Here is a 72089-nt window from a genome sequence, read left to right on the forward strand (position 1 = left end):
GAAGTACAAATAATTAAATCATCAAGCGGAGCTTCGTGTAATTAGATCATTAAAGAAGCATATGAAAATGACTTTTCTAATACAAATGATAAAAATAACAGTGTTTTCAATATAATTTTCTATAGAGTTCATGATTTTAAGCTTATACTACTTAAAGCAGATGTACACGTAAAACCAGCTTTAATCCGGCTAAAACGTCGATATATGCAATAAAAATTGGATTTCTCTCCTTATCAATATCTTACTCTCTGTCTTATACATATAGGTAAATCATCAAGCACAGCTTCATGGTTTCTAGATCATTAAGGAAGCATATGAAAATGACGTTTCCAATACAAATGATGAAAATATCTATGTGAAATCTATAGAGTTTACTATGGAGTTCATGATTTTAAGTTTTCATTATAAAGTCAAAATATTACTAAATAATATGGGTTTTTAGTACAAAACAGAAACAAAGAAAACGGGAAATATTGCCTAAAGCATAGAAACAAAGAAAACGGGAAATATTGCCTAAAGCATCAATATTTGGTTTAAATCACATAAGGGAAAGTTAAATGACAAACGTCCAAATATTGCCAAATTCGATGATTTTATGTTTAAAACAAAATACTAGATAACTTGCTAAAATTTATCGAACGTAGCTTCGAGACGAGTTTCGTGTTATTTAGATAATTAAAAAGCATATGAAAATGACGTTTCCAATACAAATGATAAAAATAACAATTTCTTCAACAGTTTTTACTATAGAGTTTCTGATATTAAACTATATGCAATAAAAATTGGATTTCTCCCCTCATCAATCACTGTATTAACGAAGTACAAATAATTAAATCATCAAGCGGAGCTTCGTGTAATTAGATCATTAAAGAAGCATATGAAAATGACTTTTCTAATACAAATGATAAAAATAACAGTGTTTTCAATATAATTTTCTATAGAGTTCATGATTTTAAGCTTATACTACTTAAAGCAGATGTACACGTAAAACCAGCTTTAATCCGGCTAAAACGTCGATATATGCAATAAAAATTGGATTTCTCTCCTTATCAATATCTTACTCTCTGTCTTATACATATAGGTAAATCATCAAGCACAGCTTCATGGTTTCTAGATCATTAAGGAAGCATATGAAAATGACGTTTCCAATACAAATGATGAAAATATCTATGTGAAATCTATAGAGTTTACTATGGAGTTCATGATTTTAAGTTTTCATTATAAAGTCAAAATATTACTAAATAATATGGGTTTTTAGTACAAAACAGAAACAAAGAAAACGGGAAATATTGCCTAAAGCATAGAAACAAAGAAAACGGGAAATATTGCCTAAAGCATCAATATTTGGTTTAAATCACATAAGGGAAAGTTAAATGACAAACGTCCAAATATTGCCAAATTCGATGATTTTATGTTTAAAAACAAAATACTAGATAACTTGCTAAAATTTATCGAACGTAGCTTCGAGACGAGTTTCGTGTTATTTAGATAATTAAAAAGCATATGAAAATGACGTTTCCAATACAAATGATAAAAATAACAATTTCTTCAACAGTTTTTACTATAGAGTTTCTGATATTAAACTATATGCAATAAAAATTGGATTTCTCCCCTCATCAATCACTGTATTAACGAAGTACAAATAATTAAATCATCAAGCGGAGCTTCGTGTAATTAGATCATTAAAGAAGCATATGAAAATGACTTTTCTAATACAAATGATAAAAATAACAGTGTTTTCAATATAATTTTCTATAGAGTTCATAATTTTAAGCTTATACTACTTAAAGCAGATGTACACGTAAAACCAGCTTTAATCCGGCTAAAACGTCGATATATACAATAAAAATTGGATTTCTCTCCTTATCAATATCTTACTCTCTGTCTTAACGAAATACATATAGGTAAATCATCAAGCACAGCTTCATGGTTTCTAGATCATTAAGCAAGCATATGAAAATGACGTTTCCAATACAAATTATGAAAATATCTATGTGAAATCTATAGAGTTTTCTATGGAGTTCATGATTTTAAGTTTTTATTATAAAGTCAAAATATTACTAAATTATATGGGTTTTTAGTACAAAACAGAAACAAAGAAAACAGGAAATATTGCCTAAAGCATAGAAACAAAGAAAACGGGAAATATTGCCTAAAGCATCAATATTTGGTTTAAATCACATAAGAGAAAGTTAAATGACAAACGTCCAAATATTGCCAAATTCGATGATTTTAAGTTTAAAACAAAATACTAGATAACTTGCTAAAAGTTATCGACCGTAGCTTCGAGACGAGTTTCGTGTTATTTAGATAATTAAAAAGCATATGAAAATGACGTTTCCAATACAAATGATAAAAATAACAATTTCTTCAACAGTTTTTACTATAGAGTTTCTGATATTAAACTATATGCAATAAAAATTGGATTTCTCCCCTCGTCAATCACTGTATTAACGAAGTACAAATAATTAAATCATCAAGCGGAGCTTCGTGTAATTAGATCATTAAAGAAGCATATGAAAATGACTTTTCTAATACAAATGATAAAAATAACAGTGTTTTCAATATAATTTTCTATAGAGTTCATGATTTTAAGCTTATACTACTTAAAGCAGATGTACACGTAAAACCAGCTTTAATCCGGCTAAAACGTCGATATATGCAATAAAAATTGGATTTCTCTCCTTATCAATATCTTACTCTCTGTCTTATACATATAGGTAAATCATCAAGCACAGCTTCATGGTTTCTAGATCATTAAGGAAGCATATGAAAATGACGTTTCCAATACAAATGATGAAAATATCTATGTGAAATCTATAGAGTTTACTATGGAGTTCATGATTTTAAGTTTTCATTATAAAGTCAAAATATTACTAAATAATATGGGTTTTTAGTACAAAACAGAAACAAAGAAAACGGGAAATATTGCCTAAAGCATAGAAACAGAGAAAACGGGAAATATTGCCTAAAGCATCAATATTTGGTTTAAATCACATAAGGGAAAGTTAAATGACAAACGTCCAAATATTGCCAAATTCGATGATTTTATGTTTAAAACAAAATACTAGATAACTTGCTAAAATTTATCGAACGTAGCTTCGAGACGAGTTTCGTGTTATTTAGATAATTAAAAAGCATATGAAAATGACGTTTCCAATACAAATGATAAAAATAACAATTTCTTCAACAGTTTTTACTATAGAGTTTCTGATATTAAACTATATGCAATAAAAATTGGATTTCTCCCCTCATCAATCACTGTATTAACGAAGTACAAATAATTAAATCATCAAGCGGAGCTTCGTGTAATTAGATCATTAAAGAAGCATATGAAAATGACTTTTCTAATACAAATGATAAAAATAACAGTGTTTTCAATATAATTTTCTATAGAGTTCATGATTTTAAGCTTATACTACTTAAAGGAGATGTACACGTAAAACCAGCTTTAATCCGGCTAAAACGTCGATATATGCAATAAAAATTGGATTTCTCTCCTTATCAATATCTTACTCTCTGTCTTATACATATAGGTAAATCATCAAGCACAGCTTCATGGTTTCTAGATCACTAAGGAAGCATATGAAAATGACGTTTCCAATACAAATGATGAAAATATCTATGTGAAATCTATAGAGTTTACTATGGAGTTCATGATTTTAAGTTTTTATTATAAAGTCAAAATATTACTAAACTATATGGGTTTTTAGTACAAAACAGAAACAAAGAAAACGGGAAATATTGCCTAAAGCATAGAAACAAAGAAAACGGGAAATATTGCCTAAAGTATCAATATGACAGAAACAAAGAAAAACGAGAAACAAAGAAAACGGGAAATATTGCCTAAAGCATAGAAACAAAGAAAACGGGAAATATTGCCTAAAGCATCAATATTTGGTTTAAATCACATAAGGGAAAGTTAAATGACAAACGTCCATATATTGCCAAATTCGATGATTTTAAGTTTAAAACAAAATACTAGATAACTTGCTGAAAGTTATCGACCGTAGCTTCGAGACGAGTTTCGTGTTATTTAGATAATTAAAAAGCATATGAAAATGACGTTTCCAATACAAATGATAAAAATAACAATTTCTTCAACAGTTTTTACTATAGAGTTTCTGATATTAAACTATCAGAGCCGCGATCCGCTCCGAGGAAATTATCAGGTGGGGAGTTTGACTGGGGCGGTACATCTGTCAAATGATAACACAGGTGTCCTAAGGCCAGTTCAGCGTGGACAGAAACCTCGCGAAGAGCAAAGGGGCAAATGCTGGCTTGATCCTGATTTTCAGTACGAATACGGACTGCGAAAGCAAGGCCTATCGATCCTTTTGACTTTAGGAGTTTTAAGCAAGAGGTGTCAGAAAAGTTACTACAGGGATAACTGGCTTGTGGCGGCCAAGCGTTCATAGCGACGTCGCTTTTTGATCCTTCGATGTCGGCTCTTCCTATCATTGTGAAGCAGAATTCACCAAGCGTTGGATTGTTCACCCATCAATAGGGAACGTGAGCTGGGTTTAGACCGTCGTGAGATAGGTTAGTTTTACCCTACTGTTAAACTGTGTCGTTGCGACAGCAGTCCTGCTCAGTACGAGAGGAACGGTAGGTCAGGACAAATGGTTCCGTTCTTGGTCGATCGGCCAGTGGAGCGAGGCTACGTCCGTGGGATTATGCCTGAAAGCCTCTAAGGCAGAATCTCGGCTGGAGATTCGATCCTTCGTTATCGAGCGGAGCATCGTGTTATTTTGATCATTAAAATGCATATGAAAATGACGTTTCCAATATAAATGATCAAAATTACTTTGATTTCAATAGAATTTCGTGTAGAGTTCATGATTATAAGGTAATATTACTTACAGGAGCTGTACATGTAAAACAGCTCTAGTACGGCTGAAACGTCGATATATGCAATAAAAATTGGATTTCTCCCCTCATCAATCACTGTATTAACGAAGTACAAATAATGAAATCATCAAGCGGAGCTTCGTGTAATTAGATCATTAAAGAAGCATATGAAAATGACTTTTCTAATACAAATGATAAAAATAACAGTGTTTTCAATATAATTTTCTATAGAGTTCATGATTTTAAGCTTATACTACTTAAAGGAGATGTACACGTAAAACCAGCTTTAATCCGGCTAAAACGTCGATATATGCAATAAAAATTGGATTTCTCTCCTTATCAATATCTTACTCTCTGTCTTAACGAAATACATATAGGTAAATCATCAAGCACAGCTTCATGGTTTCTAGATCATTAAGGCAGCATATGAAAATGACGTTTCCAATACAAATGATGAAAATATCTATGTGAATATTGTATTGGAAACGTCATTTTCATATGCTTCCATAATGATCTAGAAACCATGAAGCTGTGCTTGATGATTTACCTATATGTATAAGACAGAGAGTAAGATATTGATAAGGAGAGAAATCCAATTTTTATTGCATATATCGACGTTTTAGCCGGATTAAAGCTGGTTTTACGTGTACATCTCCTTTAAGTAGTATAAGCTTAAAATCATGAACTCTATAGAAAATTATATTGAAAACACTGTTATTTTTATCATTTGTATTAGAAAAGTCATTTTCATATGCTTCTTTAATGATCTAATTACACGAAGCTCCGCTTGATGATTTAATTATTTGTACTTCGTTAATACAGTGATTGATGAGGGGAGAAATCCAATTTTTATTGCATATAGTTTAATATCAGAAACTCTATAGTAAAACTGTTGAAGAAATTGTTATTTTTATCATTTGTATTGGAAACGTCATTTTCATATGCTTTTTAATTATCTAAATAACACGAAACTCGTCTCGAAGCTACGTTCGATAACTTTTAGCAAGTTATCTAGTATTTTGTTTTAAACTTAAAATCATCGAATTTGGCAATATTTGGACGTTTGTCATTTAACTTTCCCTTATGTGATTTAAACCAAATATTGATGCTTTAGGCAATATTTCCCGTTTTCTTTGTTTCTATGCTTTAGGCAATATTTCCCGTTTTCTTTGTTTCTCGTTTTTCTTTGTTTCTGTCATATTGATGCTTTATGCAATATTTCCCGTTTTCTTTGTTACCATGCTTTAGGCAATATTTCCCGTTTTCTTTGTTTCTATGCTTTAGGCAATATTTCCCGTTTTCTTTGTTTCTCGTTTTTCTTTGTTTCTGACATATTGATGCTTTATGCAATATTTCCCGTTTTCTTTGTTTCTATGCTTTAGGCAATATTTCCCGTTTTCTTTGTTTCTGTTTTGTACTAAAAACCCATATAGTTTAGTAATATTTTGACTTTATAATGAAAACTTAAAATCATGAACTCCATAGTAAACTCTATAGATTTCACATAGATATTTTCATCATTTGTATTGGAAACGTCATTTTCATATGCTTCCTTAATGATCTAGAAACCATGAAGCTGTGCTTGATGATTTACCTATATGTATAAGACAGAGAGTAAGATATTGATAAGGAGAGAAATCCAATTTTTATTGCATATATCGACGTTTTAGCCGGATTAAAGCTGGTTTTACGTGTACATCTCCTTTAAGTAGTATAAGCTTAAAATCATGAACTCTATAGAAAATTATATTGAAAACACTGTTGTTTTTATTATTTGTATTAGAAAAGTCATTTTCATATGCTTCTTTAATGATCTAATTACACGAAGCTCCGCTTGATGATTTAATTATTTGTACTTCGTTAATACAGTGATTGATGAGGGGAGAAATCCAATTTTTATTGCATATAGTTTAATATCAGAAACTCTGTAGTAAAAACTGTTGAAGAAATTGTTATTTTTATCATTTGTATTGGAAACGTCATTTTCATATGCTTTTTAATTATCTAAATAACACGAAACTCGTCTCGAAGCTACGGTCGATAACTTTCAGCAAGTTATCTAGTATTTTGTTTTAAACTTAAAATCATCGAATTTGGCAATATTTGGACGTTTGTCATTTAACTTTCCCTTATGTGATTTAAACCAAATCTTGATGCTTTAGGCAATATTTCCCGTTTTCTTTGTTTCTATGCTTTAGGCAATATTTCCCGTTTTCTTTGTTTCTCGTTTTTCTTTGTTTATGTCATATTGATGCTTTAGGCAATATTTCCCGTTTTCTTTGGTTTTATGCTTTAGGCAATATTTCCCGTTTTCTTTGTTTCTGTTTTGTACTAAAAACCCATATAGTTTAGTAATATTTTGACTTTATAATAAAAACTTAAAATCATGAACTCCATAGTAAACTCTATAGATTTCACATAGATATTTTCATCATTTGTATTGGAAACGTCATTTTCATATGCTTCCTTAATGATCTAGAAACGCTTGATGATTTACCTATATGTATAAGACAGAGAGTAAGATAGTGATAAGGAGAGAAATCCAATTTTTATTGCATATATCGACGTTTTAGCCGGATTAAAGCTGGTTTTACGTGTACATCTCCTTTAAGTAGTATAAGCTTAAAATCATGAACTCTATAGAAAATTATATTGAAAACACTGTTATTTTTATCATTTGTATTAGAAAAGTCATTTTCATATGCTTCTTTAATGATCTAATTACACGAAGCTCCGCTTGATGATTTAATTATTTGTACTTCGTTAATACAGTGATTGATGAGGGGAGAAATCCAATTTTTATTGCATATAGTTTAATATCAGAAACTCTATAGTAAAACTGTTGAAGAAATTGTTATTTTTATCATTTGTATTGGAAACGTCATTTTCATATGCTTTTTAATTATCTAAATAACACGAAACTCGTCGCGAAGCTACGGTCGATAACTTTTAGCAAGTTATCTAGTATTTTGTTTTAAACTTAAAATCATCGAATTTGGCAATATTTGGACGTTTGTCATTTAACTTTCCCTTATGTGATTTAAACCAAATATTGATGCTTTAGGCAATATTTCCCGTTTTCTTTGTTTCTATACTTTAGGCAATATTTCCCGTTTTCTTTGTTTCTCGTTTTTCTTTGTTTCTGTCATATTGATGCTTTATGCAATATTTCCCGTTTTCTTTGTTACCATGCTTTAGGCAATATTTCCCGTTTTCTTTGTTTCTATGCTTTAGGCAATATTTCCCGTTTTCTTTGTTTCTCGTTTTTCTTTGTTTCTGACATATTGATGCTTTATGCAATATTTCCCGTTTTCTTTGTTTCTATGCTTTAGGCAATATTTCCCGTTTTCTTTGTTTCTGTTTTGTACTAAAAACCCATATAGTTTAGTAATATTTTGACTTTATAATGAAAACTTAAAATCATGAACTCCATAGTAAACTCTATAGATTTCACATAGATATTTTCATCATTTGTATTGGAAACGTCATTTTCATATGCTTCCTTAATGATCTAGAAACCATGAAGCTGTGCTTGATGATTTACCTATATGTATTTCGTTAAGACAGAGAACAAGATATTGATAAGGAGAGAAATCCAATTTTTATTGCATATATCGACGTTTTAGCCGGATTAAAGCTGGTTTTACGTGTACATCTGCTTTAAGTAGTATAAGCTTAAAATCATGAACTCTATAGAAAATTATATTGAAAACACTGTTATTTTTATCATTTGTATTAGAAAAGTCATTTTCATATGCTTCTTTAATGATCTAATTACACGAAGCTCCGCTTGATGATTTAATTATTTGTAATTCGTTAATACAGTGATTGATGAGGGGAGAAATCCAATTTTTATTGCATATATCGACGTTTCAGCCGTACTAGAGCTGTTTTACATGTACAGCTCCTGTAAGTAATATAACCTTATAATCATGAACTCTACACGAAATTCTATTGAAATCAAAGTAATTTTTATCATTTATATTGGAAACGTCATTTTCATATGCATTTTAATGTTCAAAATAACACGATGCTCCGCTCGATAACGAAGGATCGAATCTCCAGCCGGGATTCTGCCTTAGAGGCTTTCAGGCATAATCCCACGGACGTAGCCTCGCTCCACTGGCCGATCGACCAAGAACGGAACCATTTGTCAGGACCTACCGTTCCTCTCGTACTGAGCAGGACTGCTGTCGCAACGACACAGTTTAACAGTAGGGTAAAACTAACCTATCTCACGACGGTCTAAACCCAGCTCACGTTCCCTATTGGTGGGTGAACAATCCAACGCTTGGTGAATTCTGCTTCACAATGATAGGAAGAGCCGACATCGAAGGATCAAAAAGCGACGTCGCTATGAACGCTTGGCCGCCACAAGCCAGTTATCCCTGTAGTAACTTTTCTGACACCTCTTGCTTAAAACTCCTAAAGTCAAAAGGATCGATAGGCCTTGCTTTCGCAGTCCGTATTCGTACTGAAAATCAGGATCAAGCCAGCATTTGCCCTTTTGCTCTACGCGAGGTTTCTGTCCACGCTGAACTGGCCTTAGGACACCTGTGTTATCATTTGACAGATGTACCGCCCCAGTCAAACTCCCCACCTGATAATGTCCTCGGAGCGGATCGCGGCTCTGATAGTTTAATATCAGAAACTATATAGTAAAAACTGTTGAAGAAATTGTTATTTTTATCATTTGTATTGGAAACGTCATTTTCATATGCTTTTTAATTATCTAAATAACACGAAACTCGTCTCGAAGCTACGGTCGATAACTTTCAGCAAGTTATCTAGTATTTTGTTTTAAACTTAAAATCATCGAATTTGGCAATATTTGGACGTTTGTCATTTAACTTTCCCTTATGTGATTTAAACCAAATATTGATGCTTTAGGCAATATTTCCCGTTTTCTTTGTTTCTATGCTTTAGGCAATATTTCCCGTTTTCTTTGTTTCTCGTTTTTCTTTGTTTATGTCATATTGATGCTTTAGGCAATATTTCCCGTTTTCTTTGTTTCTATGCTTTAGGCAATATTTCCCGTTTTCTTTGTTTCTGTTTTGTACTAAAAACCCATATAGTTTAGTAATATTTTGACTTTATAATGAAAACTTAAAATCATGAACTCCATAGTAAACTCTATAGATTTCACATAGATATTTTCATCATTTGTATTGGAAACGTCATTTTCATATGCTTCCTTAATGATCTAGAAACGCTTGATGATTTACCTATATGTATAAGACAGAGAGTAAGATAGTGATAAGGAGAGAAATCCAATTTTTATTGCATATATCGACGTTTTAGCCGGATTAAAGCTGGTTTTACGTGTACATCTCCTTTAAGTAGTATAAGCTTAAAATCATGAACTCTATAGAAAATTATATTGAAAACACTGTTATTTTTATCATTTGTATTAGAAAAGTCATTTTCATATGCTTCTTTAATGATCTAATTACACGAAGCTCCGCTTGATGATTTAATTATTTGTACTTCGTTAATACAGTGATTGATGAGGGGAGAAATCCAATTTTTATTGCATATAGTTTAATATATGCTCTATAGTAAAAACTGTTGAAGAAATTGTTATTTTTATCATTTGTATTGGAAACGTCATTTTCATATGCTTTTTAATTATCTAAATAACACGAAACTCGTCTCGAAGCTACGGTCGATAACTTTTAGCAAGTTATCTAGTATTTTGTTTTAAACTTAAAATCATCGAATTTGGCAATATTTGGACGTTTGTCATTTAACTTTCCCTTATGTGATTTAAACCAAATATTGATGCTTTAGGCAATATTTCCCGTTTTCTTTGTTTCTATACTTTAGGCAATATTTCCCGTTTTCTTTGTTTCTCGTTTTTCTTTGTTTCTGTCATATTGATGCGTTATGCAATATTTCCCGTTTTCTTTGTTACCATGCTTTAGGCAATATTTCCCGTTTTCTTTGTTTCTATGCTTTAGGCAATATTTCCCGTTTTCTTTGTTTCTCGTTTTTCTTTGTTTCTGACATATTGATGCTTTATGCAATATTTCCCGTTTTCTTTGTTTCTATGCTTTAGGCAATATTTCCCGTTTTCTTTGTTTCTGTTTTGTACTAAAAACCCATATAGTTTAGTAATATTTTGACTTCATAATGAAAACTTAAAATCATGAACTCCATAGTAAACTCTATAGATTTCACATAGATATTTTCATCATTTGTATTGGAAACGTCATTTTCATATGCTTCCTTAATGATCTAGAAACTATGAAGCTGTGCTTGATGATTTACCTATATGTATAAGACAGAGAGTAAGATATTGATAAGGAGAGAAATCCAATTTTTATTGCATATATCGACGTTTTAGCCGGATTAAAGCTGGTTTTACGTGTACATCTCCTTTAAGTAGTATAAGCTTAAAATCATGAACTCTATAGAAAATTATATTGAAAACACTGTTATTTTTATCATTTGTATTAGAAGTCATTTTCATATGCTTCTTTAATGATCTAATTACACGAAGCTCCGCTTGATGATTTAATTATTTGTACTTCGTTAATACAGTGATTGATGAGGGGAGAAATCCAATTTTTATTGCATATAGTTTAATATCAGAAACTCTGTAGTAAAAACTGTTGAAGAAATTGTTATTTTTATCATTTGTATTGGAAACGTCATTTTCATATGCTTTTTAATTATCTAAATAACACGAAACTCGTCTCGAAGCTACGGTCGATAACTTTTAGCAAGTTATCTAGTATTTTGTTTTAAACTTAAAATCATCGAATTTGGCAATATTTGGACGTTTGTCATTTAACTTTCCCTTATGTGATTTAAACCAAATATTGATGCTTTAGGCAATATTTCCCGTTTTCTTTGTTTCTATGCTTTAGGCAATATTTCCCGTTTTCTTTGTTTCTCGTTTTTCTTTGTTTATGTCATATTGATGCTTTAGGCAATATTTCTCGTTTTCTTTGTTTCTATGCTTTAGGCAATATTTCCCGTTTTCTTTGTTTCTCGTTTTTCTTTGTTTCTGTCATATTGATGCTTTAGGCAATATTTCCCGTTTTCTTTGTTTCTATGCTTTAGGCAATATTTCCCGTTTTCTTTGTTTCTGTTTTGTACTAAAAACCCATATAGTTTAGTAATATTTTGACTTTATAATAAAAATTTAAAATCATGAACTCCATAGTAAACTCTATAGATTTCACATAGATATTTTCATCATTTGTATTGGAAACGTCATTTTCATATGCTTCCTTAATGATCTAGAAACCATGAAGCTGTGCTTGATGATTTACCTATATGTATTTCGTTAAGACAGAGAGTAAGATATTGATAAGGAGAGAAATCCAATTTTTATTGCATATATCGACGTTTTAGCTGGATTAAAGTTGGTTTTACGTGTACATTTGCTTTAAGTAGTATAAGCTTAAAATCATGAACTCTATAGAAAATTATATTGAAAACACTGTTATTTTTATTATTTGTATTAGAAAAGTCATTTTCATATGCTTCTTTAATGATCTAATTACACGAAGCTCCGCTTGATGATTTAATTATTTGTACTTCGTTAAGACAGTGATTGATGAGGGGAGAAATCCAATTTTTATTGCATATATCGACGTTTCAGCCGTACTAGAGCTGTTTTACATGTACAGCTCCTGTAAGTAATATTACCTTATAATCATGAACTCTACACGAAATTCTATTGAAATCAAAGTAATTTTTATCATTTATATTGGAAACGTCATTTTCATATGCATTTTAATGATCAAAATAACACGATGCTCCGCTCGATAACGAAGTTTCGAATCTCCAGCCGGGATTCTGCCTTAGAGGCTTTCAGGCATAATCCCACGGACGTAGCCTCGCTCCACTGGCCGATCGACCAAGAACGGAACCATTTGTCCGGACCTACCGTTCCTCTCGTACTGAGCAGGACTGCTGTCGCAACGACACAGTTTAACAGTAGGGTAAAACTAACCTATCTCACGACGGTCTAAACCCAGCTCACGTTCCCGATTGGTGGGTGAACAATCCAACGCTTGGTGAATTCTGCTTTACAATGATAGGAAGAGCCGACATCGAAGGATCAAAAAGCGACGTCGCTATGAACGCTTGGCCGCCACAAGCCAGTTATCCCTGTAGTAACTTTTCTGACACCTCTTGCTTAAAACTCCTAAAGTCAAAAGGATCGATAGGCCTTGCTTTCGCAGTCCGTATTCGTACTGAAAATCAGGATCAAGCCAGCATTTGCCCTTTTGCTCTACGCGAGGTTTCTGTCCACGCTGAACTGGCCTTAGGACACCTGTGTTATCATTTGACAGATGTACCGCCCCAGTCAAACTCCCCACCTGATAATGTCCTCGGAGCGGATCGCGGCTCTGATAGTTTAATATCAGAAACTATATAGTAAAAACTGTTGAAGAAATTGTTATTTTTATCATTTGTATTGGAAACGTCATTTTCATATGCTTTTTAATTATCTAAATAACACGAAACTCGTCTCGAAGCTACGGTCGATAACTTTCAGCAAGTTATCTAGTATTTTGTTTTAAACTTAAAATCATCGAATTTGGCAATATTTGGACGTTTGTCATTTAACTTTCCCTTATGTGATTTAAACCAAATATTGATGCTTTAGGCAATATTTCCCGTTTTCTTTGTTTCTATGCTTTAGGCAATATTTCCCGTTTTCTTTGTTTCTCGTTTTTCTTTGTTTATGTCATATTGATGCTTTAGGCAATATTTCCCGTTTTCTTTGTTTCTATGCTTTAGGCAATATTTCCCGTTTTCTTTGTTTCTCGTTTTTCTTTGTTTCTGTCATATTGATGCTTTAGGCAATATTTCCCGTTTTCTTTGTTTCTATGCTTTAGGCAATATTTCCCGTTTTCTTTGTTTCTGTTTTGTACTAAAAACCCATATAGTTTAGTAATATTTTGACTTTATAATAAAAACTTAAAATCATGAACTCCATAGTAAACTCTATAGATTTCACATAGATATTTTCATCATTTGTATTGGAAACGTCATTTTCATATGCTTCCTTAATGATCTAGAAACGCTTGATGATTTACCTATATGTATAAGACAGAGAGTAAGATAGTGATAAGGAGAGAAATCCAATTTTTATTGCATATATCGACGTTTTAGCCGGATTAAAGCTGGTTTTACGTGTACATCTCCTTTAAGTAGTATAAGCTTAAAATCATGAACTCTATAGAAAATTATATTGAAAACACTGTTATTTTTATCATTTGTATTAGAAAAGTCATTTTCATATGCTTCTTTAATGATCTAATTACACGAAGCTCCGCTTGATGATTTAATTATTTGTACTTTGTTAATACAGTGATTGATGAGGGGAGAAATCCAATTTTTATTGCATATAGTTTAATATCAGAAACTCTGTAGTAAAAACTGTTGAAGAAATTGTTATTTTTATCATTTGTATTGGAAACGTCATTTTCATATGCTTTTTAATTATCTAAATAACACGAAACTCGTCTCGAAGCTACGGTCGATAACTTTTAGCAAGTTATCTAGTATTTTGTTTTAAACTTAAAATCATCGAATTTGGCAATATATGGACGTTTGTCATTTACCTTTCCCTTATGTGATTTAAATCAAATATTGATGCTTTAGGCAATATTTCCCGTTTTCTTTGTTTCTATGCTTCAGGCAATATTTCCCGTTTACTTTGTTTCTCGTTTTTCTTTGTTTCTGTCATATTGATGCTTTAGGCAATATTTCCCGTTTTCTTTGTTTCTATGCTTTAGGAAATATTTCCCATTTTCTTTGTTTCTGTTTTGTACTAAAAACCCATATAGTTTAATAATATTTTGACTTTATAATAAAAACTTAAAATCATGAACTCCATAGTAAACTCTATAGATTTCACATAGATATTTTCATCATTTGTATTGGAAACGTCATTTTCATATGCTTCCTTAATGATCTAGAAACCATGAAGCTGTGCTTGATGATTTACCTATATGTATAAGACAGAGAGTAAGATATTGATAAGGAGAGAAATCCAATTTTTATTGCATATATCGACGTTTTAGCCGGATTAAAGCTGGTTTTACGTGTACATCTCCTTTAAGTAGTATAAGCTTAAAATCATGAACTCTATAGAAAATTATATTGAAAACACTGTTATTTTTATCATTAGTATTAGAAAAGTCATTTTCATATGCTTCTTTAATGATCTAATTACACGAAGCTCCGCTTGATGATTTAATTATTTGTACTTCGTTAATACAGTGATTGATGAGGGGAGAAATCCAATTTTTTTTGCATATAGTTTAATATCAGAAACTCTATAGTAAAAACTGTTGAAGAATTTGTTATTTTTATCATTTGTATTGGAAACGTCATTTTCATATGCTTTTTAATTATCTAAATAACACGAAACTCGTCACGAAGCAACGGTCGATAACTTTTAGCAAGTTATCTAGTATTTTGTTTTAAACTTAAAATCATCGAATTTGGCAATATTTGGACGTTTGTCATTTAACTTTCCCTTTTGTGATTTAAACCAAATATTGATGCTTTAGGCAATATTTCAGAGAGAGACAGAGTGAGAGAGAGAGAGAGAGAGAGAGAGAGAGAGAGAGAGAGAGAGAGAGAGAGAGAGAGAGAGAGAGAGAGAGAGAGAGAGAGAGAGAGAGAGAGAGAGAGAGAGAGAGAGAGAGAGAGAGGAGAGAGAGAGAGAGAGAGAGAGAGAGAGAGAGAGAGAGAGAGAGAGAGAGAGAGAGAGAGAGAGAGAGAGAGAGAGAGAGAGAGAGAGAGAGAGAGAGAGAGAGAGAGAGAGAGAGAGAGAGAGAGAGAGAGAGAGAGAGAGAGAGAGAGAGAGAGAGAGAGAGAGAGAGAGAGAGAGAGAGAGAGAGAGAGAGAGAGAGAGAGAGAGAGAGAGAGAGAGAGAGAGAGAGAGAGAGAGAGAGAGAGAGAGAGAGAGAGAACAAAATACTAGATAACTTGCTAAAAGTTATCGACCGTAGCTTCGCGACGAGTTTCGTGTTATTTAGATAATTAAAAAGCATATGAAAATTACGTTTCCAATACAAATGATAAAAATAAAAATTTCTTCAACAGTTTTTACTATAGAGTTTCTGATATTAAACTATATGCAATAAAAATTGGATTTCTCCCCTCATCAATCACTGTATTAACGAAGTACAAATAATTAAATCATCAAGCGGAGCTTCGTGTAATTAGATCATTAAAGAAGCATATGAAAATGACTTTTCTAATACAAATGATAAAAATAACAGTGTTTTCAATATAATTTTCTATAGAGTTCATGATTTTAAGCTTATACTACTTAAAGGAGATGTACACGTAAAACCAGCTTTAATCCGGCTAAAACGTCGATATATGCAATAAAAATTGGATTTCTCTCCTTATCAATATCTTACTTTCAATCTTATACATATAGGTAAATCATCAAGCACAGCTTCATGGTTTCTAGATCATTAAGGGAAGCATATGAAAATGACGTTTCCAATACAAATGATGAATATATCTATGTGAAATCTTTAGAGTTTACTATGGAGTTCATGATTTTAAGTTTTTATTATAAAGTCAAAATATTACTAAACTATATGGGTTTTTAGTACAAAACAGAAACAAAGAAAACGGGAAATATTGCCTAAAGCATAGAAACAAAGAAAACGGGAAATATTGCCTAAAGCATCAATATGACAGAAACAAAGAAAAACGAGAAACAAAGAAAACGGGAAATATTGCCTAAAGCATAGTAACAAAGAAAACGGGAAATATTGCCTAAAGCATCAATATGACAGAAACAAAGAAAAACGAGAAACAAAGAAAACGGGAAATATTGCCTAAAGCATAGAAACAAAGAAAAAGGGAAATATTGCCTAAAGCATCAATATTTGGTTTAAATCACATAAGGGAAAGTTAAATGACAAACGTCCAAATATTGCCAAATTCGATGATTTTAAGTTTAAAACAAAATACTAGATAACTTGCTAAAAGTTATCGACCGTAGCTTTGAGACGAGTTTCGTGTTATTTAGATAATTAAAAAGCATATGAAAATGACGTTTCCAATACAAATGATAAATATAACAATTTCTTCAACAGTTTTTACTATAGAGTTTCTGATATTAAACTATCAGAGCCGCGATCCGCTCCGAGGACATTATCAGGTGGGGAGTTTGACTGGGGCGGTACATCTGTCAAATGATAACACAGGTGTCCTAAGGCCAGTTCAGCGTGGACAGAAACCTCGCGTAGAGCAAAAGGGCAAATGCTGGCTTGATCCTGATTTTCAGTACGAATACGGACTGCGAAAGCAAGGCCTATCGATCCTTTTGACTTTAGGAGTTTTAAGCAAGAGGTGTCAGAAAAGTTACTACAGGGATAACTGGCTTGTGGCGGCCAAGCGTTCATAGCGACGTCGCTTTTTGATCCTTCGATGTCGGCTATTCCTATCATTGTGAAGCAGAATTCACCAAGCGTTGGATTGTTCACCCACCAATAAGGAACGTGAGCTGGGTTTAGACCGTCGTGAGATTGGTTAGTTTTACCCTACTGTTAAACTGTGTCGTTGCGACAGCAGTCCTGCTCAGTACGAGAGGAACGGTAGGTCCGGACAAATGGTTCCGTTCTTGGTCGATCGGCCAGTGGAGCGAGGCTACGTCCGTGGGATTATGCCTGAAAGCCTCTAAGGCAGAATCCCGGCTGGAGATTCGATCCTTCGTTATCGAGCGGAGCATCGTGTTATTTTGATCATTAAAATGCATATGAAAATGACATTTCCAATATAAATGATAAAAATTACTTTGATTTCAATAGAATTTCGTGTAGAGTTCATGATTATAAGGTAATATTACTTACAGGAGCTGTACATGTAAAACAGCTCTAGTACGGCTGAAACGTCGATATATGCAATAAAAATTAGATTTCTCCCCTCATCAATCACTGTATTAACGAAGTACAAATAATTAAATCATCAAGCGGAGCTTCGTGTAATTAGATCATTAAAGAAGCATATGAAAATGACTTTTCTAATAGAAATGATAAAAATAACAGTGTTTTCAATATAATTTTCTATAGAGTTCATAATTTTAAGCTTATACTACTTAAAGCAGATGTACACGTAAAACCAGCTTTAATCCGGCTAAAACGTCGAAATATACAATAAAAATTGGATTTCTCTCCTTATCAATATCTTACTCTCTGTCTTAACGAAATACATATAGGTAAATCATCAAGCACAGCTTCATGGTTTCTAGATCATTAAGGAAGCATATGAAAATGACGTTTCCAATACAAATTATGAAAATATCTATGTGAAATCTATAGAGTTTTCTATGGAGTTCATGATTTTAAGTTTTTATTATCAAGTCAAAATATTACTAAATTATATGGGTTTTTAGTACAAAACAGAAACAAAGAAAACAGGAAATATTGCCTAAAGCATAGAAACAAAGAAAACGGGAAATATTGCCTAAAGCATCAATATTTGGTTTAAATCACATAAGGGAAAGTTTAATGACAAACGTCCAAATATTGCCAAATTCGATGATTTTAAGTTTAAAACAAAATACTAGATAACTTGCTAAAAGTTATCGACCGTAGCTTCGAGACGAGTTTCGTGTTATTTAGATAATTAAAAAGCATATGAAAATGACGTTTCCAATACAAATGATAAAAATAACAATTTCTTCAACAGTTTTTACTATAGAGTTTCTGATATTAAACTATATGCAATAAAAATTGGATTTCTCCCCTCATCAATCACTGTATTAACGAAGTACAAATAATTAAATCATCAAGCGGAGCTTCGTGTAATTAGATCATTAAAGAAGCATATGAAAATGACTTTTCTAATACAAATGATAAAAATAACAGTGTTTTCAATATAATTTTCTATAGAGTTCATGATTTTAAGCTTATACTACTTAAAGCAGATGTACACGTAAAACCAGCTTTAATCCGGCTAAAACGTCGATATATGCAATAAAAATTGGATTTCTCTCCTTATCAATATCTTACTCTCTGTCTTATACATATAGGTAAATCATCAAGCACAGCTTCATGGTTTCTAGATCATTAAGGAAGCATATGAAAATGACGTTTCCAATACAAATGATGAAAATATCTATGTGAAATCTATAGAGTTTACTATGGAGTTCATGATTTTAAGTTTTCATTATAAAGTCAAAATATTACTAAATAATATGGGTTTTTAGTACAAAACAGAAACAAAGAAAACGGGAAATATTGCCTAAAGCATAGAAACAAAGAAAACGGGAAATATTGCCTAAAGCATCAATATTTGGTTTAAATCACATAAGGGAAAGTTAAATGACAAACGTCCAAATATTGCCAAATTCGATGATTTTAAGTTTAAAACAAAATACTAGATAACTTGCTAAAATTTATCGAACGTAGCTTCGAGACGAGTTTCGTGTTATTTAGATAATTAAAAAGCATATGAAAATGACGTTTCCAATACAAATGATAAAAATAACAATTTCTTCAACAGTTTTTACTATAGAGTTTCTGATATTAAACTATATGCAATAAAAATTGGATTTCTCCCCTCATCAATCACTGTATTAACGAAGTACAAATAATTAAATCATCAAGCGGAGCTTCGTGTAATTAGATCATTAAAGAAGCATATGAAAATGACTTTTCTAATACAAATGATAAAAATAACAGTGTTTTCAATATAATTTTCTATAGAGTTCATGATTTTAAGCTTATACTACTTAAAGGAGATGTACACGTAAAACCAGCTTTAATCCGGCTAAAACGTCGATATATGCAATAAAAATTGGATTTCTCTCCTTATCAATATCTTACTCTCTGTCTTAACGAAATACATATAGGTAAATCATCAAGCACAGCTTCATGGTTTCTAGATCATTAAGGAAGCATATGAAAATGACGTTTCCAATACAAATGATGAAAATATCTATGTGAAATCTATAGACTTTAGTATGGAGTTCATAATTTTAAGTTTTTATTATAAAGTCAAAATATTACTAAAATATATGGGTTTTTAGTACAAAACAGAAACAAAGAAAACGGGAAATATTGCCTAAAGCATAGAAACAAAGAAAACGGGAAATATTGCCTAAAGCATCAATATTTGGTTTAAATCACATAAGGGAAAGTTAAATGACAAACGTCCAAATATTGCCAAATTCGATGATTTTAAGTTTAAAACAAAATACTAGATAACTTGCTAAAAGTTATCGACCGTAGCTTCGAGACGAGTTTCGTGTTATTTAGATAATTAAAAAGCATATGAAAATGACGTTTCCAATACAAATGATAAAAATAACAATTTCTTCAACAGTTTTTACTATAGAGTTTCTGATATTAAACTATATGCAATAAAAATTGGATTTCTCCCCTCATCAATCACTGTATTAACGAAGTACTAATAAATAAATCATCAAGCGGAGCTTTGTGTAATTAGATCATTAAAGAAGCATATGAAAATGACTTTTCTAATACAAATGATAAAAATAACAGTGTTTTCAATATAATTTTCTATAGAGTTCATGATTTTAAGCTTATACTACTTAAAGGAGATGTACACGTAAAACCAGCTTTAATCCGGCTAAAACGTCGATATATGCAATAAAAATTGGATTTCTCTCCTTATCAATATCTTACTCTCTGTCCTTACGAAATACATATAGGTAAATCATCAAGCACAGCTTCATGGTTTCTAGATCACTAAGGAAGCTTATGAAAATGACGTTTCCAATACAAATGATGAAAATATCTATGTGAAATCTATAGAGTTTACTATGGAGTTCATGATTTTAAGTTTTTATTATAAAGTCAAAATATTACTAAACTATATGGGTTTTTAGTACTAAACAGAAACAAAGAAAACGGGAAATATTGCCTAAAGCATAGAAACAAAGAAAACGGGAAATATTGCATAAAGCATCAATATGTCAGAAACAAAGAAAAACGAGAAACAAAGAAAACGGGAAATATTGCCTAAAGCATAGAAACAAAGAAAACGGGAAATATTGCCTAAAGCATGGTAACAAAGAAAACGGGAAATATTGCATAACGCATCAATATGACAGAAACAAAGAAAAACGAGAAACAAAGAAAACGGGAAATATTGCCTAAAGTATAGAAACAAAGAAAACGGGAAATATTGCCTAAAGCATCAATATTTGGTTTAAATCACATAAGGGAAAGTTAAATGACAAACGTCCAAATATTGCCAAATTCGATGATTTTAAGTTTAAAACAAAATACTAGATAACTTGCTAAAAGTTATCGACCGTAGCTTCGAGACGAGTTTCGTGTTATTTAGATAATTAAAAAGCATATGAAAATGACGTTTCCAATACAAATGATAAAAATAACAATTTCTTCAACAGTTTTTACTATAGAGCATATATTAAACTATATGCAATAAAAATTGGATTTCTCCCCTCATCAATCACTGTATTAACGAAGTACAAATAATTAAATCATCAAGCGGAGCTTCGTGTAATTAGATCATTAAAGAAGCATATGAAAATGACTTTTCTAATACAAATGATAAAAATAACAGTGTTTTCAATATAATTTTCTATAGAGTTCATGATTTTAAGCTTATACTACTTAAAGGAGATGTACACGTAAAACCAGCTTTAATCCGGCTAAAACGTCGATATATGCAATAAAAATTGGATTTCTCTCCTTATCACTATCTTACTCTCTGTCTTATACATATAGGTAAATCATCAAGCGTTTCTAGATCATTAAGGAAGCATATGAAAATGACGTTTCCAATACAAATGATGAAAATATCTATGTGAAATCTATAGAGTTTACTATGGAGTTCATGATTTTAAGTTTTTATTATAAAGTCAAAATATTACTAAACTATATGGGTTTTTAGTACAAAACAGAAACAAAGAAAACGGGAAATATTGCCTAAAGCATAGAAACAAAGAAAACGGGAAATATTGCCTAAAGCATCAATATGACATAAACAAAGAAAAACGAGAAACAAAGAAAACGGGAAATATTGCCTAAAGCATAGAAACAAAGAAAACGGGAAATATTGCCTAAAGCATCAATATTTGGTTTAAATCACATAAGGGAAAGTTAAATGACAAACGTCCAAATATTGCCAAATTCGATGATTTTAAGTTTAAAACAAAATACTAGATAACTTGCTGAAAGTTATCGACCGTAGCTTCGAGACGAGTTTCGTGTTATTTAGATAATTAAAAAGCATATGAAAATGACGTTTCCAATACAAATGATAAAAATAACAATTTCTTCAACAGTTTTTACTATATAATTTCTGATATTAAACTATCAGAGCCGCGATCCGCTCCGAGGACATTATCAGGTGGGGAGTTTGACTGGGGCGGTACATCTGTCAAATGATAACACAGGTGTCCTAAGGCCAGTTCAGCGTGGACAGAAACCTCGCGTAGAGCAAAAGGGCAAATGCTGGCTTGATCCTGATTTTCAGTACGAATACGGACTGCGAAAGCAAGGCCTATCGATCCTTTTGACTTTAGGAGTTTTAAGCAAGAGGTGTCAGAAAAGTTACTACAGGGATAACTGGCTTGTGGCGGCCAAGCGTTCATAGCGACGTCGCTTTTTGATCCTTCGATGTCGGCTCTTCCTATCATTGTGAAGCAGAATTCACCAAGCGTTGGATTGTTCACCCACCAATAGGGAACGTGAGCTGGGTTTAGACCGTCGTGAGATAGGTTAGTTTTACCCTACTGTTAAACTGTGTCGTTGCGACAGCAGTCCTGCTCAGTACGAGAGGAACGGTAGGTCCTGACAAATGGTTCCGTTCTTGGTCGATCGGCCAGTGGAGCGAGGCTACGTCCGTGGGATTATGCCTGAAAGCCTCTAAGGCAGAATCCCGGCTGGAGATTCGATCCTTCGTTATCGAGCGGAGCATCGTGTTATTTTGAACATTAAAATGCATATGAAAATGACGTTTCCAATATAAATGATAAAAATTACTTTGATTTCAATAGAATTTCGTGTAGAGTTCATGATTATAAGGTTATATTACTTACAGGAGCTGTACATGTAAAACAGCTCTAGTACGGCTGAAACGTCGATATATGCAATAAAAATTGGATTTCTCCCCTCATCAATCACTGTATTAACGAATTACAAATAATTAAATCATCAAGCGGAGCTTCGTGTAATTAGATCATTAAAGAAGCATATGAAAATGACTTTTCTAATACAAATGATAAAAATAACAGTGTTTTCAATATAATTTTCTATAGAGTTCATGATTTTAAGCTTATACTACTTAAAGCAGATGTACACGTAAAACCAGCTTTAATCCGGCTAAAACGTCGATATATGCAATAAAAATTGGATTTCTCTCCTTATCAATATCTTGTTCTCTGTCTTAACGAAATACATATAGGTAAATCATCAAGCACAGCTTCATGGTTTCTAGATCATTAAGGAAGCATATGAAAATGACGTTTCCAATACAAATGATGAAAATATCTATGTGAAATCTATAGAGTTTACTATGGAGTTCATGATTTTAAGTTTTCATTTTAAAGTCAAAATATTACTAAATAATATGGGTTTTTAGTACAAAACAGAAACAAAGAAAACGGGAAATATTGCCTAAAGCATAGAAACAAAGAAAACGGGAAATATTGCCTAAAGCATCAATATTTGGTTTAAATCACATAAGGGAAAGTTAAATGACAAACGTCCAAATATTGCCAAATTCGATGATTTTATGTTTAAAACAAAATACTAGATAACTTGCTAAAATTTATCGAACGTAGCTTCGAGACGAGTTTCGTGTTATTTAGATAATTAAAAAGCATATGAAAATGACGTTTCCAATACAAATGATAAAAATAACAATTTCTTCAACAGTTTTTACTATAGAGTTTCTGATATTAAACTATATGCAATAAAAATTGGATTTCTCCCCTCATCAATCACTGTATTAACGAAGTACAAATAATTAAATCATCAAGCGGAGCTTCGTGTAATTAGATCATTAAAGAAGCATATGAAAATGACTTTTCTAATACAAATGATAAAAATAACAGTGTTTTCAATATAATTTTCTATAGAGTTCATGATTTTAAGCTTATACTACTTAAAGGAGATGTACACGTAAAACCAGCTTTAATCCGGCTAAAACGTCGATATATGCAATAAAAATTGGATTTCTCTCCTTATCAATATCTTACTCTCTGTCTTATACATATAGGTAAATCATCAAGCACAGCTTCATGGTTTCTAGATCACTAAGGAAGCATATGAAAATGACGTTTCCAATACAAATGATGAAAATATCTATGTTAAATCTATAGAGTTTACTATGGAGTTCATGATTTTAAGTTTTTATTATAAAGTCAAAATATTACTAAACTATATGGGTTTTTAGTACAAAACAGAAACAAAGAAAACGGGAAATATTGCCTAAAGCATAGAAACAAAGAAAACGGGAAATATTGCCTAAAGTATCAATATGACAGAAACAAAGAAAAACGAGAAACAAAGAAAACGGGAAATATTGCCTAAAGCATAGAAACAAAGAAAACGGGAAATATTGCCTAAAGCATCAATATTTGGTTTAAATCACATAAGGGAAAGTTAAATGACAAACGTCCATATATTGCCAAATTCGATGATTTTAAGTTTAAAACAAAATACTAGATAACTTGCTGAAAGTTATCGACCGTAGCTTCGAGACGAGTTTCGTGTTATTTAGATAATTAAAAAGCATATGAAAATGACGTTTCCAATACAAATGATAAAAATAACAATTTCTTCAACAGTTTTTACTATAGAGTTTCTGATATTAAACTATCAGAGCCGCGATCCGCTCCGAGGAAATTATCAGGTGGGGAGTTTGACTGGGGCGGTACATCTGTCAAATGATAACACAGGTGTCCTAAGGCCAGTTCAGCGTGGACAGAAACCTCGCGTAGAGCAAAGGGGCAAATGCTGGCTTGATCCTGATTTTCAGTACGAATACGGACTGCGAAAGCAAGGCCTATCGATCCTTTTGACTTTAGGAGTTTTAAGCAAGAGGTGTCAGAAAAGTTACTACAGGGATAACTGGCTTGTGGCGGCCAAGCGTTCATAGCGACGTCGCTTTTTGATCCTTCGATGTCGGCTCTTCCTATCATTGTGAAGCAGAATTCACCAAGCGTTGGATTGTTCACCCACCAATAGGGAACGTGAGCTGGGTTTAGACCGTCGTGAGATAGGTTAGTTTTACCCTACTGTTAAACTGTGTCGTTGCGACAGCAGTCCTGCTCAGTACGAGAGGAACGGTAGGTCCGGACAAATGGTTCCGTTCTTGGTCGATCGGCCAGTGGAGCGAGGCTACGTCCGTGGGATTATGCCTGAAAGCCTCTAAGGCAGAATCCCGGCTGGAGATTCGATCCTTCGTTATCGAGCGGAGCATCGTGTTATTTTGATCATTAAAATGCATATGAAAATGACATTTCCAATATAAATGATAAAAATTACTTTGATTTCAATAGAATTTCGTGTAGAGTTCATGATTATAGGGTAATATTACTTACAGGAGCTGTACATGTAAAACAGCTCTAGTACGGCTGAAACGTCGATATATGCAATAAAAATTGGATTTCTCCCCTCATCAATCACTGTATTAACGAAGTACAAATAATTAAATCATCAAGCGGAGCTTCGTGTAATTAGATCATTAAAGAAGCATATGAAAATGACTTTTCTAATAGAAATGATAAAAATAACAGTGTTTTCAATATAATTTTCTATAGAGTTCATAATTTTAAGCTTATACTACTTAAAGCAGATGTACACGTAAAACCAGCTTTAATCCGGCTAAAACGTCGATATATACAATAAAAATTGGATTTCTCTCCTTATCAATATCTTACTCTCTGTCTTAACGAAATACATATAGGTAAATCATCAAGCACAGCTTCATGGTTTCTAGATCATTAAGGAAGCATATGAAAATGACGTTTCCAATACAAATTATGAAAATATCTATGTGAAATCTATAGAGTTTTCTATGGAGTTCATGATTTTAAGTTTTTATTATAAAGTCAAAATATTACTAAATTATATGGGTTTTTAGTACAAAACAGAAACAAAGAAAACAGGAAATATTGCCTAAAGCATAGATACAAAGAAAACGGGAAATATTGCCTAAAGCATCAATATTTGGTTTAAATCACATAAGGGAAAGTTAAATGACAAACGTCCAAATATTGCCAAATTCGATGATTTTAAGTTTAAAACAAAATACTAGATAACTTGCTAAAAGTTATCGACCGTAGCTTCGAGACGAGTTTCGTGTTATTTAGATAATTAAAAAGCATATGAAAATGACGTTTCCAATACAAATGATAAAAATAACAATTTCTTCAACAGTTTTTACTATAGAGTTTCTGATATTAAACTATATGCAATAAAAATTGGATTTCTCCCCTCATCAATCACTGTATTAACGAAGTACAAATAATTAAATCATCAAGCGGAGCTTCGTGTAATTAGATCATTAAAGAAGCATATGAAAATGACTTTTCTAATACAAATGATAAAAATAACAGTGTTTTCAATATAATTTTCTATAGAGTTCATGATTTTAAGCTTATACTACTTAAAGCAGATGTACACGTAAAACCAGCTTTAATCCGGCTAAAACGTCGATATATGCAATAAAAATTGGATTTCTCTCCTTATCAATATCTTACTCTCTGTCTTATACATATAGGTAAATCATCAAGCACAGCTTCATGGTTTCTAGATCATTAAGGAAGCATATGAAAATGACGTTTCCAATACAAATGATGAAAATATCTATGTGAAATCTATAGAGTTTACTATGGAGTTCATGATTTTAAGTTTTCATTATAAAGTCAAAATATTACTAAATAATATGGGTTTTTAGTACAAAACAGAAACAAAGAAAACGGGAAATATTGCCTAAAGCATAGAAACAAAGAAAACGGGAAATATTGCCTAAAGCATCAATATTTGGTTTAAATCACATAAGGGAAAGTTAAATGACAAACGTCCAAATATTGCCAAATTCGATGATTTTATGTTTAAAACAAAATACTAGATAACTTGCTAAAATTTATCGAACGTAGCTTCGAGACGAGTTTCGTGTTATTTAGATAATTAAAAAGCATATGAAAATGACGTTTCCAATACAAATGATAAAAATAACAATTTCTTCAACAGTTTTTACTATAGAGTTTCTGATATTAAACTATATGCAATAAAAATTGGATTTCTCCCCTCATCAATCACTGTATTAACGAAGTACAAATAATTAAATCATCAAGCGGAGCTTCGTGTAATTAGATCATTAAAGAAGCATATGAAAATGACTTTTCTAATACAAATGATAAAAATAACAGTGTTTTCAATATAATTTTCTATAGAGTTCATGATTTTAAGCTTATACTACTTAAAGGAGATGTACACGTAAAACCAGCTTTAATCCGGCTAAAACGTCGATATATGCAATAAAAATTGGATTTCTCTCCTTATCAATATCTTACTCTCTGTCTTATACATATAGGTAAATCATCAAGCACAGCTTCATGGTTTCTAGATCATTAAGGAAGCATATGAAAATGACGTTTCCAATACAAATGATGAAAATATCTATGTGAAATCTATAGACTTTAGTATGGAGTTCATAATTTTAAGTTTTTATTATAAAGTCAAAATATTACTAAACTATATGGGTTTTTAGTACAAAACAGAAACAAAGAAAACGGGAAATATTGCCTAAAGCATAGAAACAAAGAAAACGGGAAATATTGCCTAAAGCATCAATATTTGGTTTAAATCACATAAGGGAAAGTTAAATGACAAACGTCCAAATATTGCCAAATTCGATGATTTTAAGTTTAAAACAAAATACTAGATAACTTGCTAAAAGTTATCGACCGTAGCTTCGAGACGAGTTTCGTGTTATTTAGATAATTAAAAAGCATATGAAAATGACGTTTCCAATACAAATGATAAAAATAACAATTTCTTCAACAGTTTTTACTATAGAATTTCTGATATTAAACTATATGCAATAAAAATTGGATTTCTCCCCTCATCAATCACTGTATTAACGAAGTACTAATAAATAAATCATCAAGCGGAGCTTTGTGTAATTAGATCATTAAAGAAGCATATGAAAATGACTTTTCTAATACAAATGATAAAAATAACAGTGTTTTCAATATAATTTTTTATAGAGTTAATGATTTAAGCTTATACTACTTAAAGCAGATGTACACGTAAAACCAGCTTTAATCCGGCTAAAACGTCGATATATGCAATAAAAATTGGAATTCTCTCCTTATCAATATCTTACTCTCTGTCTTATACATATAGGTAAATCATCAAGCACAGCTTCATGGTTTCTAGATCACTAAGGAAGCATATGAAAATGACGTTTCCAATACAAATGATGAAAATATCTATGTGAAATCTATAGAGTTTACTATGGAGTTCATGATTTTAAGTTTTTATTATAAAGTCAAAATATTACTAAACTATATGGGTTTTTAGTACAAAACAGAAACAAAGAAAACGGGAAATATTGCCTAAAGCATAGAAACAAAGAAAACGGGAAATATTGCCTAAAGCATCAATATGACAGAAACAAAGAAAAACGAGAAACAAAGAAAACGGGAAATATTGCCTAAAGCATAAACCCATTTAGTAAACCCATATAGTTTATTACTAAACTATATGGGTTTTTAGTACAAAACAGAAACAAAGAAAACGGGAAATATTGCCTAAAGCATAGAAACAAAGAAAACGGGAAATATTGCCTAAAGTATCAATATGACAGAAACAAAGAAAAACGAGAAACAAAGAAAACGGGAAATATTGCCTAAAGCATAGAAACAAAGAAAACGGGAAATATTGCCTAAAGCATCAATATTTGGTTTAAATCACATAAGGGAAAGTTAAATGACAAACGTCCATATATTGCCAAATTCGATGATTTTAAGTTTAAAACAAAATACTAGATAACTTGCTGAAAGTTATCGACCGTAGCTTCGAGACGAGTTTCGTGTTATTTAGATAATTAAAAAGCATATGAAAATGACGTTTCCAATACAAATGATAAAAATAACAATTTCTTCAACAGTTTTTACTATAGAGTTTCTGATATTAAACTATCAGAGCCGCGATCCGCTCCGAGGAAATTATCAGGTGGGGAGTTTGACTGGGGCGGTACATCTGTCAAATGATAACACAGGTGTCCTAAGGCCAGTTCAGCGTGGACAGAAACCTCGCGAAGAGCAAAGGGGCAAATGCTGGCTTGATCCTGATTTTCAGTACGAATACGGACTGCGAAAGCAAGGCCTATCGATCCTTTTGACTTTAGGAGTTTTAAGCAAGAGGTGTCAGAAAAGTTACTACAGGGATAACTGGCTTGTGGCGGCCAAGCGTTCATAGCGACGTCGCTTTTTGATCCTTCGATGTCGGCTCTTCCTATCATTGTGAAGCAGAATTCACCAAGCGTTGGATTGTTCACCCACCAATAGGGAACGTGAGCTGGGTTTAGACCGTCGTGAGATAGGTTAGTTTTACCCTACTGTTAAACTGTGTCGTTGCGACAGCAGTCCTGCTCAGTACGAGAGGAACGGTAGGTCAGGACAAATGGTTCCGTTCTTGGTCGATCGGCCAGTGGAGCGAGGCTACGTCCATGGGATTATGCCTGAAAGCCTCTAATGCAGAATCCCGGCTGGAGATTCGATCCTTCGTTATCGAGCGGAGCATCGTGTTATTTTGATCATTAAAATGCATATGAAAATGACGTTTCCAATATAAATGATCAAAATTACTTTGATTTCAATAGAATTTCGTGTAGAGTTCATGATTATAAGGTAATATTACTTACAGGAGCTGTACATGTAAAACAGCTCTAGTACGGCTGAAACGTCGATATATGCAATAAAAATTGGATTTCTCCCCTCATCAATCACTGTATTAACGAAGTACAAATAATTAAATCATCAAGCGGAGCTTCGTGTAATTAGATCATTAAAGAAGCATATGAAAATGACTTTTCTAATACAAATGATAAAAATAACAGTGTTTTCAATATAATTTTCTATAGAGTTCATGATTTTAAGCTTATATTACTTAAAGGAGATGTACACGTAAAACCAGCTTTAATCCGGCTAAAACGTCGATATATGCAATAAAAATTGGATTTCTCTCCTTATCAATATCTTACTCTCTGTCTTAACGAAATACATATAGGTAAATCATCAAGCACAGCTTCATGGTTTCTAGATCATTAAGGCAGCATATGAAAATGACGTTTCCAATACAAATGATGAAAATATCTATGTGAATATTGTATTGGAAACGTCATTTTCATATGCTTCCATAATGATCTAGAAACCATGAAGCTGTGCTTGATGATTTACCTATATGTATAAGACAGAGAGTAAGATATTGATAAGGAGAGAAATCCAATTTTTATTGCATATATCGACGTTTTAGCCGGATTAAAGCTGGTTTTACGTGTACATCTCCTTTAAGTAGTATAAGCTTAAAATCATGAACTCTATAGAAAATTATATTGAAAACACTGTTATTTTTATCATTTGTATTAGAAAAGTCATTTTCAAATGCTTCTTTAATGATCTAATTACACGAAGCTCCGCTTGATGATTTAATTATTTGTACTTCGTTAATACAGTGATTGATGAGGGGAGAAATCCAATTTTTATTGCATATAGTTTAATATCAGAAACTCTAGAGTAAAAACTGTTGAAGAAATTGTTATTTTTATCATTTGTATTGGAAACGTCATTTTCATATGCTTTTTAATTATCTAAATAACACGAAACTCGTCTCGAAGCTACGGTCGATAACTTTTAGCAAGTTATCTAGTATTTTGTTTTAAACTTAAAATCATCGAATTTGGCAATATTTGGACGTTTGTCATTTAACTTTCCCTTATGTGATTTAAACCAAATATTGATGCTTTAGGCAATATTTCCCGTTTTCTTTGTTTCTATGCTTTAGGCAATATTTCCCGTTTTCTTTGTTTCTCGTTTTTCTTTGTTTATGTCATATTGATGCTTTAGGCAATATTTCCCGTTTTCTTTGTTTCTATGCTTTAGGCAATATTTCCCGTTTTCTTTGTTTCTCGTTTTTCTTTGTTTCTGTCATATTGATGCTTTAGGCAATATTTCCCGTTTTCTTTGTTTCTGTCATATTGATGCTTTAGGCAATATTTCCCGTTTTCTTTGTTTCTGTTTTGTACTAAAAACCCATATAGTTTAGTAATATTTTGACTTTATAATAAAAATTTAAAATCATGAACTCCATAGTAAACTCTATAGATTTCACATAGATATTTTCATCATTTGTATTGGAAACGTCATTTTTATATGCTTCTTTAATGATCTAGAAACCATGAAGCTGTGCTTGATGATTTACCTATATGTATTTCGTTAAGACAGAGAGTAAGATATTGATAAGGAGAGAAATCCAATTTTTATTGCATATATCGACGTTTTAGCCGGATTAAAGCTGGTTTTACGTGTACATCTCCTTTAAGTAGTATAGGCTTAAAATCATGAACTCTATAGAAAATTATATTGAAAACACTGTTATTTTTATCATTTGTATTAGAAAAGTCATTTTCATATGCTTCTTTAATGATCTAATTACACGAAGCTCCGCTTGATGATTTAATTATTTGTACTTCGTTAATACAGTGATTGATGAGGGGAGAAATCCAATTTTTATTGCATATATCGACATTTCAGCCGTACTAGAGCTGTTTTACATGTACAGCTCCTGTAAGTAATATTACCTTATAATCATGAACTCTACAGGAAATTCTGTTGAAATCAAAGTAATTTTTATCATTTATATTGGAAACGTCATTTTCATATGCATTTTAATGATCAAAATAACACGATGCTCCGCTCGATAACGAAGGATCGAATCTCCAGCCGGGATTCTGCCTTAGAGGCTTTCAGGCATAATCCCACGGACGTAGCCTCGCTCCACTGGCCGATCGACCAAGAACGGAACCATTTGTCCGGACCTACCGTTCCTCTCGTACTGAGCAGGACTGCTGTCGCAACGACACAGTTTAACAGTAGGGTAAAACTAACCTATCATACGACGGTCTAAACCCAGCTCACGTTCCCTATTGGTGGGTGAACAATCCAACGCTTGGTGAATTCTGCTTCACAATGATAGGAAGAGCCGACATCGAAGGATCAAAAAGCGACGTCGCTATGAACGCTTGGCCGCCACAAGCCAGTTATCCCTGTAGTAACTTTTCTGACACCTCTTGCTTAAAACTCCTAAAGTCAAAAGGATCGATAGGCCCTGCTTTCGCAGTCCGTATTCGTACTGAAAATCAGGATCAAGCCAGCATTTGCCCTTTTGCTCTACGCGAGGTTTCTGTCCACGCTGAACTGGCCTTAGGACACCTGTGTTATCATTTGACAGATGTACCGCGCCAGTCAAACTCCCCACCTGATAATGTCCTCGGAGCGGATCGCGGCTCTGATAGTTTAATATCAGAAACTCTATAGTAAAAACTGTTGAAGAAATTGTTATTTTTATCATTTGTATTGGAAACGTCATTTTCATATGCTTTTTAATTATCTAAATAACACGAAACTCGTCTCGAAGCTACGGTCGATAACTTTCAGCAAGTTATCTAGTATTTTGTTTTAAACTTAAAATCATCGAATTTGGCAATATTTGGACGTTTGTCATTTAACTTTCCCTTATGTGATTTAAACCAAATATTGATGCTTTAGGCAATATTTCCCGTTTTCTTTGTTTCTATGCTTTAGGCAATATTTCCCGTTTTCTTTGTTTCTCGTTTTTCTTTGTTTATGTCATATTGATGCTTTAGGCAATATTTCCCGTTTTCTTTGTTTCTATGCTTTAGGCAATATTTCCCGTTTTCTTTGTTTCTCGTTTTTCTTTGTTTCTGTCATATTGATGCTTTAGGCAATATTTCCCGTTTTCTTTGTTTCTATGCTTTAGGCAATATTTCCTGTTTTCTTTGTTTCTGTTTTGTACTAAAAACCCATATAGTTTAGTAATATTTTGACTTTATAATAAAAACTTAAAATCATGAACTCCATAGTAAACTCTATAGATTTCACATAGATATTTTCATCATTTGTATTGGAAACGTCATTTTTATATGCTTCCTTAATGATCTAGAAACGCTTGATGCTTTACCTATATGTATAAGACAGAGAGTAAGATAGTGATAAGGAGAGAAATCCAATTTTTATTGCATATATCGACGTTTTAGCCGGATTAAAGCTGGTTATACGTGTACATCTCCTTTAAGTAGTATAAGCTTAAAATCATGAACTCTATAGAAAATTATATTGAAAACACTGTTATTTTTATCATTTGTATTAGAAAAGTCATTTTCATATGCTTCTTTAATGATCTAATTACACGAAGCTCCGCTTGATGATTTAATTATTTGTACTTCGTTAATACAGTGATTGATGAGGGGAGAAATCCAATTTTTATTGCATATAGTTTAATATATGCTCTATAGTAAAAACTGTTGAAGAAATTGTTATTTTTATCATTTGTATTGGAAACGTCATTTTCATATGCTTTTTAATTATCTAAATAACACGAAACTCGTCTCGAAGCTACGGTCGATAACTTTTAGCAAGTTATCTAGTATTTTGTTTTAAACTTAAAATCATCGAATTTGGCAATATATGGACGTTTGTCATTTAACTTTCCCCTATGTGATTTAAATCAAATATTGATGCTTTAGGCAATATTTCCCGTTTTCTTTGTTTCTATGCTTTAGGCAATATTTCCCGTTTACTTTGTTTCTCGTTTTTCTTTGTTTCTGTCATATTGATGCTTTAGGCAATATTTCCCGTTTTCTTTGTTTCTATGCTTTAGGCAATATTTCCCATTTTCTTTGTTTCTGTTTTGTACTAAAAACCCATATAGTTTAATAATATTTTGACTTTATAATAAAAACTTAAAATCATGAACTCCATAGTAAACTCTATAGATTTCACATAGATATTTTCATCATTTGTATTGGAAACGTCATTTTCATATGCTTCCTTAATGATCTAGAAACCATGAAGCTGTGCTTGATGATTTACCTATATGTATAAGACAGAGAGTAAGATATTGATAAGGAGAGAAATCCAATTTTTATTGCATATATCGACGTTTTAGCCGGATTAAAGCTGGTTTTACGTGTACATCTCCTTTAAGTAGTATAAGCTTAAAATCATGAACTCTATAGAAAATTATATTGAAAACACTGTTATTTTTATCATTTGTATTAGAAAAGTCATTTTCATATGCTTCTTTAATGATCTAATTACACGAAGCTCCGCTTGATGATTTAATTATTTGTACTTCGTTAATACAGTGATTGATGAGGGGAGAAATCCAATTTTTTTTGCATATAGTTTAATATCAGAAACTCTATAGTAAAAACTGTTGAAGAATTTGTTATTTTTATCATTTGTATTGGAAACGTCATTTTCATATGCTTTTTAATTATCTAAATAACACGAAACTCGTCACGAAGCTACGGTCGATAACTTTTAGCAAGTTATCTAGTATTTTGTTTTAAACTTAAAATCATCGAATTTGGCAATATTTGGACGTTTGTCATTTAACTTTCCCTTATGTGATTTAAACCAAATATTGATGCTTTAGGCAATATTTCCCGTTTTCTTTGTTTCTATGCTTTAGGCAATATTTCCCGTTTTCTTTGTTTCTCGTTTTTCTTTGTTTATGTCATATTGATGCTTTAGGCAATATTTCCCGTTTTCTTTGTTTTTATGCTTTAGGCAATATTTCCCGTTTTCTTTGTTTCTGTTTTGTACTAAAAACCCATATAGTTTAGTAATATTTTGACTTTATAATAAAAACTTAAAATCATGAACTCCATAGTAAACTCTATAGATTTCACATAGATATTTTCATCATTTGTATTGGAAACGTCATTTTCATATGCTTCCGTAATGATCTAGAAACGCTTGATGATTTACCTATATGTATAAGACAGAGAGTAAGATAGTGATAAGGAGAGAAATCCAATTTTTATTGTATATATCGACGTTTTAGCCGGATTAAAGCTGGTTTTACGTGTACATCTCCTTTAAGTAGTATAAGCTTAAAATCATGAACTCTATAGAAAATTATATTGAAAACACTGTTATTTTTATCATTTGTATTAGAAAAGTCATTTTCATATGCTTCTTTAATGATCTAATTACACGAAGCTCCGCTTGATGATTTAATTATTTGTACTTCGTTAATACAGTGATTGATGAGGGGAGAAATCCAATTTTTATTGCATAGAGTTTAATATATGCTCTATAGTAAAAACTGTTGAAGAAATTGTTATTTTTATCATTTGTATTGGAAACGTCATTTTCATATGCTTTTTAATTATCTAAATAACACGAAACTCGTCTCGAAGCTACGGTCGATAACTTTTAGCAAGTTATCTAGTATTTTGTTTTAAACTTAAAATCATCGAATTTGGCAATATTTAGACGTTTGTCATTTAACTTTCCCTTTTGTGATTTAAACCAAATATTGATGCTTTAGGCAATATTTCCCGTTTTCTTTGTTTCTATGCTTTAGGCAATATTTCCCGTTTTCTTTGTTTCTCGTTTTTCTTTGTTTATGTCATATTGATGCTTTAGGCAATATTTCCCGTTTTCTTTGTTTCTATGCTTTAGGCAATATTTCCCGTTTTCTTTGTTTCTCGTTTTTCTTTGTTTCTGTCATATTGATGCTTTAGGCAATATTTCCCGTTTTCTTTGTTTCTATGCTTTAGGCAATATTTCCCGTTTTCTTTGTTTCTGTTTTGTACTAAAAACCCATATAGTTTAGTAATATTTTGACTTTATAATAAAAATTTAAAATCATGAACTCCATAGTAAACTCTATAGATTTCTCATAGATATTTTCATCATTTGTATTGGAAACGTCATTTTCATATGCTTCCTTAATGATCTAGAAACCATGAAGCTGTGCTTGATGATTTACCTATATGTATTTCGTTAAGACAGAGAGTAAGATATTGATAAGGAGAGAAATCCAATTTTTATTGCATATATCGACGTTTTAGCCGGATTAAAGCTGGTTTTACGTGTACATCTGCTTTAAGTAGTATAAGCTTAAAATCATGAACTCTATAGAAAATTATATTGAAAACACTGTTATTTTTATCATTTGTATTAGAAAAGTCATTTTCATATGCTTCTTTAATGATCTAATTACACGAAGCTCCGCTTGATGATTTAATTATTTGTACTTCGTTAATATTGATGAGGGGAGAAATCCAATTTTTATTGCATATATCGACGTTTCAGCCGTACTAGAGCTGTTTTACATGTACAGCTCCTGTAAGTAATATTACCTTATAATCATGAACTCTACACGAAATTCTATTGAAATCAAAGTAATTTTTATCATTTATATTGGAAACGTCATTTTCATATGCATTTTAATGATCAAAATAACACGATGCTCCGCTCGATAACGAAGGATCGAATCTCCAGCCGGGATTCTGCCTTAGAGGCTTTCAGGCATAATCCCACGGACGAAGCCTCGCTCCACTGGCCGATCGACCAAGAACGGAACCATTTGTCCGGACCTACCGTTCCTCTCGTACTGAGCAGGACTGCTGTCGCAACGACACAGTTTAACAGTAGGGTAAAACTAACCTATCTCACGACGGTCTAAACCCAGCTCACGTTCCCTATTGGTGGGTGAACAATCCAACGCTTGGTGAATTCTGCTTCACAATGATAGGAAGAGCCGACATCGAAGGATCAAAAAGCGACGTCACTATGAACGCTTGGCCGCCACAAGCCAGTTATCCCTGTAGTAACTTTTCTGACACCTCTTGCTTAAAACTCCTAAAGTCAAAAGGATTGATAGGCCTTGCTTTCGCAGTCCGTATTCGTACTGAAAATCAGGATCAAGCCAGCATTTGCCCTTTTGCTCTACGCGAGGTTTCTGTCCACGCTGAACTGGCCTTAGGACACCTGTGTTATCATTTGACAGATGTACCGCCCCAGTCAAACTCCCCACCTGATAATGTCCTCGGAGCGGATCGCGGCTCTGAGAGTTTAATATCAGAAACTATATAGTAAAAACTGTTGAAGAAATTGTTATTTTTATCATTTGTATTGGAAACGTCATTTTCATATGCTTTTTAATTATCTAAATAACACGAAACTCGTCTCGAAGCTACGGTCGATAACTTTCAGCAAGTTATCTAGTATTTTGTTTTAAACTTAAAATCATCGAATTTGGCAATATTTGGACGTTTGTCATTTAACTTTCCCTTATGTGATTTAAACCAAATATTGATGCTTTAGGCAATATTTCCCTTTTTCTTTGTTTCTATGCTTTAGGCAATATTTCCCGTTTTCTTTGTTTCTCGTTTTTCTTTGTTTATGTCATATTGATGCTTTAGGCAATATTTCCCGTTTTCTTTGTTTCTATGCTTTAGGCAATATTTCCCGTTTTCTTTGTTTCTCGTTTTTCTTTGTTTCTGTCATATTGACGCTTTAGGCAATATTTCCCGTTTTCTTTGTTTCTATCCTTTAGGCAATATTTCCCGTTTTCTTTGTTTCTGTTTTGTACTAAAAACCCATATAGTTTAGTAATATTTTGACTTTATAATAAAAACTTAAAATCATGAACTCCATAGTAAACTCTATAGATTTCACATAGATATTTTCATCATTTGTATTGGAAACGTCATTTTCATATGCTTCCTTAATGATCTAGAAACGCTTGATGATTTACCTATATGTATAAGACAGAGAGTAAGATAGTGATAAGGAGAGAAATCCAATTTTTATTGCATATATCGACGTTTTAGCCGGATTAAAGCTGGTTTTACGTGTACATCTCCTTTAAGTAGTATAAGCTTAAAATCATGAACTCTATAGAAAATTATATTGAAAACACTGTTATTTTTATCATTTGTATTAGAAAAGTCATTTTCATATGCTTCTTTAATGATCTAATTACACGAAGCTCCGCTTGATGATTTAATTATTTGTACTTCGTTAATACATTGATTGATGAGGGGAGAAATCCAATTTTTATTGCATATAGTTTAATATATGCTCTATAGTAAAAACTGTTGAAGAAATTGTTATTTTTATCATTTGTATTGGAAACATCATTTTCATATGCTTTTTAATTATCTAAATAACACGAAACTCGTCTCGAAGCTACGGTCGATAACTTTTAGCAAGTTATCTAGTATTTTGTTTTAAACTTAAAATCATCGAATTTGGCAATATATGGACGTTTGTCATTTAACTTTCCCTTATGTGATTTAAATCAAATATTGATGCTTTAGGCAATATTTCCCGTTTTCTTTGTTTCTATGCTTCAGGCAATATTTCCCGTTTACTTTGTTTCTCGTTTTTCTTTGTTTCTGTCATATTGATGCTTTAGGCAATATTTCCCGTTTTCTTTCTTTCTATGCTTTAGGCAATATTTCCCATTTTCTTTGTTTCTGTTTTGTACTAAAAACCCATATAGTTTAATAATATTTTGACTTTATAATAAAAACTTAAAATCATGAACTCCATAGTAAACTCTATAGATTTCACATAGATATTTTCATCATTTGTATTGGAAACGTCATTTTCATATGCTTCCTTAATGATCTAGAAACCATGAAGCTGTGCTTGATGATTTACCTATATGTATAAGACAGAGAGTAAGATATTGATAAGGAGAGAAATCCAATTTTTATTGCATATATCGACGTTTTAGCCGGATTAAAGCTGGTTTTACGTGTACATCTGCTTTAAGTAGTATAAGCTTAAAATCATGAACTCTATAGAAAATTATATTGAAAACACTGTTATTTTTATCATTTGTATTAGAAAAGTCATTTTCATATGCTTCTTTAATGATCTAATTACACGAAGCTCCGCTTGATGATTTAATTATTTGTACTTCGTTAATATTGATGAGGGGAGAAATCCAATTTTTATTGCATATATCGACGTTTCAGCCGTACTAGAGCTGTTTTACATGTACAGCTCCTGTAAGTAATATTACCTTATAATCATGAACTCTACACGAAATTCTATTGAAATCAAAGTAATTTTTATCATTTATATTGGAAACGTCATTTTCATATGCATTTTAATGATCAAAATAACACGATGCTCCGCTCGATAACGAAGGATCGAATCTCCAGCCGGGATTCTGCCTTAGAGGCTTTCAGGCATAATCCCATGGACGTAGCCTCGCTCCACTGGCCGATCGACCAAGAACGGAACCATTTGTCCGGACCTACCGTTCCTCTCGTACTGAGCAGGACTGCTGTCGCAACGACACAGTTTAACAGTAGGGTAAAACTAACCTATCTCACGACGGTCTAAACCCAGCTCACGTTCCCTATTGGTGGGTGAACAATCCAACGCTTGGTGAATTCTGCTTCACAATGATAGGAAGAGCCGACATCGAAGGATCAAAAAGCGACGTCGCTATGAACGCTTGGCCGCCACAAGCCAGTTATCCCTGTAGTAACTTTTCTGACACCTCTTGCTTAAAACTCCTAAAGTCAAAAGGATCGATAGGCCTTGCTTTCGCAGTCCGTATTCGTACTGAAAATCAGGATCAAGCCAGCATTTGCCCTTTTGCTCTACGCGAGGTTTCTGTCCACGCTGAACTGGCCTTAGGACACCTGTGTTATCATTTGACAGATGTACCGCCCCAGTCAAACTCCCCACCTGATAATGTCCTCGGAGCGGATCGCGGCTCTGATAGTTTAATATCAGAAACTATATAGTAAAAACTGTTGAAGAAATTGTTATTTTTATCATTTGTATTGGAAACGTCATTTTCATATGCTTTTTAATTATCTAAATAACACGAAACTCGTCTCGAAGCTACGGTCGATAACTTTCAGCAAGTTATCTAGTATTTTGTTTTAAACTTAAAATCATCGAATTTGGCAATATTTGGACGTTTGTCATTTAACTTTCCCTTATGTGATTTAAACCAAATATTGATGCTTTAGGCAATATTTCCCGTTTTCTTTGTTTCTATGCTTTAGGCAATATTTCCCGTTCTCTTTGTTTCTCGTTTTTCTTTGTTTATGTCATATTGATGCTTCAGGCAATATTTCCCGTTTTCTTTGTTTCTATGCTTTAGGCAATATTTCCCGTTTTCTTTGTTTCTCGTTTTTCTTTGTTTCTGTCATATTGATGCTTTAGGCAATATTTCCCGTTTTCTTTGTTTCTATGCTTTAGGCAATATTTCCCGTTTTCTTTGTTTCTGTTTTGTACTAAAAACCCATATAGTTTAGTAATATTTTGACTTTATAATAAAAACTTAAAATCATGAACTCCATAGTAAACTCTATAGATTTCACATAGATATTTTCATCATTTGTATTGGAAACGTCATTTTCATATGCTTCCTTAATGATCTAGAAACGCTTGATGATTTACCTATATGTATAAGACAGAGAGTAAGATAGTGATAAGGAGAGAAATCCAATTTTTATTGCATATATCGACGTTTTAGCCGGATTAAAGCTGGTTTTACGTGTACATCTCCTTTAAGTAGTATAAGCTTAAAATCATGAACTCTATAGAAAATTATATTGGAAACACTGTTATTTTTATCATTTGTATTAGAAAAGTCATTTTCATATGCTTCTTTAATGATCTAATTACACGAAGCTCCGCTTGATGATTTAATTATTTGTACTTCGTTAATACAGTGATTGATGAGGGGAGAAATCCAATTTTTATTGCATATAGTTTAATATATGCTCTATAGTAAAAACTGTTGAAGAAATTGTTATTTTTATCATTTGTATTGGAAACGTCATTTTCATATGCTTTTTAATTATCTAAATAACACGAAACTCGTCTCGAAGCTACGGTCGATATCTTTTAGCAAGTTATCTAGTATTTTGTTTTAAACTTAAAATCATCGAATTTGGCAATATATGGACGTTTGTCATTTAACTTTCCCTTATGTGATTTAAATCAAATATTGATGCTTTAGGCAATATTTCCCGTTTTCTTTGTTTCTATGCTTCAGGCAATATTTCCCGTTTACTTTGTTTCTCGTTTTTTTTTGTTTCTGTCATATTGATGCTTTAGGCAATATTTCCCGTTTTCTTTCTTTCTATGCTTTAGGCAATATTTCCCATTTTCTTTGTTTCTGTTTTGTACTAAAAACCCATATAGTTTAATAATATTTTGACTTTATAATAAAAACTTAAAATCATGAACTCCATAGTAAACTCTATAGATTTCACATAGATATTTTCATCATTTGTATTGGAAACGTCATTTTCATATGCTTCCTTAATGATCTAGAAACCATGAAGCTGTGCTTGATGATTTACCTATATGTATAAGACAGAGAGTAAGATATTGATAAGGAGAGAAATCCAATTTTTATTGCATATATCGACGTTTTAGCCGGATTAAAGCTGGTTTTACGTGTACATCTCCTTTAAGTAGTATAAGCTTAAAATCATGAACTCTATAGAAAATTATATTGAAAACACTGTTATTTTTATCATTTGTATTAGAAAAGTCATTTTCATATGCTTCTTTAATGATCTAATTACACGAAGCTCCGCTTGATGATTTAAATATTTGTACTTCGTTAATACAGTGATTGATGAGGGGAGAAATCCAATTTTGATTGCATATATCGACGTTTCAGCCGTACTAGAGCTGTTTTACATGTACAGCTCCTGTAAGTAATATTACCTTATAATCATGAACTCTACACGAAATTCTATTGAAATCAAAGTAATTTTTATCATTTATATTGGAAACGTCATTTTCATATGCATTTTAATGATCAAAATAACACGATGCTCCGCTCGATAACGAAGGATCGAATCTCCAGCCGGGATTCTGCCTTAGAGGCTTTCAGGCATAATCCCATGGACGTAGCCTCGCTCCACTGGCCGATCGACCAAGAACGGAACCATTTGTCCGGACCTACCGTTCCTCTCGTACTGAGCAGGACTGCTGTCGCAACGACACAGTTTAACAGTAGGGTAAAACTAACCTATCTCACGACGGTCTAAACCCAGCTCACGTTCCCTATTGGTGGGTGAACAATCCAACGCTTGGTGAATTCTGCTTCACAATGATAGGAAGAGCCGACATCGAAGGATCAAAAAGCGACGTCGCTATGAACGCTTGGCCGCCACAAGCCAGTTATCCCTGTAGTAACTTTTCTGACACCTCTTGCTTAAAACTCCTAAAGTCAAAAGGATCGATAGGCCTTGCTTTCGCAGTCCGTATTCGTACTGAAAATCAGGATCAAGCCAGCATTTGCCCTTTTGCTCTACGCGAGGTTTCTGTCCACGCTGAACTGGCCTTAGGACACCTGTGTTATCATTTGACAGATGTACCGCCCCAGTCAAACTCCCCACCTGATAATGTCCTCGGAGCGGATCGCGGCTCTGATAGTTTAATATCAGAAACTATATAGTAAAAACTGTTGAAGAAATTGTTATTTTTATCATTTGTATTGGAAACGTCATTTTCATATGCTTTTTAATTATCTAAATAACACGAAACTCGTCTCGAAGCTACGGTCGATAACTTTCAGCAAGTTATCTAGTATTTTGTTTTAAACTTAAAATCATCGAATTTGGCAATATTTGGACGTTTGTCATTTAACTTTCCCTTATGTGATTTAAACCAAATATTGATGCTTTAGGCAATATTTCCCGTTTTCTTTGTTTCTATGCTTTAGGCAATATTTCCCGTTTTCTTTGTTTCTCGTTTTTCTTTGTTTATGTCATATTGATGCTTTAGGCAATATTTCCCGTTTTCTTTGTTTCTATGCTTTAGGCAATATTTCCCGTTTTCTTTGTTTCTCGTTTTTCTTTGTTTCTGTCATATTGACGCTTTAGGCAATATTTCCCGTTTTCTTTGTTTCTATGCTTTAGGCAATATTTCCCGTTTTCTTTGTTTCTGTTTTGTACTAAAAACCCATATAGTTTAGTAATATTTTGACTTTATAATAAAAACTTAAAATCATGAACTCCATAGTAAACTCTATAGATTTCACATAGATATTTTCATCATTTGTATTGGAAACGTCATTTTCATATGCTTCCTTAATGATCTAGAAACGCTTGATGATTTACCTATATGTATAAGACAGAGAGTAAGATAGTGATAAGGAGAGAAATCCAATTTTTATTGCATATATCGACGTTTTAGCCGGATTAAAGCTGGTTTTACGTGTACATCTCCTTTAAGTAGTATAAGCTTAAAATCATGAACTCTATAGAAAATTATATTGAAAACACTGTTATTTTTATCATTTGTATTAGAAAAGTCATTTTCATATGCTTCTTTAATGATCTAATTACACGAAGCTCCGCTTGATGATTTAATTATTTGTACTTCGTTAATACATTGATTGATGAGGGGAGAAATCCAATTTTTATTGCATATAGTTTAATATCAGAAACTCTGTAGTAAAAACTGTTGAAGAAATTGTTATTTTTATCATTTGTATTGGAAACATCATTTTCATATGCTTTTTAATTATCTAAATAACACGAAACTCGTCTCGAAGCTACGGTCGATAACTTTTAGCAAGTTATCTAGTATTTTGTTTTAAACTTAAAATCATCGAATTTGGCAATATATGGACGTTTGTCATTTAACTTTCCCTTATGTGATTTAAATCAAATATTGATGCTTTAGGCAATATTTCCCGTTTTCTTTGTTTCTATGCTTCAGGCAATATTTCCCGTTTACTTTGTTTCTCGTTTTTCTTTGTTTCTGTCATATTGATGCTTTAGGCAATATTTCCCGTTTTCTTTCTTTCTATGCTTTAGGCAATATTTCCCATTTTCTTTGTTTCTGTTTTGTACTAAAAACCCATATAGTTTAATAATATTTTGACTTTATAATAAAAACTTAAAATCATGAACTCCATAGTAAACTCTATAGATTTCACATAGATATTTTCATCATTTGTATTGGAAACGTCATTTTCATATGCTTCCTTAATGATCTAGAAACCATGAAGCTGTGCTTGATGATTTACCTATATGTATAAGACAGAGAGTAAGATATTGATAAGGAGAGAAATCCAATTTTTATTGCATATATCGACGTTTTAGCCGGATTAAAGCTGGTTTTACGTGTACATCTGCTTTAAGTAGTATAAGCTTAAAATCATGAACTCTATAGAAAATTATATTGAAAACACTGTTATTTTTATCATTTGTATTAGAAAAGTAATTTTCATATGCTTCTTTAATGATCTAATTACACGAAGCTCCGCTTGATGATTTAATTATTTGTACTTCGTTAATACAGTGATTGATGAGGGGAGAAATCCAATTTTTATTGCATATATCGACGTTTCAGCCGTACTAGAGCTGTTTTACATGTACAGCTCCTGTAAGTAATATTACCTTATAATCATGAACTCTACACGAAATTCTATTGAAATCAAAGTAATTTTTATCATTTATATTGGAAACGTCATTTTCATATGCATTTTAATGATCAAAATAACACGATGCTCCGCTCGATAACGAAGGATCGAATCTCCAGCCGGGATTCTGCCTTAGAGGCTTTCAGGCATAATCCCATGGACGTAGCCTCGCTCCACTGGCCGATCGACCAAGAACGGAACCATTTGTCCGGACCTACCGTTCCTCTCGTACTGAGCAGGACTGCTGTCGCAACGACACAGTTTAACAGTAGGGTAAAACTAACCTATCTCACGACGGTCTAAACCCAGCTCACGTTCCCTATTGGTGGGTGAACAATCCAACGCTTGGTGAATTCTGCTTCACAATGATAGGAAGAGCCGACATCGAAGGATCAAAAAGCGACGTCGCTATGAACGCTTGGCCGCCACAAGCCAGTTATCCCTGTAGTAACTTTTCTGACACCTCTTGCTTAAAACTCCTAAAGTCAAAAGGATCGATAGGCCTTGCTTTCGCAGTCCGTATTCGTACTGAAAATCAGGATCAAGCCAGCATTTGCCCTTTTGCTCTACGCGAGGTTTCTGTCCACGCTGAACTGGCCTTAGGACACCTGTGTTATCATTTGACAGATGTACCGCCCCAGTCAAACTCCCCACCTGATAATGTCCTCGGAGCGGATCGCGGCTCTGATAGTTTAATATCAGAAACTATATAGTAAAAACTGTTGAAGAAATTGTTATTTTTATCATTTGTATTGGAAACGTCATTTTCATATGCTTTTTAATTATCTAAATAACACGAAACTCGTCTCGAAGCTACGGTCGATAACTTTCAGCAAGTTATCTAGTATTTTGTTTTAAACTTAAAATCATCGAATTTGGCAATATTTGGACGTTTGTCATTTAACTTTCCCTTATGTGATTTAAACCAAATAATGATGCTTTAGGCAATATTTCCCGTTTTCTTTGTTTCTATGCTTTAGGCAATATTTCCCGTTCTCTTTGTTTCTCGTTTTTCTTTGTTTATGTCATATTGATGCTTTAGGCAATATTTCCCGTTTTCTTTGTTTCTATGCTTTAGGCAATATTTCCCGTTTTCTTTGTTTCTCGTTTTTCTTTGTTTCTGTCATATTGATGCTTTAGGCAATATTTCCCGTTTTCTTTGTTTCTATGCTTTAGGCAATATTTCCCGTTTTCTTTGTTTCTGTTTTGTACTAAAAACCCATATAGTTTAGTAATATTTTGACTTTATAATAAAAACTTAAAATCATGAACTCCATAGTAAACTCTATAGATTTCACATAGATATTTTCATCATTTGTATTGGAAACGTCATTTTCATATGCTTCCTTAATGATCTAGAAACGCTTGATGATTTACCTATATGTATAAGACAGAGAGTAAGATAGTGATAAGGAGAGAAATCCAATTTTTATTGCATATATCGACGTTTTAGCCGGATTAAAGCTGGTTTTACGTGTACATCTCCTTTAAGTAGTATAAGCTTAAAATCATGAACTCTATAGAAAATTATATTGGAAACACTGTTATTTTTATCATTTGTATTAGAAAAGTCATTTTCATATGCTTCTTTAATGATCTAATTACACGAAGCTTCGCTTGATGATTTAATTATTTGTACTTCGTTAATACAGTGATTGATGAGGGGAGAAAGCCAATTTTTATTGCATATAGTTTAATATATGCTCTATAGTAAAAACTGTTGAAGAAATTGTTATTTTTATCATTTGTATTGGAAACGTCATTTTCATATGCTTTTTAATTATCTAAATAACACGAAACTCGTCTCGAAGCTACGGTCGATATCTTTTAGCAAGTTATCTAGTATTTTGTTTTAAACTTAAAATCATCGAATTTGGCAATATATGGACGTTTGTCATTTAACTTTCCCTTATGTGATTTAAATCAAATATTGATGCTTTAGGCAATATTTCCCGTTTTCTTTGTTTCTATGCTTCAGGCAATATTTCCCGTTTACTTTGTTTCTCGTTTTTTTTTGTTTCTGTCATATTGATGCTTTAGGCAATATTTCCCGTTTTCTTTCTTTCTATGCTTTAGGCAATATTTCCCATTTTCTTTGTTTCTGTTTTGTACTAAAAACCCATATAGTTTAATAATATTTTGACTTTATAATAAAAACTTAAAATCATGAACTCCATAGTAAACTCTATAGATTTCACATAGATATTTTCATCATTTGTATTGGAAACGTCATTTTCATATGCTTCCTTAATGATCTAGAAACCATGAAGCTGTGCTTGATGATTTACCTATATGTATAAGACAGAGAGTAAGATATTGATAAGGAGAGAAATCCAATTTTTATTGCATATATCGACGTTTTAGCCGGATTAAAGCTGGTTTTACGTGTACATCTCCTTTAAGTAGTATAAGCTTAAAATCATGAACTCTATAGAAAATTATATTGAAAACACTGTTATTTTTATCATTTGTATTAGAAAAGTCATTTTCATATGCTTCTTTAATGATCTAATTACACGAAGCTCCGCTTGATGATTTAATTATTTGTACTTCGTTAATACAGTGATTGATGAGGGGAGAAATCCAATTTTTTTTGCATATAGTTTAATATCAGAAACTCTATAGTAAAAACTGTTGAAGAATTTGTTATTTTTATCATTTGTATTGGAAACGTCATTTTCATATGCTTTTTAATTATCTAAATAACACGAAATTCGTCACGAAGCTACGGTCGATAACTTTTAGCAAGTTATCTAGTATTTTGTTTTAAACTTAAAATCATCGAATTTGGCAATATTTGGACGTTTGTCATTTCACTTTCCCTTATGTGATTTAAACCAAATATTGATGCTTTAGGCAATATTTCCCGTTTTCTTTGTTTCTATGCTTTAGGCAATATTTCCCGTTTTCTTTGTTTCTCGTTTTTCTTTGTTTATGTCATATTGATGCTTTAGGCAATATTTCCCGTTTTCTTTGTTTCTATGCTTTAGGCAATATTTCCCGTTTTCTTTGTTTCTCGTTTTTCTTTGTTTCTGTCATATTGATGCTTTAGGCAATATTTCCCGTTTTCTTTGTTTCTATGCTTTAGGCAATATTTCCCGTTTTCTTTGTTTCTGTTTTGTACTAAAAACCCATATAGTTTAGTAATATTTTTACTTTATAATAAAAATTTAAAATCATGAACTCCATAGTAAACTCTATAGATTTCACATAGATATTTTCATCATTTGTATTGGAAACGTCATTTTCATATGCTTCCTTAATGATCTAGAAACCATGAAGCTGTGCTTGATGATTTACCTATATGTATTTCGTTAAGACAGAGAGTAAGATATTGATAAGGAGAGAAATCCAATTTTTATTGCATATATCGACGTTTTAGCCGGATTAAAGCTGGTTTTACGTGTACATCTGCTTTAAGTAGTATAAGCTTAAAATCATGAACTCTATAGAAAATTATATTGAAAACACTGTTATTTTTATCATTTGTATTAGAAAAGTCATTTTCATATGCTTCTTTAATGATCTAATTACACGAAGCTCCGCTTGATGATTTAATTATTTGTACTTCGTTAATACAGTGATTGATGAGGGGAGAAATCCAATTTTTATTGCATATATCGACGTTTCAGCCGTACTAGAGCTGTTTTACATTTACAGCTCCTGTAAGTAATATTACCTTATAATCATGAACTCTACACGAAATTCTATTGAAATCAAAGTAATTTTTATCATTTATATTGGAAACGTCATTTTCATATGCATTTTAATGATCAAAATAACACGATGCTCCGCTCGATAACGAAGGATCGAATCTCCAGCCGGGATTCTGCCTTAGAGGCTTTCAGGCATAATCCCACGGACGTAGCCTCGCTCCACTGGCCGATCGACCAAGAACGGAACCATTTGTCCGGACCTACCGTTCCTCTCGTACTGAGCAGGACTGTTGTCGCAACGACACAGTTTAACAGTAGGGTAAAACTAACCTATCTCACGACGGTCTAAACCCAGCTCACGTTCCCTATTGGTGGGTGAACAATCCAACGCTTGGTGAATTCTGCTTCACAATGATAGGAAGAGCCGACATCGAAGGATCAAAAAGCGACGTCGCTATGAACGCTTGGCCGCCACAAGCCAGTTATCCCTGTAGTAACTTTTCTGACACCTCTTGCTTAAAACTCCTAAAGTCAAAAGGATCGATAGGCCTTGCTTTCGCAGTCCGTATTCGTACTGAAAATCAGGATCAAGCCAGCATTTGCCCTTTTGCTCTACGCGAGGTTTCTGTCCACGCTGAACTGGCCTTAGGACACCTGTGTTATCATTTGACAGATGTACCGCCCCAGTCAAACTCCCCACCTGATAATGTCCTCGGAGCGGATCGCGGCTCTGATAGTTTAAAATCAAAAACTATATAGTAAAAACTGTTGAAGAAATTGTTATTTTTATCATTTGTATTGGAAACGTCATTTTCATATGCTTCCTTAATGATCTAGAAACCATGAAGCTGTGCTTGATGATTTACCTATATGTATAAGACAGAGAGTAAGATATTGATAAGGAGAGAAATCCAATTTTTATTGCATATATCGACGTTTTAGCCGGATTAAAGCTGGTTTTACGTGTACATCTGCTTTAAGTAGTATAAGCTTAAAATCATGAACTCTATAGAAAATTATATTGAAAACACTGTTATTTTTATCATTTGTATTAGAAAAGTCATTTTCATATGCTTCTTTAATGATCTAATTACACGAAGCTCCGCTTGATGATTTAATTATTTGTACTTCGTTAATACAGTGATTGATGAGGGGAGAAATCCAATTTTTTTTGCATATAGTTTAATATCAGAAACTCTATAGTAAAAACTGTTGAAGAATTTGTTATTTTTATCATTTGTATTGGAAACGTCATTTTCATATGCTTTTTAATTATCTAAATAACACGAAACTCGTCACGAAGCTACGGTCGATAACTTTTAGCAAGTTATCTAGTATTTTGTTTTAAACTTAAAATCATCGAATTTGGCAATATTTGGACGTTTGTCATTTAACTTTCCCTTATGTGATTTAAACCAAATATTGATGCTTTAGGCAATATTTCCCGTTTTCTTTGTTTCTATGCTTTAGGCAATATTTCCCGTTTTCTTTGTTTCTCGTTTTTCTTTGTTTATGTCATATTGATGCTTTAGGCAATATTTCCCGTTTTCTTTGTTTCTATGCTTTAGGCAATATTTCCCGTTTTCTTTGTTTCTCGTTTTTCTTTGTTTCTGTCATATTGATGCTTTAGGCAATATTTCCCGTTTTCTTTGTTTCTATGCTTTAGGCAATATTTCCCGTTTTCTTTGTTTCTGTTTTGTACTAAAAACCCATATAGTTTAGTAATATTTTGACTTTATAATAAAAATTTAAAATCATGAACTCCATAGTAAACTCTATAGATTTTACATAGATATTTTCATCATTTGTATTGGAAACGTCATTTTCATATGCTTCCTTAATGATCTAGAAACCATGAAGCTGTGCTTGATGATTTACCTATATGTATTTCGTTAAGACAGAGAGTAAGATATTGATAAGGAGAGAAATCCAATTTTTATTGCATATATCGACGTTTTAGCCGGATTAAAGCTGGTTTTACGTGTACATCTGCTTTAAGTAGTATAAGCTTAAAATCATGAACTCTATAGAAAATTATATTGAAAACACTGTTATTTTTATCATTTGTATTAGAAAAGTCATTTTCATATGCTTCTTTAATGATCTAATTACACGAAGCTCCGCTTGATGATTTAATTATTTGTACTTCGTTAATACAGTGATTGATGAGGGGAGAAATCCAATTTTTATTGCATATATCGACGTTTCAGCCGTACTAGAGCTGTTTTACATGTACAGCTCCTGTAAGTAATATTACCTTATAATCATGAACTCTACACGAAATTCTATTGAAATCAAAGTAATTTTTATCATTTATATTGGAAACGTCATTTTCATATGCATTTTAATGATCAAAATAACACGATGCTCCGCTCGATAACGAAGGATCGAATCTCCAGCCGGGATTCTGCCTTAGAGGCTTTCAGGCATAATCCCACGGACGTAGCCTCGCTCCACTGGCCGATCGACCAAGAACGGAACCATTTGTCCGGACCTACCGTTCCTCTCGTACTGAGCAGGACTGCAGTCGCAACGACACAGTTTAACAGTAGGGTAAAACTAACCTATCTCACGACGGTCTAAACCCAGCTCACGTTCCCTATTGGTGGGTGAACAATCCAACGCTTGGTGAATTCTGCTTCACAATGATAGGAAGAGCCGACATCGAAGGATCAAAAAGCGACGTCGCTATGAACGCTTGGCCGCCACAAGCCAGATATCCCTGTAGTAACTTTTCTGACACCTCTTGCTTAAAACTCCTAAAGTCAAAAGGATCGATAGGCCTTGCTTTCGCAGTCCGTATTCGTACTGAAAATCAGGATCAAGCCAGCATTTGCCCTTTTGCTCTACGCGAGGTTTCTGTCCACGCTGAACTGGCCTTAGGACACCTGTGTTATCATTTGACAGATGTACCGCCCCAGTCTAACTCCCCACCTGATAATGTCCTCGGAGCGGATCGCGGCTCTGATAGTTTAATATCAGAAACTATATAGTAAAAACTGTTGAAGAAATTGTTATTTTTATCATTTGTATTGGAAACGTCATTTTCATATGCTTCCTTAATGATCTAGAAACCATGAAGCTGTGCTTGATGATTTACCTATATGTATAAGACAGAGAGTAAGATATTGATAAGGAGAGAAATCCAATTTTTATTGCATATATCGACGTTTTAGCCGGATTAAAGCTGGTTTTACGTGTACATCTCCTTTAAGTAGTATTAGCTTAAAATCATGAACTCTATAGAAAATTATATTGAAAACACTGTTATTTTTATCATTTGTATTAGAAAAGTCATTTTCATATGCTTCTTTAATGATCTAATTAAACGAAGCTCCGCTTGATGATTTAATTATTTGTACTTCGTTAATACAGTGATTGATGAGGGGAGAAATCCAATTTTTATTGCATATAGTTTAATATAAGAAACTCTAGAGTAAAAACTGTTGAAGAAATTGTTATTTTTATCATTTGTATTGGAAACGTCATTTTCATATGCTTTTTAGTTATCTAAATAACACGAAACTCGTCTCGAACCTACGGTCGATAACTTTCAGCAAGTTATCTAGTATTTTGTTTTAAACTTAAAATCATCGAATTTGGCAATATTTGGACGTTTGTCAATTAACTTTCCCTTATGTGATTTAAACCAAATATTGATGCTTTAGGCAATATTTCCCGTTTTCTTTGTTTCTATGCTTTAGGCAATATTTCCCGTTTTCTTTGTTTCTCGTTTTTCTTTGTTTCTGTCATATTGATGCTTTATGCAATATTTCCCGTTTTCTTTGTTACCATGCTTTAGGCAATATTTCCCGTTTTCTTTGTTTCTATGCTTTAGGCAATATTTCCCGTTTTCTTTGTTTCTATGCTTTAGGCAATATTTCCCGTTTTCTTTGTTTCTCGTTTTTCTTTGTTTCTGTCATATTGATGCTTTAGGCAATATTTCCCGTTTTCTTTGTTTCTATGCTCTAGGCAATATTTCCCGTTTTCTTTGTTTCTGTTTTGTACTAAAAACCCATATAGTTTAGTAATATTTTGACTTTATAATGAAAACTTAAAATCATGAACTCCATAGTAAACTCTATAGATTTCACATAGATATTTTCATCATTTGTATTGGAAACGTCATTTTCATATGCTTCCTTAATGATCTAGAAACCATGAAGCTGTGCTTGATGATTTACCTATATGTATAAGACAGAGAGTAAGATATTGATAAGGAGAGAAATCCAATTTTTATTGCATATATCGACGTTTTAGCCGGATTAAAGCTGGTTTTACGTGTACATCTGCTTTAAGTAGAATAAGCTTAAAATCATGAACTCTATAGAAAATTATATTGAAAACACTGTTATTTTTATCATTTGTATTAGAAAAGTCATTTTCATATGCTTCTTTAATGATCTAATTACACGAAGCTCCGCTTGATGATTTAATTATTTGTACTTCGTTAATACAGTGATTGATGAGGGGAGAAATCCAATTTTTTTTGCATATAGTTTAATATCAGAAACTCAATAGTAAAAACTGTTGAAGAATTTGTTATTTTTATCATTTGTATTGGAAACGTCATTTTCATATGCTTTTTAATTATCTAAATAACACGAAACTCGTCACGAAGCTACGGTCGATAACTTTTAGGAAGTTATCTAGTATTTTGTTTTAAACTTAAAATCATCGAATTTGGCAATATATGGACGTTTGTCATTTAACTTTCCCTTATGTGATTTAAATCAAATATGATTATACGGATAATCTGCCACGAACGCTTTAGGCAATATTTCCCGTTTTCTTTGTTTCTATGCTTCAGGCAATATTTCCCGTTTACTTTGTTTCTCGTTTTTCATTGTTTCTGTCATATTGATGCTTTAGGCAATATTTCCCGTTTTCTTTCTTTCTATGCTTTAGGCAATATTTCCCATTTTCTTTGTTTCTGTTTTGTACTAAAAACCCATATAGTTTAATAATATTTTGACTTTATAATAAAAACTTAAAATCATGAACTCCATAGTAAACTCTATAGATTTCACATAGATATTTTCATCATTTGTATTGGAAACGTCATTTTCCTATGCTTCCTTAATGATCTAGAAACCATGAAGCTGTGCTTGATGATTTACCTATATGTATAAGACAGAGAGTAAGATATTGATAAGGAGAGAAATCCAATTTTTATTGCATATATCGACGTTTTTGCCGGATTAAAGCTGGTTTTACGTGTACATCTCCTTTAAGTAGTATAAGCTTAAAATCATGAACTCTATAGAAAATTATATTGAAAACACTGTTATTTTTATCATTTGTATTAGAAAAGTCATTTTCATATGCTTCTTTAATGATCTAATTACACGAAGCTCCGCTTGATGATTTAATTATTTGTACTTCGTTAATACAGTGATTGATGAGGGGAGAAATCCAATTTTTTTTGCATATAGTTTAATATCAGAAACTCTATAGTAAAAACTGTTGAAGAATTTGTTATTTTTATCATTTGTATTGGAAACTTCATTTTCATATGCTTTTTAATTATCTAAATAACACGAAACTCGTCACGAAGCTACGGTCGATAACTTTTAGCAAGTTATCTAGTATTTTGTTTTAAACTTAAAATCATCGAATTTGGCAATATTTGGACGTTTGTCATTTAACTTTCCCTTATGTGATTTAAACCAAATATTGATGCTTTAGGCAATATTTCCCGTTTTCTTTGTTTCTATGCTTTAGGCAATATTTCCCGTTTTCTTTGTTTCTCGTTTTTCTTTGTTTATGTCATATTGATACTTTAGGCAATATTTCCCGTTTTCTTTGTTTCTATGCTTTAGGCAATATTTCCCGTTTTCTTTGTTTCTCGTTTTTCTTTGTTTCTGTCATATTGATGCTTTAGGCAATATTTCCCGTTTTCTTTGTTTCTATGCTTTAGGCAATATTTCCCGTTTTCTTTGTTTCTGTTTTGTACTAAAAACCTATATAGTTTAGTAATATTTTGACTTTATAATAAAAATTTAAAATCATGAACTCCATAGTAAACTCTATAGATTTCACATAGATATTTTCATCATTTGTATTGGAAACGTCATTTTCATATGCTTCCTTAATGATCTAGAAACCATGAAGCTGTGCTTGATGATTTACCTATATGTATTTCGTTAAGACAGAGAGTAAGATATTGATAAGGAGAGAAATCCAATTTTTATTGCATATATCGACGTTTTAGCCGGATTAAAGCTGGTTTTACGTGTACATCTGCTTTAAGTAGTATAAGCTTAAAATCATGAACTCTATAGAAAATTATATTGAAAACACTGTTATTTTTATCATTTGTATTAGAAAAGTCATTTTCATATGCTTCTTTAATGATCTAATTACACGAAGCTCCGCTTGATGATTTAATTATTTGTACTTCGTTAATACAGTGATTGATGAGGGGAGAAATCCAATTTTTATTGCATATATCGACGTTTCAGCCGTACTAGAGCTGTTTTACATGTACAGCTCCTGTAAGTAATATTACCTTATAATCATGAACTCTACACGAAATTCTATTGAAATCAAAGTAATTTTTATCATTTATATTGGAAACGTCATTTTCATATGCATTTTAATGATCAAAATAACACGATGCTCCGCTCGATAACGAAGGATCGAATCTCCAGCCGGGATTCTGCCTTAGAGGCTTTCAGGCATAATCCCACGGACGTAGCCTCGCTCCACTGGCCGATCGACCAAGAACGGAACCATTTGTCCGGACCTTCCGTTCCTCTCGTACTGAGCAGGACTGCTGTCGCAACGACACAGTTTAACAGTAGGGTAAAACTAACCTATCTCACGACGGTCTAAACCCAGCTCACGTTCCCTATTGGTGGGTGAACAATCCAACGCTTGGTGAATTCTGCTTCACAATGATAGGAAGAGCCGACATCGAAGGATCAAAAAGCGACGTCGCTATGAACGCTTGGCCGCCACAAGCCAGATATCCCTGTAGTAACTTTTCTGACACCTCTTGCTTAAAACTCCTAAAGTCAAAAGGATCGATAGGCCTTGCTTTCGCAGTCCGTATTCGTACTGAAAATCAGGATCAAGCCAGCATTTGCCCTTTTGCTCTACGCGAGGTTTCTGTCCACGCTGAACTGGCCTTAGGACACCTGTGTTATCATTTGACAGATGTACCGCCCCAGTCAAACTCCCCACCTGATAATGTCCTCGGAGCGGATCGCGGCTCTGATAGTTTAATATCAGAAACTATATAGTAAAAACTGTTGAAGAAATTGTTATTTTTATCATTTGTATTGGAAACGTCATTTTCATATGCTTCCTTAATGATCTAGAAACCATGAAGCTGTGCTTGATGATTTACCTATATGTATAAGACAGAGAGTAAGATATTGATAAGGAGAGAAATCCAATTTTTATTGCATATATCGACGTTTTAGCCGGATTAAAGCTGGTTTTACGTGTACATCTCCTTTAAGTAGTATTAGCTTAAAATCATGAACTCTATAGAAAATTATATTGAAAACACTGTTATTTTTATCATTTGTATTAGAAAAGTCATTTTCATATGCTTCTTTAATGATCTAATTAAACGAAGCTCCGCTTGATGATTTAATTATTTGTACTTCGTTAATACAGTGATTGATGAGGGGAGAAATCCAATTTTTATTGCATATAGTTTAATATAAGAAACTCTAGAGTAAAAACTGTTGAAGAAATTGTTATTTTTATCATTTGTATTGGAAACGTCATTTTCATATGCTTTTTAATTATCTAAATAACACGAAACTCGTCTCGAACCTACGGTCGATAACTTTCAGCAAGTTATCTAGTATTTTGTTTTAAACTTAAAATCATCGAATTTGGCAATATTTGGACGTTTGTCAATTAACTTTCCCTTATGTGATTTAAACCAAATATTGATGCTTTAGGCAATATTTCCCGTTTTCTTTGTTTCTATGCTTTAGGCAATATTTCCCGTTTTCTTTGTTTCTCGTTTTTCTTTGTTTCTGTCATATTGATGCTTTATGCAATATTTCCCGTTTTCTTTGTTACCATGCTTTAGGCAATATTTCCCGTTTTCTTTGTTTCTATGCTTTAGGCAATATTTCCCGTTTTCTTTGTTTCTCGTTTTTCTTTGTTTCTGTCATATTGATGCTTTAGGCAATATTTCCAGTTTTCTTTGTTTCTATGCTCTAGGCAATATTTCCCGTTTTCTTTGTTTCTGTTTTGTACTAAAAACCCATATAGTTTAGTAATATTTTGACTTTATTATAAAAACTTAAAATCATGAACTCCATAGTAAACTCTATAGATTTCACATAGATATTTTCATCATTTGTATTGGAAACGTCATTTTCATATGCTTCCTTAATAATTTAGAAACCATGAAGCTGTGCTTGATGATTTACCTATATGTATAAGACAGAGAGTAAGATATTGATAAGGAGAGAAATCCAATTTTTATTGCATATATCGACGTTTTAGCCGGATTAAAGCTGGTTTTACGTGTACATCTGCTTTAAGTAGTATAAGCTTAAAATCATGAACTCTATTGAAAATTATATTGAAAACACTGTTATTTTTATCATTTGTATTAGAAAAGTCATTTTCATATGCTTCTTTAATGATCTAATTACACGAAGCTCCGCTTGATGATTTAATTATTTGTACTTCGTTAATACAGTGATTGATGAGGGGAGAAATCCAATTTTTTTTGCATATAGTTTAATATCAGAAACTCTATAGTAAAAACTGTTGAAGAATTTGTTATTTTTATCATTTGTATTGGAAACGTCATTTTCATATGCTTTTTAATTATCTAAATAACACGAAACTCGTCACGAAGCTACGGTCGATAACTTTTAGGAAGTTATCTAGTATTTTGTTTTAAACTTAAAATCATCGAATTTGGCAATATATGGACGTTTGTCATTTAACTTTCCCTTATGTGATTTAAATCAAATATTGATGCTTTATGCAATATTTCCCGTTTTCTTTGTTACCATGCTTTAGGCAATATTTCCCGTTTTCTTTGTTTCTATGCTTTAAGCAATATTTCCCGTTTTCTTTGTTTCTCGTTTTTCTTTGTTTCTGTCATATTGATGCTTTAGGCAATATTTCCCGTTTTCTTTGTTTCTATGCTTTAGGCAATATTTCCCGTTTTCTTTGTTTCTGTTTTGTACTAAAAACCCATATAGTTTAGTAATATTTTGACTTTATAATGAAAACTTAAAATCATGAACTCCATAGTAAACTCTATAGATTTCACATAGATATTTTCATCATTTGTATTGGAAACGTCTTTTTCATATGCTTCCTTAATGATCTAGAAACCATGAAGCTGTGCTTGATGATTTACCTATATGTATAAGACAGAGAGTAAGATATTGATAAGGAGAGAAATCCAATTTTTATTGCATATATCGACGTTTTAGCCGGATTAAAGCTGGTTTTACGTGTACATCTCCTTTAAGTAGTATAAGCTTAAAATCATGAACTCTATAGAAAATTATATTGAAAACACTGTTATTTTTATCATTTGTATTAGAAAAGTCATTTTCATATGCTTCTTTAATGATCTAATTACACGAAGCTCCGCTTGATGATTTAATTATTTGTACTTCGTTAATACAGTGATTGATGAGGGGAGAAATCCAATTTTTTTTGCATATAGTTTAATATCAGAAACTCTATAGTAAAAACTGTTGAAGAATTTGTTATTTTTATCATTTGTATTGGAAACGTCATTTTCATATGCTTTTTAATTATCTAAATAACACGAAACTCGTCACGAAGCTACGGTCGATAACTTTTAGGAAGTTATCTAGTATTTTGTTTTAAACTTAAAATCATCGAATTTGGCAATATATGGACGTTTGTCATTTAACTTTCCCTTATGTGATTTAAACCAAATATTGATGCTTTAGGCAATATTTCCCGTTTTCTTTGTTTCTATGCTTTAGGCAATATTTCCCGTTTTCTTTGTTTCTCGTTTTTCTTTGTTTATGTCATATTGATGCTTTAGGCAATATTTCCCGTTTTCTTTGTTTCTATGCTTTAGGCAATATTTCCCGTTTTCTTTGTTTCTCGTTTTTCTTTGTTTCTGTCATATTGATGCTTTAGGCAATATTTCCCGTTTTCTTTGTTTCTATGCTTTAGGCAATATTTCCCGTTTTCTTTGTTTCTGTTTTGTACTAAAAACCTATATAGTTTAGTAATATTTTGACTTTATAATAAAAATTTAAAATCATGAACTCCATAGTAAACTCTATAGATTTCACATAGATATTTTCATCATTTGTATTGGAAACGTCATTTTCATATGCTTCCTTAATGATCTAGAAACCATGAAGCTGTGCTTGATGATTTACCTATATGTATTTCGTTAAGACAGAGAGTAAGATATTGATAAGGAGAGAAATCCAATTTTTATTGCATATATCGACGTTTTAGCCGGATTAAAGCTGGTTTTACGTGTACATCTGCTTTAAGTAGTATAAGCTTAAAATCATGAACTCTATAGAAAATTATATTGAAAACACTGTTATTTTTATCATTTGTATTAGAAAAGTCATTTTCATATGCTTCTTTAATGATCTAATTACACGAAGCTCCGCTTGATGATTTAATTATTTGTACTTCGTTAATACAGTGATTGATGAGGGGAGAAATCCAATTTTTATTGCATATATCGACGTTTCAGCCGTACTAGAGCTGTTTTACATGTACAGCTCCTGTAAGTAATATTACCTTATAATCATGAACTCTACACGAAATTCTATTGAAATCAAAGTAATTTTTATCATTTATATTGGAAACGTCATTTTCATATGCATTTTAATGATCAAAATAACACGATGCTCCGCTCGATAACGAAGGATCGAATCTCCAGCCGGGATTCTGCCTTAGAGGCTTTCAGGCATAATCCCACGGACGTAGCCTCGCTCCACTGGCCGATCGACCAAGAACGGAACCATTTGTCCGGACCTTCCGTTCCTCTCGTACTGAGCAGGACTGCTGTCGCAACGACACAGTTTAACAGTAGGGTAAAACTAACCTATCTCACGACGGTCTAAACCCAGCTCACGTTCCCTATTGGTGGGTGAACAATCCAACGCTTGGTGAATTCTGCTTCACAATGATAGGAAGAGCCGACATCGAAGGATCAAAAAGCGACGTCGCTATGAACGCTTGGCAGCCACAAGCCAGATATCCCTGTAGTAACTTTTCTGACACCTCTTGCTTAAAACTCCTAAAGTCAAAAGGATCGATAGGCCTTGCTTTCGCAGTCCGTATTCGTACTGAAAATCAGGATCAAGCCAGCATTTGCCCTTTTGCTCTACGCGAGGTTTCTGTCCACGCTGAACTGGCCTTAGGACACCTGTGTTATCATTTGACAGATGTACCGCCCCAGTCAAACTCCCCACCTGATAATGTCCTCGGAGCGGATCGCGGCTCTGATAGTTTAATATCAGAAACTATATAGTAAAAACTGTTGAAGAAATTGTTATTTTTATCATTTGTATTGGAAACGTCATTTTCATATGCTTCCTTAATGATCTAGAAACCATGAAGCTGTGCTTGATGATTTACCTATATGTATAAGACAGAGAGTAAGATATTGATAAGGAGAGAAATCCAATTTTTATTGCATATATCGACGTTTTTGCCGGATTAAAGCTGGTTTTACGTGTACATCTCCTTTAAATAGTATAAGCTTAAAATCATGAACTCTATAGAAAATTATATTGAAAACACTGTTTTTTTTATCATTTGTATTAGAAAAGTCATTTTCATATGCTTCTTTAATGATCTAATTACACGAAGCTCCGCTTGATGATTTAATTATTTGTACTTCGTTAATACAGTGATTGATGAGGGGAGAAATCCAATTTTTATTGCATATAGTTTAATATCAGAAACTCTAGAGTAAAAACTGTTGAAGAAATTGTTATTTTTATCATTTGTATTGGAAACGTCATTTTCATATGCTTTTTAATTATCTAAATAACACGAAACTCGTCTCGAAGCTACGGTCGATAACTTTCAGCAAGTTATCTAGTATTTTGTTTTAAACTTAAAATCATCGAATTTGGCAATATTTGGACGTTTGTCATTTAACTTTCCCTTATGTGATTTAAACCAAATATTGATGCTTTAGGCAATATTTCCCGTTTTCTTTGTTTCTATGCTTTAGGCAATATTTCCCGTTTTCTTTGTTTCTCGTTTTTCTTTGTTTCTGTCATATTGATGCTTTATGCAATATTTCCCGTTTTCTTTGTTACCATGCTTTAGGCAATATTTCCCGTTTTCTTCGTTTCTATGCTTTAGGCAATATTTCCCGTTTTCTTTGTTTCTATGCTTTAGGCAATATTTCCCGTTTTCTTTGTTTCTGTTTTGTACTAAAAACCCATATAGTTTAGTAATATTTTGACTTTATAATGAAAACTTAACATCATGAACTCCATAGTAAACTCTATAGATTTCACATAGATATTTTCATCATTTGTATTGGAAACGTCATTTTCATATGCTTCCTAAATGATCTAGAAACCATGAAGCTGTGCTTGATGATTTACCTATATGTATAAGACAGAGAGTAAGATATTGATAAGGAGAGAAATCCAATTTTTATTGCATATATCGACGTTTTAGCCGGATTAAAGCTGGTTTTACGTGTACATCTCCTTTAAGTAGTATAAGCTTAAAATCATGAACTCTATAGAAAATTATATTGAAAACACTGTTATTTTTATCATTTGTATTAGAAAAGTCATTTTCATATGCTTCTTTAATGATCTAATTACACGAAGCTCCGCTTGATGATTTAATTATTTGTACTTCGTTAATACAGTGATTGATGAGGGAAGAAATCCAATTTTTATTGCATATAGTTTAATATCAGAAACTCTAGAGTAAAAACTGTTGAAGAAATTGTTATTTTTATCATTTGTATTGGAAACGTCATTTTCATATGCTTTTTAATTATCTAAATAACACGAAACTCGTCTCGAAGCTACGGTCGATAACTTTCAGCAAGTTATCTAGTATTTTGTTTTAAACTTAAAATCATCAAATTTGGCAATATTTGGACGTTTGTCATTTAACTTTCCCTTATGTGATTTAAACCAAATATTGATGCTTTAGGCAATATTTCCCGTTTTCTTTGTTTCTATGCTTTAGGCAATATTTCCCGTTTTCTTTGTTTCTCGTTTTTCTTTGTTTATGTCATATTGATGCTTTGGGCAATATTTCCCGTTTTCTTTGTTTCTATGCTTTAGGCAATATTTCCCGTTTTCTTTGTTTCTCGTTTTTCTTTGTTTCTGTCATATTGATGCTTTAGGCAATATTTCCCGTTTTCTTTGTTTCTATGCTTTAGGCAATATTTCCCGTTTTCTTTGTTTCTGTTTTGTACTAAAAACCCATATAGTTTAGTAATATTTTGACTTTATAATAAAAATTTAAAATCATGAACTCCATAGTAAACTCTATAGATTTCACATAGATATTTTCATCATTTGTATTGGAAACGTCATTTTCATATGCTTCCTTAATGATCTAGAAACCATGAAGCTGTGCTTGATGATTTACCTATATGTATTTCGTTAAGACTATATGTATGTTACCTATATGTATTTCTCTCCATAAGGAGAGAAATCCAATTTTTATTGCATATATCGACGTTTTAGCCGGATTAAAGCTGGTTTTACGTGTACATCTGCTTTAAGTAGTATAAGCTTAAAATCATGAACTCTATAGAAAATTATATTGAAAACACTGTTATTTTTATCATTTGTATTAGAAAAGTCATTTTCATATGCTTCTTTAATGATCTAATTACACGAAGCTCCGCTTGATGATTTAATTATTTGTACTTCGTTAATACAGTGATTGATGAGGGGAGAAATCCAATTTTTTTTGCATATAGTTTAATATCAGAAACTCTATAGTAAAAACTGTTGAAGAATTTGTTATTTTTATCATTTGTATTGGAAACTTCATTTTCATATGCTTTTTAATTATCTAAATAACACGAAACTCGTCACGAAGCTACGGTCGATAACTTTTAGCAAGTTATCTAGTATTTTGTTTTAAACTTAAAATCATCGAATTTGGCAATATTTGGACGTTTGTCAATTAACTTTCCCTTATGTGATTTAAACCAAATATTGATGCTTTAGGCAATATTTCCCGTTTTCTTTGTTTCTATGCTTTAGGCAATATATCCCGTTTTCTTTGTTTCTCGTTTTTCTTTGTTTCTGTCATATTGATGCTTTATGCAATATTTCCCGTTTTCTTTGTTACCATGCTTTAGGCAATATTTCCCGTTTTCTTTGTTTCTATGCTTTAGGCAATATTTCCCGTTTTCTTTGTTTCTCGTTTTTCTTTGTTTCTGTCATATTGATGCTTTAGGCAATATTTCCCGTTTTCTTTGTTTCTATGCTTTAGGCAATATTTCCCGTTTTCTTTGTTTCTGTTTTGTACTAAAAACCCATATAGTTTAGTAATATTTTGACTTTATAATGAAAACTTAAAATCATGAACTCCATAGTAAACTCTATAGATTTCACATAGATATTTTCATCATTTGTATTGGAAACGTCTTTTTCATATGCTTCCTTAATGATCTAGAAACCATGAAGCTGTGCTTGATGATTTACCTATATGTATAAGACAGAGAGTAAGATATTGATAAGGAGAGAAATCCAATTTTTATTGCATATATCGACGTTTTAGCCGGATTAAAGCTGGTTTTACGTGTACATCTCCTTTAAGTAGTATAAGCTTAAAATCATGAACTCTATAGAAAATTATATTGAAAACACTGTTATTTTTATCATTTGTATTAGAAAAGTCATTTTCATATGCTTCTTTAATGATCTAATTACACGAAGCTCCGCTTGATGATTTAATTATTTGTACTTCGTTAATACAGTGATTGATGAGGGGAGAAATCCAATTTTTTTTGCATATAGTTTAATATCAGAAACTCTATAGTAAAAACTGTTGAAGAATTTGTTATTTTTATCATTTGTATTGGAAACGTCATTTTCATATGCTTTTTAATTATCTAAATAACACGAAACTCGTCACGAAGCTACGGTCGATAACTTTTAGGAAGTTATCTAGTATTTTGTTTTAAACTTAAAATCATCGAATTTGGCAATATATGGACGTTTGTCATTTAACTTTCCCTTATGTGATTTAAACCAAATATTGATGCTTTAGGCAATATTTCCCGTTTTCTTTGTTTCTATGCTTTAGGCAATATTTCCCGTTTTCTTTGTTTCTCGTTTTTCTTTGTTTATGTCATATTGATGCTTTAGGCAATATTTCCCGTTTTCTTTGTTTCTATGCTTTAGGCAATATTTCCCGTTTTCTTTGTTTCTCGTTTTTCTTTGTTTCTGTCATATTGATGCTTTAGGCAATATTTCCCGTTTTCTTTGTTTCTATGCTTTAGGCAATATTTCCCGTTTTCTTTGTTTCTATGCTTTAGGCAATATTTCCCGTTTTCTTTGTTTCTCGTTTTTCTTTGTTTATGTCATATTGATGCTTTAGGCAATATTTCCCGTTTTCTTTGTTTCTATGCTTTAGGCAATATTTCCCGTTTTCTTTGTTTCTCGTTTTTCTTTGTTTCTGTCATATTGATGCTTTAGGCAATATTTCCCGTTTTCTTTGTTTCTATGCTTTAGGCAATATTTCCCGTTTTCTTTGTTTCTGTTTTGTACTAAAAACCTATATAGTTTAGTAATATTTTGACTTTATAATAAAAATTTAAAATCATGAACTCCATAGTAAACTCTATAGATTTCACATAGATATTTTCATCATTTGTATTGGAAACGTCATTTTCATATGCTTCCTTAATGATCTAGAAACCATGAAGCTGTGCTTGATGATTTACCTATATGTATTTCGTTAAGACAGAGAGTAAGATATTGATAAGGAGAGAAATCCAATTTTTATTGCATATATCGACGTTTTAGCCGGATTAAAGCTGGTTTTACGTGTACATCTGCTTTAAGTAGTATAAGCTTAAAATCATGAACTCTATAGAAAATTATATTGAAAACACTGTTATTTTTATCATTTGTATTAGAAAAGTCATTTTCATATGCTTCTTTAATGATCTAATTACACGAAGCTCCGCTTGATGATTTAATTATTTGTACTTCGTTAATACAGTGATTGATGAGGGGAGAAATCCAATTTTTATTGCATATATCGACGTTTCAGCCGTACTAGAGCTGTTTTACATGTACAGCTCCTGTAAGTAATATTACCTTATAATCATGAACTCTACACGAAATTCTATTGAAATCAAAGTAATTTTTATCATTTATATTGGAAACGTCATTTTCATATGCATTTTAATGATCAAAATAACACGATGCTCCGCTCGATAACGAAGGATCGAATCTCCAGCCGGGATTCTGCCTTAGAGGCTTTCAGGCATAATCCCACGGACGTAGCCTCGCTCCACTGGCCGATCGACCAAGAACGGAACCATTTGTCCGGACCTTCCGTTCCTCTCGTACTGAGCAGGACTGCTGTCGCAACGACACAGTTTAACAGTAGGGTAAAACTAACCTATCTCACGACGGTCTAAACCCAGCTCACGTTCCCTATTGGTGGGTGAACAATCCAACGCTTGGTGAATTCTGCTTCACAATGATAGGAAGAGCCGACATCGAAGGATCAAAAAGCGACGTCGCTATGAACGCTTGGCCGCCACAAGCCAGATATCCCTGTAGTAACTTTTCTGACACCTCTTGCTTAAAACTCCTAAAGTCAAAAGGATCGATAGGCCTTGCTTTCGCAGTCCGTATTCGTACTGAAAATCAGGATCAAGCCAGCATTTGCCCTTTTGCTCTACGCGAGGTTTCTGTCCACGCTGAACTGGCCTTAGGACACCTGTGTTATCATTTGACAGATGTACCGCCCCAGTCAAACTCCCCACCTGATAATGTCCTCGGAGCGGATCGCGGCTCTGATAGTTTAATATCAGAAACTATATAGTAAAAACTGTTGAAGAAATTGTTATTTTTATCATTTGTATTGGAAACGTCATTTTCATATGCTTCCTTAATGATCTAGAAACCATGAAGCTGTGCTTGATGATTTACCTATATGTATAAGACAGAGAGTAAGATATTGATAAGGAGAGAAATCCAATTTTTATTGCATATATCGACGTTTTTGCCGGATTAAAGCTGGTTTTACGTGTACATCTCCTTTAAATAGTATAAGCTTAAAATCATGAACTCTATAGAAAATTATATTGAAAACACTGTTTTTTTTATCATTTGTATTAGAAAAGTCATTTTCATATGCTTCTTTAATGATCTAATTACACGAAGCTCCGCTTGATGATTTAATTATTTGTACTTCGTTAATACAGTGATTGATGAGGGGAGAAATCCAATTTTTATTGCATATAGTTTAATATCAGAAACTCTAGAGTAAAAACTGTTGAAGAAATTGTTATTTTTATCATTTGTATTGGAAACGTCATTTTCATATGCTTTTTAATTATCTAAATAACACGAAACTCGTCTCGAAGCTACGGTCGATAACTTTCAGCAAGTTATCTAGTATTTTGTTTTAAACTTAAAATCATCGAATTTGGCAATATTTGGACGTTTGTCATTTAACTTTCCCTTATGTGATTTAAACCAAATATTGATGCTTTAGGCAATATTTCCCGTTTTCTTTGTTTCTATGCTTTAGGCAATATTTCCCGTTTTCTTTGTTTCTCGTTTTTCTTTGTTTCTGTCATATTGATGCTTTATGCAATATTTCCCGTTTTCTTTGTTACCATGCTTTAGGCAATATTTCCCGTTTTCTTCGTTTCTATGCTTTAGGCAATATTTCCCGTTTTCTTTGTTTCTATGCTTTAGGCAATATTTCCCGTTTTCTTTGTTTCTGTTTTGTACTAAAAACCCATATAGTTTAGTAATATTTTGACTTTATAATGAAAACTTAACATCATGAACTCCATAGTAAACTCTATAGATTTCACATAGATATTTTCATCATTTGTATTGGAAACGTCATTTTCATATGCTTCCTAAATGATCTAGAAACCATGAAGCTGTGCTTGATGATTTACCTATATGTATAAGACAGAGAGTAAGATATTGATAAGGAGAGAAATCCAATTTTTATTGCATATATCGACGTTTTAGCCGGATTAAAGCTGGTTTTACGTGTACATCTCCTTTAAGTAGTATAAGCTTAAAATCATGAACTCTATAGAAAATTATATTGAAAACACTGTTATTTTTATCATTTGTATTAGAAAAGTCATTTTCATATGCTTCTTTAATGATCTAATTACACGAAGCTCCGCTTGATGATTTAATTATTTGTACTTCGTTAATACAGTGATTGATGAGGGAAGAAATCCAATTTTTATTGCATATAGTTTAATATCAGAAACTCTAGAGTAAAAACTGTTGAAGAAATTGTTATTTTTATCATTTGTATTGGAAACGTCATTTTCATATGCTTTTTAATTATCTAAATAACACGAAACTCGTCTCGAAGCTACGGTCGATAACTTTCAGCAAGTTATCTAGTATTTTGTTTTAAACTTAAAATCATCAAATTTGGCAATATTTGGACGTTTGTCATTTAACTTTCCCTTATGTGATTTAAACCAAATATTGATGCTTTAGGCAATATTTCCCGTTTTCTTTGTTTCTATGCTTTAGGCAATATATCCCGTTTTCTTTGTTTCTCGTTTTTCTTTGTTTATGTCATATTGATGCTTTGGGCAATATTTCCCGTTTTCTTTGTTTCTATGCTTTAGGCAATATTTCCCGTTTTCTTTGTTTCTCGTTTTTCTTTGTTTCTGTCATATTGATGCTTTAGGCAATATTTCCCGTTTTCTTTGTTTCTATGCTTTAGGCAATATTTCCCGTTTTCTTTGTTTCTGTTTTGTACTAAAAACCCATATAGTTTAGTAATATTTTGACTTTATAATAAAAATTTAAAATCATGAACTCCATAGTAAACTCTATAGATTTCACATAGATATTTTCATCATTTGTATTGGAAACGTCATTTTCATATGCTTCCTTAATGATCTAGAAACCATGAAGCTGTGCTTGATGATTTACCTATATGTATTTCGTTAAGACTATATGTATGTTACCTATATGTATTTCTCTCCATAAGGAGAGAAATCCAATTTTTATTGCATATATCGACGTTTTAGCCGGATTAAAGCTGGTTTTACGTGTACATCTGCTTTAAGTAGTATAAGCTTAAAATCATGAACTCTATAGAAAATTATATTGAAAACACTGTTATTTTTATCATTTGTATTAGAAAAGTCATTTTCATATGCTTCTTTAATGATCTAATTACACGAAGCTCCGCTTGATGATTTAATTATTTGTACTTCGTTAATACAGTGATTGATGAGGGGAGAAATCCAATTTTTTTTGCATATAGTTTAATATCAGAAACTCTATAGTAAAAACTGTTGAAGAATTTGTTATTTTTATCATTTGTATTGGAAACTTCATTTTCATATGCTTTTTAATTATCTAAATAACACGAAACTCGTCACGAAGCTACGGTCGATAACTTTTAGCAAGTTATCTAGTATTTTGTTTTAAACTTAAAATCATCGAATTTGGCAATATTTGGACGTTTGTCAATTAACTTTCCCTTATGTGATTTAAACCAAATATTGATGCTTTAGGCAATATTTCCCGTTTTCTTTGTTTCTATGCTTTAGGCAATATATCCCGTTTTCTTTGTTTCTCGTTTTTCTTTGTTTCTGTCATATTGATGCTTTATGCAATATTTCCCGTTTTCTTTGTTACCATGCTTTAGGCAATATTTCCCGTTTTCTTTGTTTCTATGCTTTAGGCAATATTTCCCGTTTTCTTTGTTTCTCGTTTTTCTTTGTTTCTGTCATATTGATGCTTTAGGCAATATTTCCCGTTTTCTTTGTTTCTATGCTTTAGGCAATATTTCCCGTTTTCTTTGTTTCTGTTTTGTACTAAAAACCCATATAGTTTAGTAATATTTTGACTTTATAATGAAAACTTAAAATCATGAACTCCATAGTAAACTCTATAGATTTCACATAGATATTTTCATCATTTGTATTGGAAACGTCTTTTTCATATGCTTCCTTAATGATCTAGAAACCATGAAGCTGTGCTTGATGATTTACCTATATGTATAAGACAGAGAGTAAGATATTGATAAGGAGAGAAATCCAATTTTTATTGCATATATCGACGTTTTAGCCGGATTAAAGCTGGTTTTACGTGTACATCTCCTTTAAGTAGTATAAGCTTAAAATCATGAACTCTATAGAAAATTATATTGAAAACACTGTTATTTTTATCATTTGTATTAGAAAAGTCATTTTCATATGCTTCTTTAATGATCTAATTACACGAAGCTCCGCTTGATGATTTAATTATTTGTACTTCGTTAATACAGTGATTGATGAGGGGAGAAATCCAATTTTTTTTGCATATAGTTTAATATCAGAAACTCTATAGTAAAAACTGTTGAAGAATTTGTTATTTTTATCATTTGTATTGGAAACGTCATTTTCATATGCTTTTTAATTATCTAAATAACACGAAACTCGTCACGAAGCTACGGTCGATAACTTTTAGGAAGTTATCTAGTATTTTGTTTTAAACTTAAAATCATCGAATTTGGCAATATATGGACGTTTGTCATTTAACTTTCCCTTATGTGATTTAAACCAAATATTGATGCTTTAGGCAATATTTCCCGTTTTCTTTGTTTCTATGCTTTAGGCAATATTTCCCGTTTTCTTTGTTTCTCGTTTTTCTTTGTTTATGTCATATTGATGCTTTAGGCAATATTTCCCGTTTTCTTTGTTTCTATGCTTTAGGCAATATTTCCCGTTTTCTTTGTTTCTCGTTTTTCTTTGTTTCTGTCATATTGATGCTTTAGGCAATATTTCCCGTTTTCTTTGTTTCTATGCTTTAGGCAATATTTCCCGTTTTCTTTGTTTCTGTTTTGTACTAAAAACCTATATAGTTTAGTAATATTTTGACTTTATAATAAAAATTTAAAATCATGAACTCCATAGTAAACTCTATAGATTTCACATAGATATTTTCATCATTTGTATTGGAAACGTCATTTTCATATGCTTCCTTAATGATCTAGAAACCATGAAGCTGTGCTTGATGATTTACCTATATGTATTTCGTTAAGACAGAGAGTAAGATATTGATAAGGAGAGAAATCCAATTTTTATTGCATATATCGACGTTTTAGCCGGATTAAAGCTGGTTTTACGTGTACATCTGCTTTAAGTAGTATAAGCTTAAAATCATGAACTCTATAGAAAATTATATTGAAAACACTGTTATTTTTATCATTTGTATTAGAAAAGTCATTTTCATATGCTTCTTTAATGATCTAATTACACGAAGCTCCGCTTGATGATTTAATTATTTGTACTTCGTTAATACAGTGATTGATGAGGGGAGAAATCCAATTTTTATTGCATATATCGACGTTTCAGCCGTACTAGAGCTGTTTTACATGTACAGCTCCTGTAAGTAATATTACCTTATAATCATGAACTCTACACGAAATTCTATTGAAATCAAAGTAATTTTTATCATTTATATTGGAAACGTCATTTTCATATGCATTTTAATGATCAAAATAACACGATGCTCCGCTCGATAACGAAGGATCGAATCTCCAGCCGGGATTCTGCCTTAGAGGCTTTCAGGCATAATCCCACGGACGTAGCCTCGCTCCACTGGCCGATCGACCAAGAACGGAACCATTTGTCCGGACCTTCCGTTCCTCTCGTACTGAGCAGGACTGCTGTCGCAACGACACAGTTTAACAGTAGGGTAAAACTAACCTATCTCACGACGGTCTAAACCCAGCTCACGTTCCCTATTGGTGGGTGAACAATCCAACGCTTGGTGAATTCTGCTTCACAATGATAGGAAGAGCCGACATCGAAGGATCAAAAAGCGACGTCGCTATGAACGCTTGGCCGCCACAAGCCAGATATCCCTGTAGTAACTTTTCTGACACCTCTTGCTTAAAACTCCTAAAGTCAAAAGGATCGATAGGCCTTGCTTTCGCAGTCCGTATTCGTACTGAAAATCAGAATCAAGCCAGCATTTGCCCTTTTGCTCTACGCGAGGTTTCTGTCCACGCTGAACTGGCCTTAGGACACCTGTGTTATCATTTGACAGATGTACCGCCCCAGTCAAACTCCCCACCTGATAATGTCCTCGGAGCGGATCGCGGCTCTGATAGTTTAATATCAGAAACTATATAGTAAAAACTGTTGAAGAAATTGTTATTTTTATCATTTGTATTGGAAACGTCATTTTCATATGCTTCCTTAATGATCTAGAAACCATGAAGCTGTGCTTGATGATTTACCTATATGTATAAGACAGAGAGTAAGATATTGATAAGGAGAGAAATCCAATTTTTATTGCATATATCGACGTTTTTGCCGGATTAAAGCTGGTTTTACGTGTACATCTCCTTTAAATAGTATAAGCTTAAAATCATGAACTCTATAGAAAATTATATTGAAAACACTGTTTTTTTTATCATTTGTATTAGAAAAGTCATTTTCATATGCTTCTTTAATGATCTAATTACACGAAGCTCCGCTTGATGATTTAATTATTTGTACTTCGTTAATACAGTGATTGATGAGGGGAGAAATCCAATTTTTATTGCATATAGTTTAATATCAGAAACTCTAGAGTAAAAACTGTTGAAGAAATTGTTATTTTTATCATTTGTATTGGAAACGTCATTTTCATATGCTTTTTAATTATCTAAATAACACGAAACTCGTCTCGAAGCTACGGTCGATAACTTTCAGCAAGTTATCTAGTATTTTGTTTTAAACTTAAAATCATCGAATTTGGCAATATTTGGACGTTTGTCATTTAACTTTCCCTTATGTGATTTAAACCAAATATTGATGCTTTAGGCAATATTTCCCGTTTTCTTTGTTTCTATGCTTTAGGCAATATTTCCCGTTTTCTTTGTTTCTCGTTTTTCTTTGTTTCTGTCATATTGATGCTTTATGCAATATTTCCCGTTTTCTTTGTTACCATGCTTTAGGCAATATTTCCCGTTTTCTTCGTTTCTATGCTTTAGGCAATATTTCCCGTTTTCTTTGTTTCTATGCTTTAGGCAATATTTCCCGTTTTCTTTGTTTCTGTTTTGTACTAAAAACCCATATAGTTTAGTAATATTTTGACTTTATAATGAAAACTTAACATCATGAACTCCATAGTAAACTCTATAGATTTCACATAGATATTTTCATCATTTGTATTGGAAACGTCATTTTCATATGCTTCCTTAATGATCTAGAAACCATGAAGCTGTGCTTGATGATTTACCTATATGTATAAGACAGAGAGTAAGATATTGATAAGGAGAGAAATCCAATTTTTATTGCATATATCGACGTTTTAGCCGGATTAAAGCTGGTTTTACGTGTACATCTCCTTTAAGTAGTATAAGCTTAAAATCATGAACTCTATAGAAAATTATATTGAAAACACTGTTATTTTTATCATTTGTATTAGAAAAGTCATTTTCATATGCTTCTTTAATGATCTAATTACACGAAGCTCCGCTTGATGATTTAATTATTTGTACTTCGTTAATACAGTGATTGATGAGGGAAGAAATCCAATTTTTATTGCATATAGTTTAATATCAGAAACTCTAGAGTAAAAACTGTTGAAGAAATTGTTATTTTTATCATTTGTATTGGAAACGTCATTTTCATATGCTTTTTACTTATCTAAATAACACGAAACTCGTCTCGAAGCTACGGTCGATAACTTTCAGCAAGTTATCTAGTATTTTGTTTTAAACTTAAAATCATCAAATTTGGCAATATTTGGACGTTTGTCATTTAACTTTCCCTTATGTGATTTAAACCAAATATTGATGCTTTAGGCAATATTTCCCGTTTTCTTTGTTTCTATGCTTTAGGCAATATTTCCCGTTTTCTTTGTTTCTCGTTTTTCTTTGTTTATGTCATATTGATGCTTTGGGCAATATTTCCCGTTTTCTTTGTTTCTAT

Source organism: Procambarus clarkii, unplaced genomic scaffold (assembly GCF_040958095.1).
Source record: "Procambarus clarkii isolate CNS0578487 unplaced genomic scaffold, FALCON_Pclarkii_2.0 HiC_scaffold_194, whole genome shotgun sequence".
Classification (NCBI taxonomy): Eukaryota; Metazoa; Arthropoda; class Malacostraca; order Decapoda; family Cambaridae; genus Procambarus; species Procambarus clarkii.